The sequence below is a fragment of the Aotus nancymaae genome, unplaced genomic scaffold (genome assembly GCF_030222135.1).
Source record: "Aotus nancymaae isolate 86718 unplaced genomic scaffold, 86718_ANA_hifiasm-v0.15.2.pri h1tg000067l, whole genome shotgun sequence".
NCBI lineage: Eukaryota > Metazoa > Chordata > Mammalia > Primates > Aotidae > Aotus > Aotus nancymaae.
The window spans coordinates 27,729,752-27,800,479 of record NW_026988482.1 but is presented as its reverse complement, the minus strand read 5'-3'; the positions used below and the strand labels follow the sequence as shown (position 1 = coordinate 27,800,479).

The window sequence follows — 70,728 nt, the reverse complement described above, 5'->3', positions numbered from 1 at the left end:
CATGGTCATGTGCCAAGTCACAGGCTGTGAGCCTTGAAAGAGCCTTCAATGGCCTCTCATGACATGGGGCATAAATCCCTGAGCAGGGCTAGACTTGTAGCAGCTGCCTAGAGGTGATACTTTCCTCCTCCTCCAGGTTTGCAGCCAAGGAGATGGGCTGGGGTGGCGCCAGGGGGCATCCAGACTCCCACCCATGGCATCCACCCGGGGCTGTTCCTCAGTGGGCTACCTGTAGGATTTATCCAGAGGAGAAGCAGCTTGACCCCTGCTGCCCCGCCCCCTCCAAAGGCCATGAACTCTGGGAGGCCCCCAGACTCCTCCACTCCTGAGGTCTAAGACTTAGCCAAGCAACCTGGAAAAGGCCTCCCTCTGTCCCTGAGGCCCACACAGCTGAAGGCAGATGGGGTCCCCTCACTTGATCCCTGCCAAGAGTTAGTTGGTCCTTGTCCTGGCCTCTCTGCCTTCTGCAACTTCTCTCTATTTCTGTCTCTCTATGTCACCATCCTTGTCCCTGAAGCTTTGGTTGACAGTGCCATCTCCATCACACCCAGAGCACTGGCCTGGCCAAGAGAGAGTGGGCTCGTGTTTCTGGAGCAGGAGACACAGTCAACAGGGACAATGCACCTGGGCAATTGCTGGACACAGCAGAGCCTAGGAGGGTCCCACTGGGGACAGTGTAATAGGAAGGACACTTGAGACATGCCCATGCCTCAGGCCACCAAGACTGTCATCAACAGGATTGTCAGCCTCAGGCACTAGGTGAAGGACAAGCAAGGACAAGCTGAGGGGACAGTGGCCTTGTGGGTAGTGCTGCACAGCAGGGAAGTGCCAGACCAAGGGCGGAAGGGGCCAGGTTCACATCCTGGCTCTGCCCTGCACTGCAACCTAAATGTGCCTCAGCTTCCTCATCTGTGGAGTGGAGTTGGTAAGATCGACCTCCTGAGGCTGAGAGAATGGAAGAGTTCAAGTTCATCCCCTGTTGGTGTTACCTGCCAGGCAGAGAGTTAGTGAGGTTGGGCCAATGTTCCTTCATGTTCCTTCCTCAACACATTTGTGTATGGGTGAAACCTGAGACACACTTGGGGGTAAACAAAGGGAAGGTGCGACCTGGGAGTGCAGGGCACAGGGCCTTCCTGTGGCTGTCCCAGGGGTATGTACCCTGGACTGTCCCTTCTCTGCACTGACCATGGCACAGCCCCTGCCAGCCTGAGTCCCCTTTCCTGGTTCCTCTGCCCCTGTTTGACGTATACTGGTGTTACAAATGTGTGTATACAATTGGTATACAAATGTGTGTGTAGGTGGGAAGAATGAGCACTGGTGTTGGGACAGTCATCAGCAACAGCTATTCCTTTGCACAGAGACCAGGGGACCTCCCAGCTCTCCTCCACCACCTCTATCCCCCGAACGCACTTACTCAGCTCTGATCTACGGGGTCCCTACTGGGAGGCCCAGAGGCTTAATCACTCACGGTGGGGAGGTAGGGCAGGGAGGGCTAGGAGCCTAACCCGCCTTTCCTTTCACTCCCGGGGGGCCTGCGGGTGCCTCAGCTCCCCGCCCACACTCCTCACCCCCCATTTCCCACCTCCTCAGAGGACAGCTCACCAAATTCAGCCTGGCCCACGGTAAACAGGGTGGGGGTTGGCCCTGAACTGAAAGGCGGCTGCTGGAGGTAGGCAGGCTGAAAAGGACTGACTGCAGGCACACCAGGGTCCCCCGCGCCAAGCATACATCCCAGTACCCACCGCACCCCAGCGGACACTCCGGTCGGGCGGCGCGACTCCCGTGCACCGGCACCAAGAGGCCCCCGGGGCCCTCCCCGTGCCCGCCCCGGCCCAGGGAAGTCTTTCCTAGACCAGGGCGGAGGTGCCCGCCCAGCCGCGTGACGCAAGCCCCGCTATAAAAGACCAGGCTCTATTCCCGGGTCCCGCAGCCACCTGGCGGCTGGACCGGCGCCGTCACCTGGCTCCCAGCGCCGCGCGGCGCCTTTGCCTCCATGCCCTCCCCAGCCGCCCCCCACGCCCCCTTGTTCTCCGTCCAGGAAAGTCAGGGAGATTTGAGCTCGCCCATTTCTTGGATGGCGCAACTGAGGTCCTAGGTGTGAGAGTCGTCCAGGGCACTGCAGCCCGCCTCCTAGTGGGAACCTCTGAGAAGACCTTGAGGCCTGGGAGCTGGATATGGTGTGAGAGGCGAAGAGGGAGAGTCGCTGAAACCTAGAATAGCCACACACATTGGCTATTCTGATTTGAAAAAAAAAAATAATAAAGTAAAAAGTAATACATTTAATACATTTCTATTAAAGCACGGAAGACAGAGGCAAATTTACCGAGGGAAGTAGGAATCTCCCATAATCGCACAGGTCATTTCAATTGCCCCGACACACCTGCCCTCCACACTGTCGCTTCATGCTACAAATTGTCTATTGAGGACACAGTCGAGGCAGGCTTTGTGAAGGGGAGTGTTGTGAGGCCTTCAGAGACTGAGCAGAGCAGCCTGGGGCTCAGGACTCCCTAATCCTTGCCCTGGGACAGGGATTGGGGGAATCCTAGGCCCCTGACCCAGACTTCACCCAGGGTTTGCCAACAACTCTTGGCAGGGCTGTGAGCAGGGACAGTGGGCAGTGCCAGAGATAAGTGGTTGGGCCAGTTAGACCAGCAGAGCCTGAACAACCAGCACCCTCTACCACAGGTCCTCAGCGATATGAGAGGCCCTGAGCACGAGGGCACTTCTGCCACCCCCTCACACTCCCCACGACTGCCCATCAAAGCCTCCCCGCCAAGCCTCTGCTCAGGTTGTGCTTTGCCCTGGAATGCCTTTCCATTAAGCTCTAGCCATTTAACGAGGTCCCGTGCAAATGGTCCTCCTGCAAGCTGTCCTCCTCCAGGGAGGCATCCTCTGCTTTCTATGAGCGCCCCTCCCCCCACACTCTGTCTATTGCAGAGGCTTCAGAGTGGGAAGAACTAGCATGCAGCCCCCATGCTGACTGGCTGTGTGACCTGGAGCAATGCCAGCCCTCTCTCGGCCTCAGTTTCCTTACCTGTAAAATCTCCAGCCCTTGGGGCTGCTCTGAAGATAAATTAAAGTGTTGGAAGCAGAGTGCCCATTTCTGTGCTCAGCACTAGGAACAGGCAGCTGGGCTCTTCATGTGCTGCATCTCCCCCAGACCATGAGCTCCCCTGGCAGAGACACGCCTCCTCCCCCAATGCCCAGCAGCCTGCAGTGGGCAGAGGCAGAGATTGACAGGGAAGAGCCTCCCCAGGGAGATGAGTCTCACCCTCAGGCTCTGCCCACCCCACCACCTTCACATGCCAAGGCCCTGCCTCTGCCTGCAGGCTTCTGCAGGCACAGGCTGTGACCATCTTGGCCACAGTGGCTAGGCAGATGGCCAGGCCACTAGGCAGGCCTGGGCAGTACTAATGGTGAACCTTGGGGCCAGAAACACAGTTAGTTCCCAGGCCAGCCCCTCAGGACCCATGGGTACTGGGCAGTCATCCCAGGGCAGTAGGGGGAAGGGAGAAGGCTGGGATTTCTGAATAAGGGGTGGAATTTGGGTCAAGGGCTGGGGTACTGAATCTAAGCCCTCAGGTATGCCCATAAGGGGCCTCTTACACCTCCACTCTGGCCAGTAGAATGGGGATTCCAGCCAGCTTCTGACATCTATTAACAGTTGTGCCAGGGTGGGCACTGGAACTGAGGCCTCAGCTTCAGGTACCATGCCCAGGATCACAGGGGTCTCCAGGTGTGGAGGAAGTCTGGGACCCTGGGGCCTTGTAAAGATGATGAACTAGAATTTCAACTTGTCCTCATGTTTTACTGGATATCTGGGGAGTTCATGCTCACGTCTGCCCTAGCACCCTCATATTGCTAGGGCAGACCTGCTGGTCTGTCTGCTGGAGGGGGAGGGTGGCTCCCTGGTGTGTGGGCTGCTCCAACCCTAAGGTACCTGTCTGGAGGGAGGGCTGGAAGGTTGCTTGTGGAGATGGGGGGAAGTGTCAGTGGGTTTGAGTGCTGGGCTGCAGGGGCTGTGGTGGGAGTGCTCTGTGGAATCTGACTTTGGGTTCAGGTATGTGCTCTTAGGTGCCAGCTGATGTGTGTGTGTGTGTGTCAGTAGTGGTGGGGATGCTTGGAGGGAAGGCGGGTAGCGGAAATGCCAAATCTTCCCTCCTGTTCCTTACACACCCTCCTCCCATCCCACCCACACCAAGCCACGAATCCAGAGGAGAAGGCCCCAAGGAAGCTTCCACTGCTCCCCAGACTCTGAAGAAGGCAGGCAGCAGCAGAACCACAGCCTCTGTGGATGTGCTGTGTGGGTGTGCATGGCATAGCCATGGTGCAAAGGAAGAAAATAATGAATTTTCTTTCTTTCTTTTTTTTTTTTTGAGACGGAGTTTCACTCTTGTTACCCAGGCTGGAGTGCAATGGTGCGATCTCGGCTCACCGCAACCTCCGCCTCCTGGGTTCAGGCAATTCTCCTGCCTCAGCCTCCTGAGTAGCTGGGATTACAGGCACGCGCCACCATGCCCAGCTAATTTTTTTGTATTTTTAGTAGAGACGGGGTTTCACCATGTTGACCAGGATGGTCTCGATCTCTTGACCTCGTGATCCACCCGCCTCGGCCTCCCAAAGTGCTGGGATTACAGGCATGAGCCACCGCGCCCAGCCATGGGCTGAAGCCTTTCTCCAAGAAGGAGGGTGAGAGGGGAAAAGCCTCCCAGCCCCCAGGCAGGATCCCAGCGGGCGTGCATGCGACAGCCTTCTGCCCCAGCCCCACGTGCAACCTCCTGCGCACATGATGGTCTCACCCCAGCCAGGCCCCAGTTCACCACAGAAGCTTGCACGGGTCTCTCTCCCCTTGGTGTCTCAGGATCCCCATTCTGACTTCTGAATTCATTTGTTTGTTCTGGCCTGGGCTCCCAGTGTCTCTTGTCTGACCATCTGTGGTGGTCTCCTCTATTCAGAACACTACCTCCCCACCCCCAACAATTCTTTTCCTTCACAGCAGCCACACAGTCCTCCAAAAGTGGCAAGGACTACTCACTCTCCAGCCCTGAGGCTGACCGCGGATCTCTTGGAATAAAGATCAAAGTCCTGCTGTGGACATCTGGCCCAGTGTGACCTAGCCTCTGCCTCCTGCCCCCATCAGCCCCAGAGCTCCAGGAAAAGGAAGGTCTTCCAGTTCCTACCAGACAACATCCTTCAACTTCTCACCTCTGGGCCTTTGCCCATCAAAGCCTGCTTAGCACACCATTCTTAGTTAACTCCTCTCAGTCTTCTGGTAGGTCCTAGCTTGGTTACCACCTCCTCCAGGAAGCCTCCCTGGCTAACCTTAAGCCAGGTTAGGTAGTGCTCAGGCATGAGGGTAAAATGTGCCTTTCATCCCACAACCCAACCCAAGATCTCCTTTCTCCCTCTGCCTCCCCACCCATCCGTGTCTGACTGCCAAGCCACAATCTGATGCTTCATTTCAGCTCCCAATTCACTGAAGAAGAAAGAATAGGGTGACTAGGAAGAAGTGAGGGCAGGGGTGACCAGGGGCATCAAGATGCCTCCTACAGTCCTGTCCTTCACATGGGAGCTGGTACCACTGACTGTCCCCCAAATCTGCCTCCCCTGGATTGCCTGGACTCCACACCACCACTGATCCAGGTCCCCTGGCTACCCCCAGCTCTGAGGAAACCCTAGAAGCTGAGGGGCAGGCCGGCTTCCCCGGTCTTATCTGAAGGGGGGCCCAGGTGGGTGTAGGGTGAAGCTTCTGGAAGAAGGCTAAGCACTGAAGTGCCTCCCAGGCTGGAGTAGGCCCGGGCAAACATTAGTGAGAGTTTGTGTCCAGGTGGTGAGTTGTGGCAGCACTGAGGCTTCCACAGGCCCCCAGTGGACACGCACAATGCGAGTGAGCTTGAGGAGATGCTGGACCCGCGGAGGGGGGCCTGCTCAGTCCTGCCTCTAACTGGCTGCAGGATCCTGGCAGGGCCCTGCCCCTCTCGGTCTCTGTGGCTCCAGCTACACAGAAAAGGTGATGGGAGCAGTAGATATTAATTTACCCCTGCTACCAGGTAGAGGCTGAGCTATTAAAAACCGAGTCTCAGGGCAACCTGCAGAGTAAGAGCAACCCCAGATTACAGGTGAGGAAACCAAGGCTCAGAGAGGGGAGGCCAAGGCCAGGTGGCAGGGCCAGGCTCCACGACCGTGCAAGGCTGGACAAAGGTCAGGATGAAAACCTGGTGGCTTCAGAGGCAGGCGTGGCCAGGCTGCAGGCTTCTCCTCCTGGCTCAGCCAGCTCTAGCTGTGACCTCAGGCAGGTGGCTCAGCTTCTCTGAAACACAGTGAGGGGATGGTGAAAGACCCAGCTGTCAGTGGTCACGAGGACTGACTGATGGAGCAAGGGAGAGGAGGAAGAGGATGCCGGCCTTCCCGGGAGTGCACAGGGTCTGATGGGAGGATGGACAGGAGGGGGCAGCCACCTCATTACTGTCTAATTGCCTACACCTGGGGTAAAGCAGCGATTCCCATCCATCCTAGAGAGGAGGAAACAAGCTCGGGTCAAGCCCAGCCCAAGACCACACAGGCTGTTGCAGGGCGCTGAGGCAGGAGTCCAGGACGCGGTGTGTTCATGGAGAGGGTCTCAGCCCCTTCCCTAGCCGAAGACGGATGCTGCTCGGGGCCAGCTCTGCTGCCTGGTAGTCAGTTCTGACAGGGACATGGCCAGGACAACTTCTCAAGAAACTGGAACGGGGTGGACACTGCAAGACCTGCTTGGCAGGGACCAGACGGTGGCCTGGACTTCAGCCCATGGCTCACCAGAGGAAGGGATGGAATCCCACAAGCACCTGCTTTCCTCTGCCACAGGGATTCTAGCCTGGAACCTCCCTGCTGTCGCATGCCTGCGTGACTGCCCTCCAGGGCCTCCTCTTCATCTTCTCAAGTCTGAGGGGCAGCCCAAGCCTCTGAGCCTGAGTCTGCTGAGGGAGTTAGAAGGCATGAGTGAAAGGGCCTATTCTTACCAGAGGTGTTGAAAGTGGTGGCCAAGTTCAGGAGTCACCTGGAGCTACTGGGGGCTGGTCTTCTGTCAGGGAGCTCAGCCGCTCAGCTATGTGGGCCCACCACCTTCCCTCTCTGGCTCCCACTCCCCGCTAACAGAGGCTCATGGAGAGTAGACAAGAGGAGGACCTAGCATCGTGCCTGGATCAGAGTGAGTACTCAGTGGATTACTGCCAGCTCTGTTATTATGATTTAATTTGTTATCCTCAGGGTGTGTTTTAGGGTAGGACAGGAAAGCTTGCATGGGCCTCAAGCCCTCTGTATAAAACCTAAGGCATGGCTGCACACAGTGGGTCATGCCTGTTTTCCCAGCATTTTGGGAGGCAGAGGCAGGCAAATCACTTGAGGTCAGGAGTCTGAAACCAGCCTGGCCAACATGGTAAAACCCCATCTCTACTAAATACCAAAAATTAGCCAGGCATGGTGGCTGATGCCTGTAATCCCAGCTACTCAGGAGGCTGAGGCACAAGAATCGCTAGAACCCAGGAGGCGGAGGTTGCAGTGAGCCAATATGACGCCACTGCATTCCAGCCTGGGTGACAGAGCCAGACTCCGTCTAAAAAAAAAAAATTCTGTGTGAGGGCCAACAAAGTAGGGAAGGCTTTACCAAAAACGTGCCCTTGGTGCTGGGCCAGGAAGAGCAAAAAGGAATTCCTTAGTGGGCAGTGGTGGGAAGGCAGGGAAAGCAGGGAAGGCAAGGAAGGCACTCCAGGCAGAAGGGAGAGCCTGAGCAAAGGCTTGAAGGTAATGAGCCCGCCGCATCCAAGGCTGACTCTAGGGAAGGCTGAGGGGCTGCAGCATGGGATTCACAGGAGACAGTTACTGCTGGCAGGTGCCCCAGGGGCCAGCTGAAGATTCACACTCACAAGGGCCTTGGGTGCCATACAAAAGCCTGGGCTTGTGGTGAAGATCATGGGAAATGAAGCTAGGAAAGGGGGCTTTCCAGGCAGAAACTGGAGGGGAGAAGATCTGGAGGAAGGTCACTCAAGGCAGAGGAAACAGTAAGAGCAAAGGCTGGAGGCAGGTGTGAGTGCACCAGGCACCTTTAAATGCGTGAAAAAATGAAGCCGCGACCTATGTGATTCATATGAATGCTTCCTAGGTCTCTGGAGCCAATCAGGCAGGAACCAGAGTGCTGGCAATGCCCAAGCCCGATGCACGGTGGAAACTCAGAGCCCAAGACCTCCACTGGCCCACATGCCTAGCTGCCCTGTCCCAAGGAAGTACCCAAGGCAAGGCCAACTACAGTCTGCTCCAGGAGCACAAAATGTGCCCATATGAAAGGGCACTCATGGGTATGAGTGCAAGGAGACTTTTCCATCAATCTTTCCCCTTCTGACCTTTGCTCTGCAAGCCTGACTGGCTCAGCCCTTAATCATGGGCTGCTGGGACTCTGGCCAGCAGACTCAGGAATGAGTACAGGATGTTCCTGGGCCACCTTGAAGACCCTTCCTTTTCTTCACTGTCAATTCTAGAACCTGTGCGTATAGGTGTCTGGGCTCCCAGGGGCCGTCCTTTTTGGCAGTTGAGCCTTAGATCCGGTTTGTTTTTGTTCCTTCCCTAGCTGCAAGGTCACCCCTTGAGTGCCATGTCCTCTCCTCCTGATCACTCCCCACTGCTACCACACACATGACTCCCACCCTGTGAGGGCTGGGTACACAGTAGGTACTCAGTGGAGACCAGCTTTCCTGGGTTGGCATCACTGTGCCCAGAGACAGCACTCAGCAACCTTGGTGACTGCATTTTGTTGGCTTCCCTGCCCCCTGGGCTCCGTATGGCAAGGGCTGAAAGTCAAGCTGCATGAGGTTGGCCTGGACTTCTGGGGCTCCCTGCACCCGGGGGCACTGGCAGGCCCTGCCCTGGAAGTCTCTATGGGATCCAGAGACATTTGGGCTCTGCCATGGGGATCAGACGCAGCAGGCAGGAATGTGCCCAAGAGAAGAGGGAGCAGCAGTGCATGATTAAGCAGCGTGGCACAGGCCTCCCATGCTAATGGCCGGGGTTCCATAAGTACTCAGGCACACATGCGGTTGTTTCTCCTACCTGGAGCCTGACTTCCTTCTCTCCCTGTTTCAAGATGAAGGAGTTTGGGGTGGGAAGCTACCATGCCTTCCTTTATCATCACCCTGGTTGCTGCTGGGTGAGTATGCAAAGACACATATATGCATGCATTCTTATGCATAAGAGGTGTGGCATGTCAGCAGGGTGGGAGGTGCCAGGTGCAAGCCGGGAAGAGTGTGTGGCCTCCAGAGATGGCTCAGGCTCAGGATCTGCCCCCAAGACACTCCACTCCACACCACCCCAGTGGAATTTTTGCCAGCCTCTTTCCACATAAGACCAAGGCTTTCCCTTGGGAGGAGGGAAGGGAGACAGAGCAGAGGAGGACAAGGAACAGAGTCCACTCTGCCTCCCTTGGATCCTCCTGAGTGCTCTACGCCATGTCCCAGAGGGCCTGCATTGCTTCCCATTGACTCTCCCAGTTACCCAGGCTCCCCAGAGCAGCCCTGCCCCCAGGGACTGGGCAAAGGGGGTCTGTGGGGTAGGCATGGTGGCTCACGCCTGTAATCCCAGCACTATGGGAGGCTGAGAGTGGCAGATCACTTGAGGTCAGGAGTTTGAGACCAGCATGGTCAACATGGTAAAACCCCGTCTCTATTAAAAATACAAAAAATTGGCTGGGCATGATGGTGTATGCCTGTAATCCCAGCTACTCAGGAGGCTGAGGCATGAGAAATGCTTGAACCTGGGAGGCAGAGGTTGCAGTCAGCAGAGATCATGCCACTGCACTACAGCCTGGTGAGACTCTGTCTCAAAAAACAACAAAAAAAAAGCGGAGTGAGGAGGTCTGTGGAGACCACGGGAATTTTTTTTTTTTGAGATGGCATCTCGCTCTGTTGCCCAGGCTGGAGTGCAGTGGCGTGATCCCAGCTCACTGCAACCTCCGCCTCCTGGGTTCAAGGGATTCTCCTACCTCAGCCTCCTGAGTAGCTGGAACCACAAGCATGTGCCACCACGCCCAGCTAATTTTTGTATTTTTTAAATGGAGATAGAATTTCAAAGTGCTGGGATTACAGGCGTGAGCCACCGCGCCTGGCAGAGACCATGGGATCTTGAACCCTGGACCCTGCACTCAGATGTCAGCCTCCTTGGAAGGGCCTCCTCCCTGAAGAATTCAATCTTTGTCCTGCCTGGCAGCAGCCAACTGGTGCTAGACTACCCAAAGGCACTGTCTGGGCATCAAAATAAAACCTGAAAATTGCTGCCCCTGCCCAGTACCACAGAGCTCTGCCAAAAGGTAATTATAGGTGGCCTGGGATGGCCAGCTCTGCCTATAGCCCCAAGCTCAGCACACCCATGGCCACAGGCTGCAGAGAGCCCTGCCCCTGCCCCTCTTGTTCTGCACCAGGCCTAGTGGAGAGTGTTCCAAGTCCCGCCAGGTCCAGGGCCCTCCATCAGCCTACAAGCCTTCAGATCTTGGTAGAGGTCCCTGGGAGTCTGGGTGGATTCCAGACTCTGCAGAAGGTGTGAAGAGAGCGTGGTCTCAGCTTCAAATCATAGTAAGAACAGTAATTCCAGCCCTACATATCAAGCACTCACTACCTACCAGGCCCTGAACTAACACTTGATGTTCCTTAACTCACAAGCCTCCTGCAAAGCCCCTATGATGTGGGTACCATCATTAGTCCCATTTTATAGGAGGGAATACTGAGGCCTAGGGAGTCTAAATGATATGCCCATGGTCACCCACAGTACCCTGGATTCTGGGCCAGACTTCACAACCACTAGGCCAACTTGTCCCTAAAGCCACCGAGGCAAGAGTGAGACAGTTGGTGACTGGCCTGGGTGGAGTGAGACAAGTGACTGGCATGGAGACATCAGCAGCTGGCAGGGAAGGACAGAGTTTCCCTTCTGAAAGCTCATTCGCCAACTGTGAAGGCTGTGTAGTCGGCCTGTGTGGCCTCACGGGTGGATGTGTGGGGGGAAACGAGAGACTGCAGAGAGCAAGGGTAGGCACACAGTCTGGCTCCCTCACAGCTGGCACTCGGCCGTGCCACTTCCCCTGGAGCCGGCAAAGATCTTCTCAGCCCAGAGGGAACCTGTGTATCCCTGCCTGCTGTAGCCCATGCAAGATTCCCCTGCCCCCCCGACAGCATGGGAATTGGTGTGAGGGTGAGGCAGGGGCTCCACCCAGGACTTCTTGGTACCGCCCGCACTGTCCTGGGCCCAGTGGGGATCCCTGCGTCTACTGGGCCGCATCTCTTGCAACACAGACAAACTGCCTGGGCCCTAGCCAAGTTTGCTATCTGGAATTTGCCTTAAAAAACTCCCAGTCTCTGCTGACTCGTGAGGGCTGAGCTGCGACTTCCCTTGTCCCCCTGGGCTAAGGTCAGTCCATACTGCTAGGAAGTTCTTATGGGCATCTAACTGACTTCTCATTTGGGGTCTGTCAATTTCTATTCTCCCTGCTTCCCTTCCTGGTTCTTTCAGGGGCAGTAGTAAATAGGCCATGTGTTCATATTTCTCAGCTATGCAGAAAATGGTAGCTCCAAATGACTTCTGCACTGACCTCGTTAGCCAACAATGAATCTACAAACCTTTATTGAATCCCTACTCTGCTGAGAGCTGAGGAAAGGTGGAAGGAAGGGGTGGCAAGTTCCTAGGTGAGCTACTGTGCCCACCTCTGTGCCTGAGGCAGATACTGCTAAGTGATCACAGCGCTTCCTGCTGAGCCTGGAGGGATACAGCTCAGAATCCGTCTCAACACAGCTCCAGGGAGCCATTGGTGACCAGCTGGAATTGATACATCAGTTGAAACCCATTGGCCCTCCCTTTGCACCCTACCTCCTGCCAAGGATTGAGGCCAGGGTCAGGCCAGGACTTCTTGTGCAAAGCTGTCCTTGTTCTGTCCCCCCTTGCACTGCCTGTGCCCCGATTTCTTTGTCCTCATTCTCAACACCTGACACAGGATGGGGAGAAGGCAGACAGGATCATCTGTCTTCTGTCTCAGGTTCCTGCAGGGCTGCAATAGCCTGGTTAGGGACGCAGCCCCAGAGCAGCACAGTGCCTTTGGATGGAAGGCGTCTGGGCTGCTGCATCAGAGCACCTTCCACAGCTGCCTCCATCCAGGACCTGTGACCCTCCCTAGACACGAGTCTTCTCAGAGCTGCTCTGGGGCCTGGGAATCACTGGTCCCCTTATCCAGCCCCCTGCTCCCCTGGTGCCCACTGCTCATTCCTTCCCAGGTCAAGGACAAAAGCCTGACTTCTCCCTTGCCCTTTCCAGCCATTCAAACATGTGGATTAGCACCCACTGGGTACCAGGGCCTGTGGGAGGGGTGGAGGGCTTCCCTGGGCAGAAACAGGGGAGAGTCAAGTTCCCAGATAGGTTAGTGAGGAAGCATTAGACTTAGGGCCAGGCAGACCGAGGTCAATCCCAGTACTGCCACTTGGGCCTGTTTTCTTGTCTGTAAGATAAGGATAATAGAAATAATAAACATAATAATGCCTATACCATAGACTTATTTAAGGATTAAGCAAGGTAATTTATTCCATCCTTCAACATTATTTGTTGAGCACCTGTATACACCAACCTCTGCCCTCAGCTTAGGGATATGTTTGCTCTCTTAGAGCTCACAGTCAGAGGGAGGGCAGACTAGTCACCAGGAATCATAACAGGAACCAAGAAATGACTGTGCAGAGTGAGCAGAGCCCAGATGGGGAAGCCCAGGGACTGAGAGCCAAAGGAACCCTTGACTCCACTCAGTAAATCAAAGAAAGCTTCCAGGAGGAGGTGACTCCTGAAGGAGGAGGGAGAAAGTTGTTCCAGGCCTGAACAAAGGCTAGTCAGTGAAGATGTGCATGTGAAAGCGCCTAGCACTGGGCCACAGCATTTGTTTTAAAAACACAAGGTAAGAGAGAGGGCCAGACAGACTGTCCTGGGTGCTGGATGTGGGACAGATGAACTGGGCAGGGCGTGTCCAGGGAGCTGCATTATTTACTGTCCCAGCTATAAAATATTTACACAGGCATCCTGATGATTTATGGTGTTTGCTTTCCTACTCCGGGCTCCTGGCAGGTAAACTATGTGCCCTGCAGCTCACCCCGGGAGGGGTCCTGGGGTGCTGGCACCATGCTCCTAACTGGGCCAGGAAGAGGGCTCTGGTCCAGCAGGTCAGACTGTCCACTCTTCTAGAGAGTCTTGAGCCCCACAGGCCTGAAGCACCTGGCCCAGGCAGCCCAGGGCAGAGCCAGGAACTGGAGGGTTGGCAGGGAGGCACTAGAGAGGCTCACCAGGGCAGAGGCAGAGCAGCCAGTTCTATCCCACCATGCCCCTGGCTGTGTGGCCTTCAACAAGGTGTTGGATATCTTGCATCCTGTTTTATCCCTGGTAAAATGGGGTTAATAATAATATGATTTTGAAGAACAGATTGAGATCACACAGAACAAGGCCTGAGCTGAGCTCAGTCACGGGAAGCATGAAATTCCTGCATGTTTAATTAAACATCTGCAAAATGTAATATTAGGACCACCTGTCAACTTTAGCACACCTTAACTCATATAAAGTGATTCCAAAGTGTTATAATGCAGGAAGAGGGTGCATTTTAACCTACTTGAGTTGAGAGCTGAGAGTCTGCAGAAGCTTTGGGAGGGCGTGACCTCAGCTTCCATGGAGGGAGACCAGTAGTCTCTTATGGTCTGCACCACTTTTGGAGTCTTTCTAGAAACTTTTCTAGAAACTGGTCCATTCTTCTTTCCTGGAGAGGAAGAAAGGAGGAGTTCTGGACAGATAGGGCAGGGCTCAAGGGGACCCCTGCCCAAGGCCAGGAGGTGTCTCCTAGTCCTCTGAGGGGAAAGGGTTCTTTATCCCCAGGCAGAAGGTGGAGCCTGGACAGCTGGAGTAGCTCCTGGCCTCACAGGGTGACAGGTCTGGGCCCATGGCTGATGGGCTCACAGCTGTGGAGATAAGTGGGCACATGGCAGGGCACAGTGGCTCATGCCCGTAATCCCAGCACTTTGGGAGGCCCAAGTGAGCAGATCACTTGAGGTCAGGAGCTTGCCACCAGTCTGGTCAACATGGCGAAACCCCATCTCTACTAAAAATACAAAAGTCAGCCAGTTGTGGGAGACTGAGGCGGGAGAATCGCTTGAACCTGGGAGGTGAAGGTTGCAGTGAGCTGGGATTGCACCATTGTACTCCAGCCTAAGCAAGAGAGTGAGACTCTCAAAAAAAAAAAAAAAAAAAAAGAAGTGTGCATAGTACTACAGCACCAGTCTGGGACAGCAGAAGGAGAAGACATCAGTGGTCAGGGATGGTGAGGGCAGCAGATTCCTAGGAGGAGCTTGGATGAGCAATCAGTTTACACACCTGGGTCTTCTTCCATGGCCGTCTTGGACCAGGCTGGTCAACTCCTCCACTGAACAGATAGGCACACTAAGGCCAGAGAGAGGAGAGACCAGAAGGCCACATGAGATCAGAATTGGGACAGAACCCAGGGAAATTGTGTCCTTGCCCTAAGAGTCCTCGATCTGTGGACTCTCAGAGAACCAGAGTCCTCAAAGACCATTTGGTTCAATCCCCTGCCACGGTACACAGAAGGGGAATGTGCCCATCGTGGGCCTGTTTGCCTCAAATCCTTTTTCATCCTTCCCCCGCTCTGATCTTTGCCCATGGCAGAGGGGCCCAGCCTCTTCAGGCTGCATTCCCACGCCATGTGGCTTAGTTTGACCTGTAGGGGAACATGGAGAGAGGCGGGAAGAGAGACACCTTAGGCAGTATTTCCAGCTGTGGCTGCATCTCCTCTGTGGCCTCAGACTCCCCTGGACAGGCCCCGTGATGTTCTAGCTTCTTCCACATGACCCAAGTATCAGTCAGTAATGCTTTAGTGACAATCAGTTGATGAGGTTCCTTAAGTTCACTGCGATCTTAGGCAGGACTCCACAAAGGAGGAGGCAGCTGACAAAAAGGTTAGCACAGAGCCAGGGTAAGGAAGGCAGCTCTGCAAAGGAACAAGGGGTCGACTTCACTTCTCTGGACTTCAAGGCCCAATAGGGAAAGAGAAGCCATTCTAGGTATTTCAAATAGAGGGAACTGAATGTAGGGACTCCATTATACAAGTGATCAAAGAGTGGAGAAGCTATAAAGGGAATGGAAAGGTAACCTAGAAACTAGCACCAGCGGGAAGCTACCACCACTCCCAGGCTGGAGGGACAAAGGGAGGAGGCAGTAGTTTGCACGAGCCACACCAGAGATCAGCAGCCTGCTGGATTTTCCCCACCGTGTTTCTCAACCGCGTGTTTGTGGCAGAAACTTCCCCATTGGGCACCTACTTCCCTCCCTGACTGCAGGCCCAGGGGCACAGCTGGCTAGAAAACCTGCTGCTTCCCCCACCCGGCTTGTCTGCAAGCTGGAGAAGTTGGGGCTTGTGCTGCTGCCCCTCTGCCTCTACAGTGTCCAGAGGGAGAGCCCAGTGCCTGCTAAGCCCAATCACCAGGGGATTGGGAAGACAGCTGAGGACAGAGGTCCTTCAAGCAATGCTCCAGAAACCAGGAAGTTGAAATCTCCATCCCATCATCCAGACTCCAAACAGCGCCAACCCCTCAGGGACGTGAGGCCAATTTTAAACAAACTGATAGGCCCTTACTGAGTATCTGCTGTGTGCCAGACACCAATATGTTATGCTGGTTTTACCTGACTCCAAACCTATGAGGCGGGCATTGTTGTATAGCCCCATGTTATAGATGGGGAAACAGGGTCTGCAGGGTCAAGCCACTTGCCCAGGGTCCTTACTCTAAGATGAGGCTGTGCTATTTTACACTGAATCTCTCACTGCCCTGAAGTGCAGACGTGGACAACCTTTGGCATTTACCATGTCAATATTTGGGGTTACAAGTGTTCGAGAGTGACCTCAAAGGTTGGGGATTTTCTGTCATTTGTAGCATGGCCGAGGCATGAATTTGAGCCCTGCATAGATCAAGGCTGGTGGCTGGTGGCGGGAGGGTGTGACTGATGTGGGGGCTTAAATGAGGTGAAGCAGGCTGAGCTCTTGATCAGCACCCCCAGGGGAAGGCACGGGGGACTCTCTGGCTGTGGGATCAGATTACCTGATCCTCTCCTATGGTTGCATGACCTTCAGCCAGTTCCTTTACCTTCCTGCCTGTAAGATGAGACACATAAGCCTGACCTTGGAGGGTTCTCGTGAAGACTGAGATCATGCATGTAAAGCTCCAGTGCTCCTGGGGCTCAGTAGGTGCTGTTAGGACCCTGTCGTTGATCATGGACTTGCAAAGGGAGGCATAATTTAGGGTTTGTGGCAGGTCCTGAGGCTGAGTCATTAGGAACTCCAAGGGCAGGCAGGGTGATTTGTGAGGGCCGGGGTAGCCAGGAGCGTCCACATCAGTGAGACATGAAGTCACACAGGCAGGAGGGGCTGGGTATGTGCTCAGAGGCTCTGGCCTTTGGGCGTGCGGATCACAAGGTCAAGAGATCAAGACCATCCTGGCCAATATGGTGAAAAATACAAAATTTTTCTCTACTAAAATACAAAAATTATTTTGTATTTTGTCTCTACTAAAAATACAAAAATTAGCTGGGCATGGTAGCAAGTGCCTATAGTCCCAGCCACTCCGGAGGCTGAGGCAGGAGAATTGCTTGAACCTGGGAGGTGAAGGTTGCAGTGAGCCAAGATCACGTCATTGCACTCCAGCCTGATGACAGAGTGAGACTCTGTCTCGAAATAATAATAATAATAATAATAATAATAATAATAATAATAATGCTTCTGAAGCCCCTAGCCCATTTCTGACACAGGCTACAGGCTTCACTAATGTCAGCAGTTACAGTTGTTTTTTTTTTTTATTTGAGTCAGGGTCTCACCCTGTCACCCAGGCTGGAGTGCAATGGCACGATCTCAGCAACCTCTGCCTCCTAGGTTCAAGAGATTCTCCTGCCTCAGCCTCCTGAGAAGCTGGGATTGCAGGCACATGTACCACCATGCCCAGCTAATTTTTTGTATCTTTAGTAGAGATAGGGTTTTACCATGTTGCCCAGGCTGGTCTCAAACTCCTGACCTCATGATCCACCCACCTCCCAAAGTGCTGGGATTATAGGCATGAGTCACCACGCTTGGCCTAGCAGTTACAATTAGTTAACATCAGTGGTGACTATGATTTTCATGAGGGTTGGACCAGAGCTTCAGGGCATGAGTTGAAGGTGACACTTTCCCCACATCCCCATTGGTGATTCCTGGGCCCCAGCAGCCTCAGGACCCACTTGCTTCCCAACTTCGGCCTTCTCTGAGGAGGATTCCTCTAGCACCCACAAGGAAAAGACTTTTCTCCAACAATTCTCGTCAGAATTGCATTAGGGGAACGGCCAAGGCCTCCTGACCTGGGGCACTTCCGACTGCTCCATCAGCATCTACAGGGTTGATTAGGACATGGGTCTGGATAGTTGGTTGTGAGGTGCTGGCTACATCCACCTGGCTTCAGCCGCAGCGTCACTCTGCAGAGGCCCTCCCTGACCCCAGCTGAAGCAGGCCTTGAGATCACATCACCTTGTCTTCCTGCCTTCAAAGTACTTATCAGGATCTAGAATTCTCGGCCCACCTTCCTGCACTGGGAGCAAAGCTCCTTGAGGCAGGGTCTGTACCTTGGAGCCCAGCACTTAATAGAGACTGGTAAACATTTGCTGAATGAATGAATGAATGAATGAATGACAGCCAGGGAGGCAGAAAGGGTATGGTGGCGGGAGGCACAAGAACACTAGACAGAAGGCCTGAGTTCTAAGCCTAGCTCTGCCCTCAACAGCTGTGTGACCCTGGGCCTCAGTCTCCCAACCTGTAGCATGAGGTCTTTGAGGAGATGAGCTTCAAGACCCCTTTGAGTTCCAACATTCTGTGCCTCTGAGAGGTCCCTGCCAAGCTGCAACTCTAGGAAGCCTTCTGGCCACTGGGTAGCAGGAAGTTGCTGTGACAAATGCAAGCAGGTCTATTTTGAAATATTTTCTGATTGGCTGTGCCTGGGCCATGAGTGAGTAAGCCTAGAGAATTCTCCCTTCTCCCTTCCCGTGGGGCCACCTCCCCAAGCACATGACTCAGGGCACACATACACGTAGTGCCACAGCACTCACAGGAACACATGCACACACATGCTCAGTTCATGCACACACAGTCACATACTCTCTCTCACACATACACGTACACACACATACACACACACGGAGTTATACCTGCATGCACACCCTCCACATACAGTTGCCCATATATGGTCACACAAGCACATCACACAACACAGGTGAACACACACACATACGTACTCCTATACATCCTCACTCATACACATTCTTACACATGCACACACTCACACCCTCATGAACACAGGCATACAATCACATACATTTGTACTCACACATGCTCACACACTCATTTGCACACTGCCATATATGCGCTAACTTGCATCACTCACACCCACACAATGCTTACATAATCACTCGCGCTGGCACAGGCTCACACACATTCAGCTAACTCACATGTGCATTAACACACTCACATGCATGCTCAGATGCTCAACCAGCATACACACCCTCCTACAGGCACACACCCTCACACAATGCACACATACCCACTCACACACTCACACTCATCTACACACTTACATTTACTGTCCCACCCGCATGCTCACGTAGTCATGCAAACTCATTTGGTCACACGCACATGCACACACGCACACTTACGTACCCTCTTCTGCCGCACAAGCTCCACCCCGACCCTTGGGCAGATTGCCCCTCCAAGCTCCCCAGGCCAGGCCTCCTCTGATGGCTGCTCCCTGTTCTCTTTTCCCTCTTGGTTCTATTTATTTTTCTTAGCTATGATGAGCATATTTGGAGAAGGATCTATTTTCATCTTATCTGGAAACATATTTCCTCTCAGTCATGAGCTCAGCAGATCAGTGAGAAGACTCCTGGCTGCTGTGGTGTGGGCTGGGAGGGCTGAGGCCAAGCCAGGATGGAGGCCAGAAAGCCACAGAGGCAGCAGGGCTTCCCAAGATGGTCTGGTAGCCTGAGCCAGGGCCACTGCCTCTGAAATCCTTTTTGGGTAACCCTGGAGTTCAGGGCAACTGCTCCCCATAAACGTGGCTGCATCTCAGGGAGTCTGACCTCCCTCTTTCCTTCTTCCATCTGACCTGGGGGTGCCCCTGGCTCCTTAACGTTGCTCTTTTCTATAAAGGAGTAGAGCTTGTCCCCCTCAGTTTTTACGTGACAAAAGAAGTAATGCGTTCTATTCAGTGAACATTTCCTCTGCCCAACCTGTGCAATGCTTTCTGCATGCAAGAGTCATTGCAGCCTCATAACTGCCTCAAGAGGTTGTGCTATTCATTTCATGAATAAGAAAACAGGCTCAGAGAGGTCAAGGGACACACATAAGGCACACAGCAGTGGGGGCAGAACAGGGTCCTTCTGTCTTCCTGTTGCTCAGGCCACAGCAGCCCCACTCTCTCTAGCACTCACCCTGCAGAGTTGCCTGCAGATGACTGGGGACTAAAAGGCTGGCCTTGGCTGGGTGGTGGGTTTAAACTGGGACTCCCAAGGGCGCATATCCAGGGGATGCTTGCTCTGTTGGTGGCCTGGGTGGCTGCCATGTGTGGGTAGCTTCTAGCTGTCAGATATCGATGACACTGGTGTTGGGTATGGCAGGGCAGGCCTCTGGGAGGGTGGATTGCACAGACAGAGACTCCGAAACCCGAAGCCTTTGTCCAGGCTGTACCTCCTCCCCTTTAGAACCAGTGTCCGTTCCTTTACACACATGCTCCCATGTGGCAGCCCTGGGAAGCAGAGCAGGGTAGGGTAAGCCTTCATGCCCCAGGTAGAGCCCCTGGCTTTGTGCACCCTTTCCTGTCCCCATGTATGTTGGCACACAGGAGGTGCTCAGTACATGTCGGCTAAAATCAAAAGGATAAAACAGTGAGCTAAGGATTTAAACAGGCATGTCTCCAAAAAATATACAGAAATGTCCAATAAGCTCATGAAAAGATGTTTAACGTCACTGGACATTAAGGAAATGCAAATCAAAACCACAATGAGATACCACTCCATACCCAGTAAGATGGCTATAACCAAAAAGATGGACAATAATAAGTATTGGTGAGGACACGGGGACATTGGAGCCCTTATACACTGTTAGTGGGAATGTAAAGTGGTACAGTCACTGTGGAAAACAGCCTGCTTAACACAGAGTTACCACAGGACCTAGCAATCCCACTCCTAGAGAATTAAAAACACATGTCCACACGAAACCCTGTATACAAATGTTCACAGCAGCATTATTCCTAATAGTCACCCAAATGTTCATCAACCGATGAATGGAAAAACATAGTATATCCATACAGTGGAATATTACACAGCTTTAAGAAAGGAATGAAGTACTGATACACGCTTCCACATAGATAACCTTCAAAAGCACGCCAAGTGAAAGAATCCAGATGGAGACAACCCCATTCTGGATGGTGCCTTTTATATAAATGTCCAGAATAGACAAATCCAAAGAGACACAAAGTAGATTAGTGGTTGCCAGAGTTGGAAAGAAACGAGTTTGGGGAGTGACTACTAATGAGTATGGGGTTTGTTTTGGAATTAGATGGTGGTAATAGTTGTACAACTCTGTAAATATACTAAAACTCACTAAATTGTCCACTTTTAAAAAGTGAAAGAGAGAGGAAAGGAAAGAAAGAGAGAGAGAAGGAGGGAGAGAGAGAGAAGGAAAGAAAGAAAGAGAAAGAAAGAGGGAGGGAGAGAAGAAAGAAGGGGGAAAGGAAAGGAGAAAGGAAGGAAGTATTGAAGCTCAAAAGAGTCTCTGTGGGGATGGAGATGGAGGTCCAGAAATAACTGCTTTTCCACGGTCACACAGAGAAATGATGTCAGCCCTGTTGATGCAAATATTATAAAAATGACACTAACAGATTCTATTTGTTAAGCACACTCATTCTATGTGCCTGATGGTGTGGATGCCTCCACATTCATTGTCTCATTCATTTCTCACCACAACCCGTGTGGCAAGTATTGTTATTATCCTTATTTTTACAGATGAGAAAGTGGAAGCTCAGAGAGGCGAAGTGACTTGAGGCACTTCAGCTTACTAATCCCAAGATTAGTCCATCTCCAAATGGTGGGGAAAATGGTTCTGAGGGACCTGATGGTGGTTGTTGTTTTGAGACAAGGTCTGGCTCTGTCACCCAGGCTGGAATGCAATGGTGCCATCTCAGCTCACTGCAACCTCTGCCTCCTGGGCTCAAGCCATCCTCCCACCCCAGCCCCCTATGTAGCTGGGACTACAGGTGCACACCACCATGCCCGGCTAATTTTTGTATTTTTTGTAGAAATGGGGTTTCCCCATGTTGCCCAGGCTGGTATCAAGCTCATGAGCTCAAGGGATCTGCCCACCTTGGCCTCCCAGTGTTGGGATTACAGGCATGAGCCACCATGCCAGCCGTTGTTTTTTGTTTTTGTTTTGTGTTTTGTTTTGTTTTGTTTTGTTTTTTACATGGCAACCCAAATCCTCAATGCAAGAGGAAAGGCAGGAATGTAAGTTGGTGGTTCTGATCTGACAGGTGCTCAGGGCTCAGGGAGGGACCTCCTGGCTCCCAGCAATATGCAGGTCTCTAAGCAGGGACCCCAGCCCTCTTCAGGGGTAGGTGCTTGTGAGTAGCTTTTGAGAAACTGGGCAGGAGAGTCTGGAACAAATGTCCATGCTGGGCTGTTGTTTTCAGGGGCAGGAAACATAACAGGTGCTCATCATGGGGGCCTCAGCTGGCTCTGGCCCAAATTCTTTGGGTGTTTGGATAAATAAGAGCTACCTTGTTTCACCTCTCTGTGACCTTTCTATGTGTGTAGCTCTAGGTCCCAAGTTCCAAGGCTTAGGGACAGCCCCTTCCCATCCAGTGCAAGAGAACCCCTGATCCAGGCCAGCCCTGAATGTGCCAAGGGCACTTTCTCACCAGGAGGTTTTGGAATTGCTGATGAGCAGCTTGTAGAAATGGTAAAGCGGGCCTCTGAGGACCAACAGCGTGGGCTCCACCCTGGTTCTGCTACCTCCTGGCTGGGTAACCTGAGCAAGTCACTTCACTTGTCTTCATCTCAGTTTCTCCATCTGTAAAATAGGGACAATAGCTCATAAGATCATTATATACTATTGCAATCTCACCTCCTAAGATTGACGAGATTAATTGGAGTGATGCATGGAAGGACGAGGCCTGACTCAGGGGAAAGATTCTGCAGTATCAACCACGATTACAGTTACGGGGCCCACGGACCCAGCATTAGAGAGCCTGAAGGCTGACCCTAGACCAGCACATGTATTTCTGTACCTGCAGCCAAGCACACCTTCATACCCACCCCCCACACTACATGTGCTGCATGTGACCTTGCATTCCCGCTTTCACATCCACACTCACGTGTAAACTCACAAGCATGTCCATTCATATGTAGGGAGACATCCACTCACACATGAACACTACCCATCTGAAAGCTGACTTTGGCAAATGGGCCTGCATACACATGCAAATGCGCACTCACTTTCCCCCATGCACCTGAACATATGCATCTGAATTTGTATTCATCCTCATACACACGTCCACAACCATGAACCTGCTCTTCTCAGGACCACCAGCTTAGCACTGGCCACTGACTGGTGAGTGGAAGAACCTCTGCACTCCGGAGCAGCCTCAGCCAACTCCTGGGTCCTCCAACAGGCTCGGCAAGCTCCTGCCTGTGAATCTTCATTGTTACTGTCCTCTCTGCCTAGTACGTCCCTCTTTTTGACTAGGCCCTTTCACCCCTCAAGATTCACTTCGAAAACATTCCCTACAGGAAAGCTTCCCTGATTCCCCAGCCAAAAAGATCTGCCCCCTGACCCCTGTGTTCCCCTTGTGGGTTTTTACCACCGCAGCGTGCCTGGTATCACTCTTGTGTTCCCCTCAGAAGGAGAAAGCACTGCTGCCTGAGAGAGCAGTGACTGGCTCATTCACCCGCGTGCCCCCTTCCAATGGCCAGCACAGAGCGCTGAATGGAATGAAACATACTGATTGTGTGAGCTTTGCAGGTTACTCTCTGTCCCCAAATCAATGCCCAGAGGAGCAGGCAAAGCCAGGGCCCCATGGCTGCTCATTGCAACCCATGGGCAGATCCCAGGTCCCAGGGGCTGCCCTGTGTACTCACGTAGGCACTGCCTCCAGCCCCTACTGCTCTGACCACTGGCCCTGGGCCCAACCCTGAGGCTTGTCCAGCCTGGGGGCAGATCTCAGAACTTGCTTTGCTTTTTAAGGCAGACACTCTTTTCTAGCCCACTGAAGGAGGCAGCTTTTTCAAGGTACCTGAAGATCTGCCCTCAGGCAGTGCTTCTCAGAGCCTAGGCCATTGTATTAGAAGCCCCCAGAGGCCTGGCATGGTGACTGGCCACATACAGTGGCTCATGCCTATAATCCCAGCACTTTGGGATGCTGAGGCAGGTGGATCACTTGAGGTCAGGAGTTCAAGACCAGCCTGACCAATATGGTGAAACCCTGTCTCTACCAAAATTACAAAATTAGCCAGGTGTGGTGGCACATGCCTGTAATCCCAGCTACTTGGGAGGCTGAGGCAGGAGAATAGCTTGAACCCAGGAGGTGGAGGTTTCAGTGAGCTGAGATCGCACCATTGCACTCCAGCCTGGGCAGCAGAGCAAAAACTCTGTCTTAAAAAAAAAAAAAAGAAGAAGAAGAAGAAAAAGAAAAAGAAGCCCCCAGAGCTTTGCAGAGTTGGAGCCCAGGGATCAGCATAAACAATAAACACTCTGGGTTAGGTCTGGTTAAGGGACTGAAAGCCATGCTGCCCAGTTCAAATTTTGGCACTACCATTCACTCGTACTTAGGCCAGTCCCTTAACTTTGCTAAGCCTCAGTTTCCTGGCCTGTAAAATGGGGATAATAATGGCTCCTACATTGTAGGGCTGCTATGGGAATTAAAGGAAATGAAATAATGAAAGTGAAGTGTCCAGCACAGTGCTACGTGGACAGACGTGGACGACTAGTATCACATCTGCATTCTCACGCCCATCTGGGACTTTTGAGAGAGGCAGAGCCTTGAGGTCCTGCTTCTGGAAGGGGCCCTGATTGGGGGCAGGGCAGGGGGCTCTGGGAAGCAGAAATCTTAGCCAGGCAGGGCCCTCACCCAGGACCATCTGCCATCTAGTGGCTGGTGTGTCAGACCATGCCCAGCCCTCCTGCCTCCACCCAGCTGAGATCCATGGCCCAGCTGGCCAGAGCTTCCACCCCGTCTCCTGGGTGACACTGGCAGCCTCCCTCCCTGCCCCTCTGCCCTGGGCGCCTAATTGGCTTGGCACCAGCTCTGGCACTTCCCTCCAGCTTTGTGATAAAATAGGTGGCTTGGGTCAGATTTCCCTGGCAGGGAGGCTACATGGCACAGATGCAGGAGACAGGGAGGAAGGCTAGGGAAAACAGCTCCTTCAATGACCACCAATTACAACCTGGTATTCTCAAGGAGTCACTTGCTCTCCAAACTAGCTGACCCCCAGGAAAGAACCCTATGTACTTGTCTTTCTTCCTTTCCTAGTCCTTCATTATTCATTAATTCCAGTGCACTTACAAATGCATTCATTCATTCAATATTGAAATGTTTACTATATGCCAGGTGCTCAGTGGTTATCACCAGAAATTGGCAAAATTTTTCTGTAAAGGGCCAGCTAGCAAATCTTTTCAGCTTTGTGAATCAACCTATTCTGCTGCTGAAGCAAGCAAGTAGCTATTGATAATATGTAAACAAATGGGTAGGTGTGCCTGTGTTCCAATAAAACTGTATTTGTGGACACTGAAAAAAAAATTTTTTTGAGACAAAGGTCTTACCCTGTTGCCCAGGCTGGAGTGCAGTGGCATGATCATAGCTCACTGCAGTCTTTACGTCTCTGAACTCAAACGATCCTCCCACCTCAGCCTCCTCAGTAGCTGGGTCTACAGGCATGCACACCAAGCCTGGCTAATTTATTTATTTATTTATTTATTTATTTATTTATTTATTTATTTTGTAGAGATGGGGTTTCAACATGTTGCCCAGGCTGGTCTCAAGCTCCTAACCTCAGGTGATCCTCTTACTTTGGTCTCCCAAAGTGCTGGTTTTACAGGCATGAGCCATCGTACCTTGTGAACATTGAAATTTGAATTTTATGCCATTTTCATGTGTCATGAAAATATTCTTTTAATTTTTTTCCAACCATTTATAAATGTATAATCTATTCTTCGCTTGTAGGCCATACAAAAGGCAACATCCAGTGGGCCATTGCTTGCCAGCCCTGAGCCGAGTCCTCCATGGGCAAGATCATGGAGTGTGCTACACCCAGTGAAGTGTGCAGGCCAGTACTTCTAACAGGGTCAAGACCTCTGGAGAGCCTCACTGGGGAGGAGGGGACGCCTCCAAGCCTACCACAGCTCAACCACTGCGGCCCTCCCAGACTCCGCTCTCTCAATGCCACATATGTTCTCCATGGCTTTCATATAGGGACTCCTAGGTCTCCTTTACAATCAGAAGCTTTTTTGAGGGCAGGAACATTTCTATTCATGCATTTAGAATCAGAAGGGACCTGAGTCCAAATACGTCCTTGACCACCCCTTTACTGAATGGCCTTGGATGAGTTACTAAACATCCCTGTGCCTCAGTTTCCTCATCTGTAGTTCCTCTCTCATAGGTTATTGAGAGGACGGAGTACACGCATGTACAGTGCTCAGACAGGTGCCTGACATGGAGTCACTGGTCAGTGTTTGTGGATTCTCCTCACAGTTTCTTTTTCCCCACCCATCTCAGAACCCAGCATGGCTCTGGGCTCTGCTCAGTCCCTCCTTGCCAAGTGTTAACTTCCAGAATAAGAGAAAAAGGCCCCTGATTCCTCACCCAGGAGCCCCAAAGAGTCCACACCTTGGGGTCCTAGAATGTTTTGCCCTTTAGACTTGGCTTGGAGCATTTCCCCTTTGGCTTCTTTGCCTCTAGAAAAACAACCATTTCTTCCCTCCCAAACTAGCCTACATGGATGCCAGGCTTAGGAGTGTGTGCACATGATGAACTCATGGCTAGCTCTCTCTGGGAGTGGGCTATAGAGGAGGAGACTGTTTGGCTGGGAATAAACAAAGTGGGAGCCCACCTCATCTTCTGACCCACAGTCCTGGGGGTGGGAAGGTTGCCCAGGTCAAGGTCTTTAGCATCACAGTCATTATGCCAAATACCTGGGCCCTCCAGCACTTTCTCTATTCTCCAAGTACACTCCTCCCCAGATGGGTGCCCAACTCACTCCTTCTAAAACAGCACCCCTCTCTCTCTTCCAAAGCCTCTATGATCTTATCTGGTTTCATTCTTTCACAGCACTTAGCCCTATGTGAAATTTTATTTGTTTATTAGAGTTTTTTTCAGTTTCCCTTTCACTAGAATTTAAGCTCCTTGAGGGCCAGACTTGTCTGATATAATTCTTATGACTTTTTTTACAGGACAGGTATATCCCTATTTAACAGCTCAGCATACTGAGGTCACCCTGTCAGTGAGTGCCAGAATGAGGATTCAAGGCCAGTTCTCTCTGACAGTCAAAAGCTCACGTTCTTGGGCCAGGTGCGGTGGTTCACGCCTGTAATTCCAGCGTGAATGAGAGGCTGAGGTGGGCAGGTCACTTGACCCGCCAGGAGTTGGAGACCAACTTGGGCAACATGGGGAAAACCCATCTCTACAAAAATCACAAAAAATTTAGCCAGGTGTGGTGGTGTGCACCTGTAGTCCCAGCTAATCAGGAGGCTGAGGTGGGAGGATCACTGTGCCTCAGTACAGGAGGCTCGAGCCCAGGAGGTAGAAGTTGCAGTGAGTCAAGACCGTACCACTGCACTCTAGCCTGGGCGACAGAGTGAGACCCTGTCTCAAAAAAGAAAAAAGAAAAGGAAAGGAAAATAAGAGCTCACATTCTGTGCCTCCACACTAAGAGTTCATTTCACCTGGCAAAATGGGTAAAATGAGCTCTGTCTTGAGGCTTTGAGTTCCACAGTCTGCTTCCAGTAGCAATAGCAGCAGTCATGTGTCAGGAGGCATTTATGGGAGCCCTAGGAATGTTCTGTACCACTACTTCAGGAGGCAAAACCAGGCAGGCTGCACTCCTGCCCTCTCGGAGCTCATGGGCAGATTATATAGAGACACATATCCTAGTCTTTCTGCTCTAATGCAGGTTGCACTAGGAGCTAAAAAGGGGTACAAAGTACTTTAGGGGTACTGTCTTAATTTGCTTGAGCTGTTGTAACAAAATACCATAGACTGGGCAAGTTAAAAAATAGAAATTTCTCTCTCACAGTTCTGGAAGCTGGAAGCCCAAGATCAAGGTGCTAGCCAGTTTGGTGTTCATTAAGTGTATGTTGGGCACTTTACATTTTACAAAGCCTTCTTCTAGTTGCAGACAGCTCCCTGCTTGCTGTATCCTCAAGTGGTAGACACAGAGATCATTTTTCTGACATCTCTTTTTGTAAGGACACTAATCCCATTATGAGGGCTCCACCTTCACGACCTAATTACTTTTCAAAGGCCCCACCTCCTCATACTATCACACTGGGGATGGATTAGGCTTCAACATATGAATTTTGAGGGGATCCAAACGTTTAGTCCACAGCAGGTACCAGCTGGGGTTGGCCAGGAAAGTCAGGACAGTGTGGTCTGGGAGGGCAAGGGGTGCTGTCAGGGAAGAAGATGCTTTGGACAGAGAGGGTGGAGGAGCAAAGGCCAGTGAGTCACCGCCTGTTACAGCACTGATAAGGGCTCGGAATGGCTATAGCCCAGAGAGTATTGGGAAGGGCAGTGATCGTGTGAAAGGCAGTAGAAGACAGGCAGCGGCCAAATCATGTCAGGCGTAAAAGTGATGGGGAAAGACTGGGCTTCCTGCAGCCTGCGTGGTAGATAATAAGAACACTGACAGAACAGCAGCTGATTGTGTATGCTGGGTGCTTTACATTTTACAAAGCACTTCCAGTCCTCCTTCCACTCTGCCCTCACAATTTCTAGCATACAGGCAAGATTGGTAAGTTTAGGATCAGGAGCCTGGCATCCACTCAGTCAGGAAACAAGTTGCATAGATTCGAACAAATCACTTCCCGTCTCCGAGACTTCACTCATCTCCAACAACAGGGACCAATTCTCAGAGCTTCAGGAAGGATTTCACAAAACCTTACACGTGATAGTGCTGTTTTTAACTTCTGGTTCTCAGTTCTTTCTCTGTTAAACGAGGACAATTCCTGTCCAGCCTTATTCAGAGGGGCTGTGGCTGTGATTTTGTAAGCAAAGGTCAATGGTAAGAATCTTTTTAACAGGCCAGTGAGAAGTTTGTTCGCCTTTTGGCAGATGAAGCCAGGGAAGTTAGAGCTTCTTGGTTGGTGACTGAAAGCCTCAGAGAAGGACCTTTGGCTACTTTAACAGTATCTCTTAGTACTCGCCACAGTATTTAGTTTATATGGAGATATGGGGAAGAGAGGGACAGACAGCACACAACCTACAGAAACAGGAAGAGCCAGACACCCTAACAGACGGCCAGAGCCCGGCCCACTTAAAGGGCCAGAACGTCTCTGCCCCGCCCCCCGTCTCAAGACCACCAATCAGAGAGCGAGCCGCTCCGTGACGCCATCTTATCGCGACTAAGCAGAGTGGCGGCGGGGTTTCCTGGAGTCTGAGCCTGGCGCCGAGGCTATGGGCAGCCAGGAGGTGCTGGGCCAGGCGGCCCGGCTGGCCTCCTCCGGTCTCCTCCTGCAGGTACTCTCAGCCCGTCAGGCTCCAACTTGTACCGCAGCCGGGATTCGCGGGATGGCAGCCCTTGGGCCCTTGAGAGCCTGCCCCAGGGCAAACTCAGTCCCGAGGTGGATCCCGCAGTGGAGGGGGGGTCGGTCGGAGACGGTGGCGGCGGTGAAGGGAGCCCTTGGCCCCGAGATGGGAGCCTGCGTTTTAGAGTCTAGGCTGGGTAACTGCGGACAAGCCGCTTTCCTTCTGAGCATTGTATTAACCATATTGGCAGTAGGAGTGAATTTGATCAGGTGGCGGGGGTGAGGGACTGGTATTTCGTGCTCGAGAATGTGATATTTTTCAGGCAAGGGGTTCATTTCCTTCATCAAACACCTTCCTCAAACACTGAGTCCCACAGAGTTCCGAGAGATCATATGGCATAGCTAAGAACAGGAATCTGGGGTTAGACAGGCTTGGATTGCTTCGTGACCCAGGACAAGTGAGTTCACTTGTAGCGCCTAAGCTCTTCACTGATAAAATGCGGGTAATATGTAGTACCTAACTCATATGCAAGGATTGATTAAGATCATTCAAATAAACGTATTTAACACAGTGCCCAGCTCTTAGTATGCATTTAATACATGTTGGCTGCATATTCTGCTTGTGTGATCTTGGACAAGTCACTTCCTTTCTTGGCCCTAATTTTTGTCATCTGTCAGATACAATATATGCTAGTTAATCCAAATGGTATCTAAAGATTCTTTCAACTCCAGGAGCTGATCCTTTTAAGTCAAGTGGCTCAGTATGTCTCTGTCTCACTCTTGAGCCAGTCAACCCTACTTCACACAAGTCCTGAATGTGCCCTCCCCTTTATCTTAGAGAGGCACATTGAGGGCAGAAGAAAGAACCAACCAGAATTTGGGCGTTATCACTTGCTAGATGCCTGCCTTTGGGAAAAATCCCCTGACTTCTGTGAATATCAGTTTCTTCATCTTAAATGAGAACAATAGTGCAACCTCACAGTCTCATTAGGAAGATTAGATGAAATCATGCCTCTTAAGTACGTAAATACCTGGCACATTACAAGTACATAATAAATGTAGTTATTTTTATTAGGGTAATAAGGATTTTTTTTTTCTTTTTGAGACGGATTGTTGCCCAGGCTGGAGTGCAGTGGCGTGATCTCGGCTCACTGCAACCTTCATCTCCCAGGTTTAAGCAATTCTGCCTCAGCCATGCCTGCTGGTTTAAGCAATTCTCTTGCCTCAGCCATGCCTGCTGGGATTACAGGTATATGCCACTACACCCAGCTAATTTTGTATTTTTAGTAGAGACGGGGTTTCTCCATGTTAGGATGGTCTGGAACTCCCCACCTCAGGTGATCCACCTGCCTCACCCTCCCAAAGTGCTGGGATTATAGATGTGAGGTACCACTCCTGGACTTTTTTTTTTAATAACCATATTTTTATATGGTTTTTTGAGTGTTTTCATTTTTGTATGCTTTCTCAAATTGTAGACACTTCAGGTAGCTTTGCGGTTACATTTTATTCTGCAAGAATTTGAGAGCTTATTCTATCTTTTTTTTTCTTTTTTCTTTTTTTTTTTTTGAAACAAAGCTCAAGGTAGCGCAGAGAGCTTATTCTATCTTAATTCTGAGCCAGTCATGCCAAAAGTATTAATGCCTTTCATTTGTATGTATTTTTAAAAAAATGCTTTCACTTCTGCAGTCTCATTTCTTTTAAAAATATTTTTTGTAGAGATGAGATCTCGTTGTTTTGCCCAAGCTGGTCTCAAATTCCTGGCTTCAAGTGATCCTCCTACCTTTCAGCCTCCCAAAGTGTTGAGATTACAGGCATGAGCCACTGTACCCAGCCCTACAATCTCTTCTGATCCTTACAATCAATCCTATGTGATAGGTCATCTCATTTGACAGAGGACATTGAGGCTTATAACAATTAGAAAATAATATCGAAGAGCTAAATGGTGAATAATATTTTTAGTAGAGGTGGGGTTTCCCTATGTTAGTCTGGCTGGTCTCAAACTCCTGACCTCAGGCAGTCCACCTCCCTCGGCCTCCCAAAGTTCTGGGATTACAGGCATGAGGCACCATGCCCAGCCATAGCTGCATGTTTCTAAGGAGCAGCTACAGAGCTGTCATCAGACTCAAAAGATCACCTTTGACTCCATAAACGTTAAGATGGTGATTTCTTGGCTTTGGAGAACTTGCTGCTCTGTGACACTTTAGATACAGTGTTATTACACTCTCCCTATTTAGTCATACCTGTCCCCAGAGATTTTCAGTTCACAGTAGTCCGTTGATGTGCCTAGATCAAATCTTCCAAATTGCAGCTCTTCACAGATAACTCTGAGGGTGTTTAACACAGAAGTGATTTTCATTTGCTGCTGGGATGCAGGAGGGAGTCATTTAGTGAATGAGGTTTGTACTCTTCCCAGCATCCCCATTTAGCAGCCCTGTTTAATTACAGTCTTCTTGTTCTCTGTGTCTCATGGGGAAAGTTCTTTGCTTAGGTGGTTTTCTTGAATTGACAGGTTGGAAAGTCTCAGGATATGTCCCTTTCAAGCGGCAATAACTGGACTCTGTCTCTCTTCCCGCCATGTTATGCTATCTTATTTTTGCAGCATCATTTAAAAGGTATTTCAACTTCTCTCTGGAAAGAGACAAGAATTCAATAAAATACATTTTCTGTTTTCTAATTGAGAAAACTGAAGTTCAGAACGATTAAATGTCATTATTGAAATTCCTAGATATTACGAGGCAGAGAAGAAAAGAGAAATTAGGCCCTATGATTTATGGTGAGTCTGCTATACCCTTGAGGCTCTCACTTGCTTTTTTTCTTTCTTTCTTTTTAAGGCTCCCACTTGCTAAGTATGTGCTATTTCTAAACAGGGCTGGCGGTTGGGGGTTGGCTGGGGGGCTGGCACTGATTAGAATTCTCTTTCTGCTTCCTCAAGGGCTTGACTCTGAACCTGTAGAAACTCAGTGAGTCTATCTTTCTTGTTATTAATAAATTAGGGAGCCTTCCAAGTGCCTTCCTAGGTTCTCTGACCACTGCACAGGAGTGCTGAGAGATCCCAAGGAATGGAAATTCAGGAGAAATGCATACAGGTTGAGCATCTTAGAGGAGAGTCTCTGTGACAGAGCTGCTGTGTGTCATTACATCATGTTAGGAAGACCAGCCACATTGTTCTCATTTCAGTAAAGTAAACACTCCTAACATCATTTATTCTTATGTATTTTTCTTCTTTTTCTATAGGTGGTGTTTCGGTTGATCACCTTTGTCTTGAATGCATTTATTCTTCGCTTCCTGTCAAAGGAGATCGTTGGCGTAGTAAATGTAAGGTAGGAGGAGAGGCACCCTGGCACCCATGTCACCGTTCACATTCCTAGCCAGCCTTTCTTCAAACTCTGTACCTGTGTGTCATCCATTTTAGAAGCATGGACCTTTACCAGAAGCAGAATGTTTTAGCAGTGGGCTGAGGAGAAGCGTGCCGGGGTGGAGGGATGCACAGGCAACATTGCTTTTCATGGATCCATGGAGTGTTTTCCATTAGTAGCCTCCAAATGCACATTTCTCTGCCAGCTGCTCTGGTTTTCCTGCTCTTGGAACTCAGGAAGGAGAAGAGTGGGAGTAATTCATTAAAAACTCCCCCTCAGGTATAATCCTATGTTCTTGTCCTGCTGACAGCAAAGGAAGCAGAAATTCTGCAGTTCGTGAGGATGCGCTTCATAATTGCAGGGCTGGAGCAGCCACCTTCCTTCCCTTCCTCAGTGATTTTATAATTGGGATACGGCAACTGGGATCCGAGCTTGAGTCCTTGTCATTAGTTTTTTGGAGGCTCTTGGAAAGATGACTTCTCTGTCTTTTAGACTCAACTTGTTTCTTCTCGCCTCGTTTCTGTTCAAGGACACCCACACATATTTTGTCTTCACAAATGACACAAAGTATATAAAATGATGTGAGTGCTCAGAATAGCTCAGCTTCTCAGGTGTGTCTTTTTGTCCTGATAAATAAGACAGTATGTTCTAGAAAGCATTTCATATCTAATACCTACCAAACATAGGCTCTTGGCGAGGGTCTCAGAGCTTAGTGGCAGGACTCAAGCTTTGAGCAAAGGAATCAACTATGGAGTTTTGCACTACTTAGTGCTGAAGAAGGGCCCAGAAATCTGCATTTTTACAAGCTCCTTAGGTGATTTTGAAGCAGGGACCATTCTTTGAGAAATGCTGTTTTCTTTTTCTCTTCTTCACCTTCTTTTTCTTCTTTGAGACAGGTTTTTGCTCTGTCACCCAGGCTGGAGTGCATTGGCACCATCATGGTTCACTGTAGCCTTGACCTCTTAGGCTCAAGCAATGTTCCCATGTCAGCCTCCTGAGCAGCTGGGACTACAGGTGTGCATCACCACACCTGGATAGTTTTTTGATTTTTTGTAGAGATGATGTCTTACTGTGTTGCCCAGGCTGGGCTTGAACTCCTGGGCTCAAGCGATCCTCCCACCATAGCCTCCCAAAGTGCTGGTATTATAGGCATGAGCCTGAGAAATATAGGCAACTGGTGCTAAGAAATACTGTTTTAAAAGCAGGAAGGAAGAGCCAAATCCTCTTAGGGGCTCAGATTTTTATCCCCAGGCAGCCTTCATAAGATTGACAGGTCCCTGTTTTGACAGCCCTTGTCTGGCCTGCCCTAGCCTGCTGCTTAAGGTTGGATTCCATCTCCTTATTTGCAATGTTCCACAGAGGCACTGGGTAGCAGGATAATCCTTGGACAACCTCAGAGACCTTAACCCTGGGCTGTCCCCACTCTGGCTTCACCCAGACTGCTGCCTAATGAGGGGACATCTCAGCTACTCCTCGCTAAGGTGCAGGAAGGCTCACCCATGTGCTGCCCACCTGGGAGGTACCCAGACAAGCCTTGCTGACCTGGGTTGCAGCAGCCTCTATAATGGTTGTCAGCCTTATTGCCTGTCTTAACATTCTTTTTGCCAGAGCCTCCACTCGGTAAAGGCTCAGCTTTTCTCACAGGGGCTATCAGTCCCTCGTGTCAGTGTGACCAAGAAGGGTGGGGTTATAATCTTATCTTCTCCTCCTTGTGGTCATGGCCACACCTCTGCCTATAGCCACGAAGGGACAGGCTTTTGAGGCTACTGCAGCAGTTTCTATCCTTCATGTAACTGTAGGCACACACCCTCACATGTCTTTCATTTGGTTCCTAACTCAGAAGTTCTCATGGATCAGACCCATAGGGGGTCCTTTAAGAGCCCACTGCCCTCCACATCACCACCAGTGGTTTATAACCAAGACTTTATCTCCTCCCTGTTGCTGGAAAAATCCCAGAAGTTCTCTCCATGAAAAAACATGAGATTATTGGTTTCTGCCTTTCATTTACAGACTAACGCTGCTTTACTCAACCACCCTCTTCCTGGCCAGAGAGGCCTTCCGCAGAGCATGTCTCAGTGGGAGCACACAGCGAGACTGGAGCCAGACCCTCAACCTGCTATGGCTAACGTGAGTTGTGCTTTGGCAAGAGACACAGTTCAGGAAGGCAGGTGTAGTGAGCATTGGAAATGAAACATTAACACGTGCCTAAAGCTGAATTGCCTCCAGATTCATTTTCACAGTGAGTTTCTCGGGGGCAGGCATAAAACAGGAAGGGGAGAGTGTTTTGTGTCAAAGAAGCTTCTTGGCTCATTTTCTTTCTGATGTCCAGGAGCCAGGAAGAGGTTCTGGGTTGAGGTTTCTGGGCCAGGTTTCTAGCCCTGGTTCCATCCTCTTTGAAGGTTGTTTCTTTCTGTTTCTGATCACCACTCTTGGATTCCACTTGGCCTGTGCCATCTTTTTTATTCCTAATCTTTTTGCTCTGTAGTATCTTTTGAGCTTTTAACAACCACTTAGATTTAGTATTTCTTGAAAGCCTTTTATGGGTTTCATTAATTACATTTTTCCTTCAATTTTGTTATGTTACTTCAGTTCTGAGTCTTTTAGGATATTCTCGAAGATCAAGTACATTAGGTTAAAATTACATTGGCTTTTCTCCAGCTAGGTCCCTGCAGGGAGGGCTGGGGGTTGAGGTTGTTTCCCAGTGCTGTCCTTGCATCACTCCTTATTGCCTCACAGAAATGACTGTCATGAGGGCTGGTAGGTGTTCATTTTTTAGAGGGACAACTGGTAGCCACTCAGTCATATTTAAGTGCCCTATGGTACACATGTGAAACATGTGAAAGGATACTGAGCACTGCTCTACTGGTTATTTGGGATGCAAGGAACAGCTGTATACAGTCCGTCAATCATTTTGACAACAGGCATTTTCTTTCTGGAAATTTTGCTTATGGAGTCAGTATGTGTAACCCAGTGGCTAGAAGTGTAGGCTTTGGCGTTACGGCAGGATTATGTCTTGCTTCTGCTCTTGAGTGCTGTTCATGACCTTGACCAAATTGCCTAGTGCCTGTCAGCCTCAGTTTCCTCATCTTTTTAATGGGGATGATGACAGAGGATCATTGTGAGGTGTCAGTGAGATAAGGGGCATGAATCATAGTGCCTGGCATGTGGTTAGTATTTTAATAAATAAATGGTGGCTGTTTGTATTATAACTTTTTTTTTTTTCTGTTCAGTGTTACTATTTTAATGTATATTTATATTTGTTTTAAAATTTAGTGAATTATTTTTTTCTGCTCTTCCAGAGCTCCCCTGGGTGTGTTTTGGTCCTTATTCCTGGGCTGGGTCTGGTTGCAGCTGCTGGAAGTGCCTGACCCTAATGTCGCCCCTCACTATGCAGCCGGAGTGGTGCTGTTTGGTCTCTCGGCAGTGGTGGAGCTTCTGGGAGAGCCCCTTTGGTTCTTGGCACAAGCACATATGTTTGTGAAGCTCAAGGTCAGTGCGCCGTCTGCTGTAAATGGGAAATGGGAAGAATAAGAAGGAGCGTTGTTTTTAAAAAATGCTTTTATAGAAGAGAATGATTTTTCCAGACTCGCACCTAAAAATGCGTTTAGAAAAAGGTAACATAATCCGTTAAGTTCAGCCACTTGAAATTTGTCAGGTAGGCTGGGCTAAAGTTCACCCCTGTTTTACCATAAATAAAAAACAGGTTTGCTAATACATTATTAGTTGAAGTCAGAATTTAGAAGGACCTTAAAGGCTTTTCATATTTTTCTAGTGATTTTATTTAGTTGCATACTAATACTAATTTTTCTCCCTTCATCTTTTATAATAGATTACAAAAGAATATATATAATGTAAATCTTAAAGCAGAGTATACCGAAAGATCCATGAACCCTCCACCCTACCCAAGAAGTGAAACATTACCAATACTTATTTCCAGCTGTGTGCCCCACCCCCATAGCCAGGGTAACCACTGCCCTGGATTTTCTGTGTGTCATTCCATTACATCTTGACTTTTTGATAGTGTTTGTAAACTGCACCTTGACCATGTTTGCAGGTGATTGCTGAGAGCCTGTCGGTAATTCTTAAGAGTGTTCTGACAGTTTTTCTCGTGCTGTGGTTGCCTCACTGGGGATTATACATTTTCTCTTTGGCCCAGGTAAGAATCAAGGATTTTATCGTTTTATATAATCTTTGTCTCTCCAACTGGTTTTTCTTCTTGCTCCCACCGCTGTGTGGTTTGCATTTGCAGCACCCGTGCCGGTGCAGGGGGTGGAAGCGCTGGAAGGGTGGCCTTGACACTGCTTCTCTGGCCGCTAGGTCCATCCTGTTCCACACATTGAGACCGTAGGTGTTTCTTGGAACCTGGTGAGGGCCACATGCTGGACTTCATTGTGAAACATTAAAAACCTCTTTTAGACATTCAGTGGGCAAGCCTGTATCAAACTGATCTTTGGCCGTCTGATAGTCTTATGAAGGGGAAAAAAAGCAGTGGTGGGTGGGGTGGGGATCACATTGCATGTGTATTATTTTCCCTGGATTTCCATCAATTTTTTGCAGAATAGGTGGAAACTCTCCCAAGCCTGTTTTAAACTTAGATTGAAATCTCCCATAATTCGGAGTTTGTGAATCAAGTCAGAGTGGGTATATTTTCGGTTTTAGCAATTTAGGCTTCATTTCCATCTCATTATTTCCTAGTTCTTGTTCATATTTCTAGTTCTAATAAAAATATAACTAGAGTACAACTGCTATTTTTAAAAATGAAATTTAAGATCAGATAGTTACCAGACATCTTACAGTGCAAAGCAGTTGTAGTTTTCATTAATGATTTTTCCAGACTTGCACCTAAAAATGTATTTAGAAAAAGGTAACATAATCAGTTAAGTTCAGCCACTTGAAATTTGTCAGGTAGGCTAGGCTAAAGTTAAAGATAAATTAAGATTCTTAATTTTAGTGATTTAAGTAGTGATTTAAGTAAAGGGTAATTCTCACAGAGGACATTGGCACCAAGTGGTGTGGCTCACAGCAGTGCTGCTGGAGTTGGAAGGGCTTGGAGCATGAAGAAAGAAGGCTGGTGGATGATGGGCTCCGTCTCAGGCTTGGTGGGGAGTGGAGAGCAGAGGAGCCCACACCTACTAAACTGAGACTCTTCTTTCTCCTTGCCTGGTGCCTTTACTACAGGAGCAGCCTCGCTATTGCCAGGTTGAAAGCAAGCTGGAGGTCCCAGTCTTTCTTGAACCAGTGTACACAGCTGTCAGGAGGGAAAGAGGGCTGAAGGGAGCTTGTGAAAAGGGGCTCTTTTGGATTTTCCTCCTCAATCTGCAAACAAAACCCATTTGGCTGCTCCTGGCCAGAGGCCATTCTTTTGTCCTGGGTGGGTGGAGGGAGGGGTGGGCCCTCTTATCACCCCACCCTTTCCTCCCCCATCTGTAGTAGCTCTTGCACTGGGGAAGAGGAGAGAGCCAGCAGCTCAATTGTACCTTGTAATCATTAATGGCACAGGTTTCCGGGGTTTATGGAAAACCCACAGTCCTAGATGATGGCAAGTCCTTGGATATGAGCACAGTCAGGATACGTGGATCTTTGCAGTGTGCTGACTAGGTGGGAGAGCCGTTCATTTGGCCAAATACACATCTTTTGCGAATGTATTGGACATTGCTGTGGTAATTGAGCTAGTGGATATCTGTTATGGAAATTACATTCTGCCTGCCCAGAAGGATTATGTTCCCCCATTTAAGTGAAGTCTTGGGAGCACTTTGCAGGCAGATGCTGCAGTGGAGGTAAGTGAATAGTGCTGTTTCCCAGAGGGTGAGGCATTGCTGAATAGAAAGTGCAGTTAATTGGCTAGGCAACGTGGCTCACACCTGTAATCCCAGCACTTTGGGAGGCCGAGGCAGGCGGATTGCCAGAGCTCAGGAGTTTTCAACCAGCCTGAGCAACATGGTGAAACCCTGTCTCTACTAAAAAAATACAAAAAATGAGCTGGGCTTGGTGGTGTGCACCTTGTAGTCCCAGTTACTCAGGAGGCTAAGGTAAGAGAATTGCTTGAACCTGGGAGGCAGAGGTTGCAGTGAGCCAAGATTGAGCCACTGCACTCCAGCCTGGGTGACAGAGCGAGACTCTGTCTCAAAAATAAAATAAAGAAAGTGCTGTTAATCAGAGAGTTATATTACTTGATTGGCCTTTGAGATCAAATTTATAGCTATATCTTAATTATGCCTTTATTAAAACAGTTTATTTTTTTTTTTATCAGCTTTTCTATACCACAGTTCTGGTGCTCTGCTATGTTATTTATTTCACAAAGTTACTGGGTTCCTCAGAATCAACCAAGCTTCAAACTCTTCCTGTCTCCAGAATAACAGATCTGTTACCCAATATTACAAGAAATGGAGTAAGTAATACACTTCATCTCTTATCATAGGTGCTGCTTATCCTCGAGAGAAAGAAACTGCAACTGGTTTATTATAATCATAAATATAATTTTATAGCTCATATTTATGGTATGCTTGCTGTATACCAGGCCAGGGTTTCTAAATCTTAGCACTGTGGACATTTTGGGCTGCTCAGTTCTTTGTCGAAGGGGCTGTCCTGTGCATTGTAGGATGTTTAGCAGCAGCCTAGTGGGTAGATGCCAGTAGCAACCACCCCTCCGTGGAACACCCCAAAATGTCTCCAGACATTGCCAAATGTCCCCTGGGGGACAAATTGCCCCCAGTTGAGATCCATTGTGCTAGACCCTATGCTGAATGCTTTACCTGCCTTATTTAATGCTTATACCAACTCTGAAAGGCTGACACTCTCTGTTTTAGGGTTGAGAAACTAAGGCTTAGTGAATAAAATACCTGTCCTAGGTGAGGGTCAGGATAAGGACAGGAGCCTTGAGGGGCTCACATGCCAGCAGAGTGCAGGCTGTACCACTGTGCTCTACTCTCTCCAGTCTGCTGTGGTTTTGGTTTTTCTCCTCAGTTGACTTCTAGCACAGATAGTTGAGAGTTCTGAGAAAGTAGGATGAACCCAACATGGTCGTTTTTTTGCATTGAGACAGTGTCTCATTCTATTGCCCAGAGTGGCATGATCATAGCTCACTACAGCCTTGACTTCCTGGCCTCAAGTGATCCTCCTGCCTCAATCTCCCAAGTAGCTGGGACTACAGGTGCGTGCCACCATGCTCAGCTAATTTAAGAAAATTTTTTTTGAGAGAGAGGGTCTCACTATGTTGTCCAGACTAGTGTTGAACTCCTGAGTTCAAGTAATCCTCCCACTTCGGCCTCCCAAAGTGCTGAGATTATGAGCCACCGCGCCCGGCCCCACATGGTCTCTTGATCTCAGTGTCAGGCTAGTCTTTCAGGTGATATACTTTTCCACCTAGACCACTGTGGATTCTACAGCTGACATGTGGAGTAAAGCATCGTCTTTTCTACTCAATTCCTTTACTCTCAGGCCATTGGACTTTGATTTTCTGGCTCCTCTGGGGTCAGTGCTGCTGCCTGTGCCACTGGAGTTATACACGTGATGATGTTACCACGTTGCCTCTACCGAGATGCTTCGTGAGCTCCTCTATTCTGGGCACTTCCCCTCTTTCCATGCTTGTTTGCTTGCCGGATGTAGTGCACTTGGCTGTGGTAAGGCATATGCTGGATTTCTCCTTATTTCTCTTGTGATACTTGAAAGAGTAGTGAAATATATGAGACATAAGTCTCAGACTTTACGGAATCCTGTTGTACAACTTTTCAAGAAAAACTAGATATTATGTATCAACGCCAGATATGTTCTCATTTGTGAGAAGAGGATTCTCCATTCTGCTCAGCTAAATTTCACCTGTAACCTAAACCAACAGGACAGCTTTGGATACCACTGTGCCTCACCTATAGGCTTAGATGGTTAGGACTCAGGATCACTTCTCTTGCCTAGAGCTTCTGCCCCCAGAGCAGGTTCAAGAGTACAGAAGAGTTCTTCTTCCCCTGAGTGCCCCCTGGTGCCCACCTGTACCAAGCCTGGCAGCTTTTCATACTGGGCCTGTCCCTGTGCCCCAGCACTATTTTGGGAAGGAGCATTTGAACCATTAGCATAAGCAAAGAGAGAAGGTAAAGAATCTGCCAAGTGTCTGTTAAGCTCCGTGGTGGCCAACCTGAGCAACATGGCAGGACTGTCTCTACAAAAAAAATGTTTTTTAATTAGCCGGGTGTGGTGGTGTGCACTTGTAGTCCCAGCTACTCAGGAGGCTGAGGTGGGAGGGTCGCTTGAGCCCAGGTTAAGGCTGCAGTGAGTCATGATTGTGCCACTGCACTTCAGCCTGGGCAATAGAGTGAGACCCTGTCTCAAATAAATAAATAAATAAATAAATAAATAAATAAATAAATAAATAAAACAAACCTGAGATGGGCTCAGAACTCTAAGCTTTGTTTCCTTATCTGTTAAATGGGGATAATAATAGTACCTCCCTCCTAAGGTTGTTTTGAGGGCACAATGAGTTGGGACATGTAGTCTTAAGAATGTGGCCTGGCATAAGTGGGTATCCTTAAGTGACAGCAGATACCACCTCCATCACACTGATGCTTTGAGAGCAGGGCTGCCTCCACAGGGGCACCCTAGCCAGGCAGCGCTGATGGCATTGGTGTGGGAGCTCAGCAGTTCAGTCTGGTAATATACCCTGAAAGTACCCATGCCTAGACTGCAAGGACCCAAGCCCTGATCATGAGAAGGCTGTGTGTACGTGTCATGTATAGTGATACTATTCCCACTAACATACAGTAAGAAAGTGGCGCCATGCTTGATGCCATCGGGGATACAGACGTGTAGGAGAGGTGATTCCTGGGCCTCGAGGAGCTTCCTGTGGGCTTGAGAGGCAGCAGGTATAGCTCTGAAGCCTGTGGGACTCTCCCCAGACCTCAGGGTCTTCACTTTTAAAGTGAGATTGTTGGCCTACATGACCTCTGAGGCCCCTCTGAAGACTTCAGGAGTTCCATGAAAGTATTTGAACCTTGACAGAGAGCCATTTACAATAACTGCTATTGACTGCATGTTTTGTGCCATGCACTACACCAAGCACTTTACATGGATTTTGTGTTTCATTCTCATAGTAACATAGGAGATGAATACTGTTATCTCCATTTTGCAGATAAGAAAACTGAGGTTCAGAGGAGTTAAGTGACTAACCGAAAATCACATAGCTGGTTTTGAACCCAATTCTCTCTGCCTTTTGCTGGGGACTAGCTTTAGGCTGTGGTTTACCCTGAGGTTATGTAGTCTTCCAAAAGAAATTGGCTCATTGCCCATAGTAGTTACTGTTTACATAAAGATTAGGAAGTTCCAGGTGGAACAGTTCATAATTCAGGCTTATTATTTTAAAAAGAAAAAAAGAGGCCGGGTGTGGTGGCTCAAGCCTGTAATCTCAGCACTTTGGGAGACTGAAGTGGGAGGATTGCTTGAGTCCAGGAGTTTGAGACCAGCCTGGGAAACATGGTAAGAACCCTTCTCTACAAAAAAATGTAAAAATTAACTGGGCACAGTGGCACATGCCTGTGATCCTAGCTACTCAGGCTGAGGCAGGAGGGTCGCTTGAGCCCTGGAGGTCTAGGCTGCAGTAAGCTGTTCATGCTACTGCCCTTTAGTCTGGGTGACAGAGCGAAACCCTGTCTCAAAAAAAAAAAAAAGAAAAATGAAAAAAAGTAAAAGAAATGAGATGATTCTGAATGCATGAATGCAGCGTATGACTTTACCATGGGCAGCATGCCTGACTTGGCTCCCTGGAACAGCTTTCTACACTGGGGACTCCCTTAGCGGAAACTGGTCAAATAATTGTATTTACTATCAATTTGACCTAATTGTGAGATTTCCCTTCCCGTTCTTGTAGAATTCCATCTTCTTTATTTAACCTTACAACAAATTAATGATAATTCAAATAATGGCTTCCGTTTATATTCATTGACATTTCTGAGGAATTTAATATGAGAGATATGCTAATATTTAAGTAAAGCTGAGGAATTTGGCTCAGCAAGCGTGTATTAAGCATTATTATATGTTAAGCACTGTACCAGGTGCCCTGAGTGAGGCCCCTACCCTCAGAACTTGCATGGTGATGAACAGATAGGATGCTTGCTCAACTAACTATGCTACAGGACCGTGTGTGTCTAGCGTTATCAAAATAGAAGCACAGAGGAAGGACTGCTGAATTCCATCTAGGAACATCAAGGAAGGCTTCATGGAGGAAGCTTCTTTTGTATGGACTTTGACACATGGGTGGGCAGAGGTTAAATGGGTACGTGTGGTGGAGATGGGCATTCGTGACCAGAGAAAGAAAGAGAAGTTGCTCAGTGCTTGTTATCTGCCCATCATTGTGTTGGATAACTGGGGTACTTAGGTTGGCTGGACAATTGGGAAAGGGAAAGGAAAGGTGGCAGAAAGTTATGAAGGGAGGTAAACCTGACTGCCAGGCTAGGGTCAGGTGGTAGTGGCCTCATGCTATGGAGCCTGGGCTTAATTCAGGGGCAGTGGAGCCAAATGAAAGGTTTTTTTTTTTTTTTCTCTGATCACCCCCTAACCATGAAAGGTTTTTGAACAGCGCCATGATCAAACTGCCTGTATTGAGGAGCTTGCCATCTCTTACAGAGTTATAGTGTCTCATTTTTTTGTTTTCATTCAATCCTCGCACTGGCTCCATGAGATAGGACTTCTTATCCCATTTTGCAGATGAGAAAACCAAGGCTTAGCAAAGTTAAGTATCTTGTCCACAGCATTTATCCTAATAAGTCAAGGAGCTGCAGGTTGAGCCCCAGTCTCCGAGCTCGACTCCAAAGCCTGAACCTGCAATGAGAAGGATAGGCTAGAGAAAGTAGGAGGCAAAAAAGCTCATTGGGAGCCTGTGCAATTGTCCAGGTGAGGAGTGAGGACAGAGGAAGGATGGATGAAAGCGGGAGGATGGACAAAGCTGGGGCAGCATCGACAGCCCCAGAATGACTAGGATAGGTGGAGCAAGAGGGAGAGGAAGGAGTGCTGTGTAGGGTGGAGGAGGTGATGGAGGGCAGGGGACAGGATGGTAGGTAGCCTCACACTCCCCAGTGATTCTTGTCATTGTGGTAAGGATGTGGCTGATCAGATCATCCTGAGTCAGAAGAGTTTGGGAAGTTGATGAGTGACTCAGATGGAAGTGTGATGAGCCTCTAAGTTCTGATTCCAGACCTTCCCCCGAGTTACCGTCCATCACCTTTACCACCCCAGCCTTCTGTTTCTCCATCAGTACAGTGAGGCAGTGGAATGGCTTATTGGTCAGGGCATTCCAGGGAAATTCCAAGCAATGTAGATCAGCTCATCACTACCAACCCAGCTATTGTGAAATAGGCCTCTTTTGATCGCCCCAAATGACACCTCCATTATTAACCTCCATTCTGAGTAGAATGGTAAAACTCTACCTCATGCTTCCTCTCTCCCACCACTCAGCCCCTGCCTGGAGAAGCCACAGCTCAGATTGGATTTCCTGCCTCTGTGTCCTTAATGAGCACTTTAGTAAGTGGTGTGGCCATTCCTTCCAAACCACAGGCCCATTTAAACCAAAGGCATTAAGAAAATCAAGTATGATCTCTCGGATTAGGTACACCATCATGATTTCACTCTCCCAAAGCACTTTGTCTTTTAAGAGCTCAATCATCTTCCCAAATCCATTCACAACCTGCAGGCAAGCAGGTGTCAAGGGAGCCTCATGACAAGCAGCAGCCTTTGTTTCCTTTTAAAAGAGGACAGGTCCTGCTTTGCTGACCCCTGGGAGGACCACCGCAGCATGGCAAGGGGTGGGGAGCAGTGTGAGTGAGAGAAGGTACTGAAGCCCACTGTGGCCAGAATCTGAGTCTGAAGATGACATGGTCCCCTCTGCCCCCTAGTGGTGGGAAATTGTCTGCTGCTCTTTGTTCCAGGGAAAGGAGATGGCCTGGTTTTAAACATCTTGCAGCCCAATTTCCTTCTCATCAGGGAAGATTTACTCCTGGGCTAAAGAGATATCCTGGCATCTGCTCTGAGTCTCTGATTCCCTGAGGGTAGCATAGTTTGGGAGGATTCAGATTTGTGCTCCCTGTGTCTGGAAAAAAGATTCAGAAACCAAGGGGTAAGGAGAATGGGGACTAGAAGTGACCCTTGCTTTCAGAGGTGCTCTAGACTTGCCCTGTCCTAAATGTTGGCCACTAGCGACATGTGGCTGTAGAGCATTCTGGAGTCCGGATAGTCTGAATTGAGATGAGCCGTAAATGCAAAATACATATTGAATTTCAAAGTCTCAATATGAAAAAAATATTTCTTATATGGATTACTTGTTGAAATGATAATATTTTAGTTAAGTAAAATATATTAAAATTAATTTCACCTTTTTTTTTTTCCTGTGCACTGTGGCTGCTAGAAAATTTCACATTACATTCCTACTGAATAGCATTGCTCTTCACAGATGGGCTTTGTGCCCAGAACAGGCCCACATGACCAAGGCAGGCTTCAGGCCTGCCCTTGAGCCCACTTCCAGAGCTGTGGCTGACCTTTTGGAGAGGTAGAGTGCGCTTGGCCTTTGTGATTCAGCCCTCCCCTCCCAAAAAGCCCTCTGAAATCCTACCATTCAAAAGTCTTCACTTTAGATAATCACAACTTTTCAAAATGCAAGTACCCCAGGATTAAGAACCTAACATCAACGAGGCGTGATGGCTCACGCCCGTAATCCCAGTACTTTGGGAGCCAAGGTGGGAGGATCGCTTGAGGCCAGGAGTTTGAGACAAGCCTGGGCAATGCAGCAAGACGCTTATCTCTACAACAATTTTTAAAATGAGCTGGGCATGGTGGCACACACCTGTAGTCCCAGCTATTCTGGAGGCTGAGGCGGGAAGATGGCTTGAGCCCAGGAGTTTGAGGTTATAGTCGGCTATGATCACACCACTGCATTCCAGCCTGGGTGATAGAGTGAGACCCTGTTTCTAAAACAAACAAAACAAAAAAACTTAACACCCAGTCTAAATATTCTGGGATCCCAAGGTGCCTACAAGATAGAGGAGGGGGCTCCAGAGGGAACTATGGGAGGTAGAAAAATAGGAGTCAGAGGATACTGAGCCCCCTGGCTGCCTTGTTCTCCTATTTTGTGTTCAGCTCCCTGGCTTTGAGGCCACCTGTCTCTTACAGGTTGATCTCTGCCCTACCTAAGTGTTTCCTTGTTCTTAGAAAATGGCCATTTGGTGCCTGCTGGAAGATAGATCTATCTATCTATCTATCTATCTATCTTTCTGTCTATCTTTGAGCCAAATTCTCGCTCTGTCGCCAGGCTGAAGTACAGTGGTGCCGTCTCAGCTCACTGCAACCTCCGCCTTCCGGGTTCAAGTGATTCTTGTGCCTCAGCCTCCCAAGTAGCTGGGATTACTGACATGTACCACAACACCCAGCTAATTTTTGTATTTTTAGTAGAGATGGGGTTTTTCCCATGTTGGCCAGGCTGGTCTCAAGCTCCCGGCTCAAGCTATCCACCTACCTCGGCCTCCCAAAGTATTGGGATAATAGGCGTGAGCCACCGTGCCCAGCTTGGAGTTTTAGAAGAGTCATATCAGAAATTTTATTTTCTCCATTCCTCTGTCATATCCATTCTGAGTGGTTTACCTGACCTGGGAAAGTTAAGTTTTTTTTAAATATGGAAGGGCAGCTCCTTTTCCCTTGTGGAAATGGGCCCTGGATGGCTGAATGGCTGAACATACCATTATGATGTGCAGTAGATGGAGCAGAATTTGTTCTGCAGCTCGGCATGCTTTAGGCAGTTTTTAAGGAAAGAACAGACTGTGAGCTGTATGTGTTAGCTGTGGGACAGCAGCAGTTCTTTAGGGGTGTCAGTATATGAGTCTTGGGCAGGCCCTTACAGAATTTGGCTTTGTGTTTAGTAATGTAAATTCTTCCCCAGTGTTTGTGGGATGCCTTCTGTGTGCTTAGCATTGAATGAGGGTTCAGTGGAGACTCTCCAGGTTGGGATTTAGGGACCAGAATGCCTTTGCCTCTCATGTAGCATTGCATTCTTACACTTGCGATGCCTGTGATGTTTTTGTTTTGTTTTCTGTTCCAGGCTTTTATAAACTGGAAAGAGGCTAAACTGACTTGGAGTTTTTTCAAACAGTCTTTCTTGAAACAGATTTTGACAGAAGGTAAGTACAAGGACACTCTGAATGGTCAGGAGACCGTAGTAGAAGGGGATTTCACAGGACTGCTGATTACCTGGGTCCAGACCACAGAGCCTCTGGGGCAGAAGAACTTCAGAAATGGGAAGACGGGGCTTAATACAGAGAGAGAAACCAACCTCTATTTAGTTTTATGCTTTACTTAGGTTGTCTAATTTAAATCTCTCCATAGCCTTGTAAGAAAGATGTTGTTCCCCTTCATCATGGATGAGGAAACTGAGGGTCAGTGAGGTTGCAGAACTTCTTCAGGGTTTTACAGTAACAAGGAACAGCTTAACCGGGATCCAGGTCTAACTCCAAACCCCATGTTATATGATTCTTATGAATTTATTATAAAAGTATTATATCAGTTACATAAAAGTATTTTATCATTTTATATCATTCACATATCATTTTATTTTCTTCTTCTTTTTTAAAATTATGTCAATTCTCTAATGTTGGATTTATTTTCTTAAACAACAAAATGCACCCATTTGAGAGTATGGTCAGACTTCGGTCCTTCCAGTTTACCAGTGACAGAGCTCTCAATGTGGAGGGCCAGCAAGGGGCTGGAAGCACATTTTGTTTTTGTATATATACGTGTTGGTTTATTTGTACCTAGCTTTAATTTAAAAAATGAGATTTTAAGGCAGCTATAAGTTGCTGAAGGTAGTAGTTTCTCTCTGCATACACATTTCATATTCATATGCCTATTACTGAATGTATTTTTTAATCTTTTCAAAAATTATCTTTTAATTATCAAATATAGTCTCATTAGAAAAAATAAGAAAACAGAAAAAATAATACTAGCATTCTAATACAACTGTTAATATCTTAACTCACTGCAACCTTCACCTCCTGGGTTCAAGCAATTCTCCTGTCTCAGCCTCCTGTGTAGCTGGGACTACAGGCATGCGCCACTATGCCTGGCTAATTTTTGTATTTTTAGTAGAGACGGGGTTTTACCTTGTTGGTCAGGCTGGTCTCGAACTCCTAACCTCAGGTGATCCACCCGCCTCAGCCTCCCAAAGTGCTAGGATTACAGACAGCGCCCAACCTCTGTCTGTATCTTTGTTAGTTATGTCTCCAAAGGAAAGCAACTCCCCCTACACCCCTCTTTCCCCGTCTGTGAACAAGGGATAGGACCAGGCAGTGTCTGAGGGCTCTCTGATCTTTGAAAATACACACATGTTTCCAGCGTAAGCTTCTAACTTTGCTATTACAAAAATGAAACTGTTCTGAGGACTTCTCAGGGAAGGGAGGGTCAGAAGTCTCAGGAGAGCTGAGTAAAGGGCCTGAGCGCTTAGTTCCTGAGGAGCAGGGAGTGTGCCGTTCACCACTGCCCCGCTGTGACCTGGCATAGGAGGGCTATTCAGCATGTATTTGTGAATGAAGTAAGACAAGCCACAAGGTAACTGTTGTGAAATGGTGTATGATGACAGTTCAGGTTGTTGTAAGAACAGGACAATCAGTGGAGAGAATTTTGGAAAGGACAGTTGTTCATATGCACTTTTTTTCCTTCCAGGGTTTTAAGAGCAGTTTTAATAAGTTTGAGGGAATGGATCCAGTCCAAGTGATGGCCTAAATTGGTTTTCTGGATTGCAGACAACACATCTCTAGACATGTCTTTGCAGCAGCAGGTTTAAGTTTACTGCAAACTAAAGCCTCCAGAACTCTACCTGAATACAGTGCCAGGAGCCTGCTCCATGGTTGGACCCCCTAGCCTGGCTCCCTCTGGCAGAGGGCCATTAGGAACTTCTCAGGGCCTCCATCTCCATGGCTGTGAAATAAGGAAGTTGCCTGAGATTCTAAGATTCTTTATATTTTTAAAACTACAGCTCTAAAAAAGTTGAAATCCCCTGGGTTTTTTTGTTTGTTTTGTTTTTTGTTTTTGAAGACAGGGTCTCACTCTGTCACCCAGGCTGGAATGCAGTGGTACAAACACAGCTCACTGCAGCCTTGACCTCTTGGGCTCAAGTGATCCTCCCACCTCAGCCTCCCAAGTAGCTGGTACTACAGGCAAGGCACCTGCCATCACACCTAGCTAATACTTTGATTTTTTTGTAGAGGCAGGGTCTTATGATGTTGCCCACGCTGGTCTTGAACTCCTGGACTCAAGCAATCCTCCTTCCTTGGCCTCTCAAAGTTCTGGGATTATAGGCATGAGCCACTGAGCTCACTTTTTGTAGTAGCAAAAAGGTATATGCTGTTACTTCTGCCCCCACATTTCCTGAACACTATGCCAGGTGCTGAGAATCCGGAGATGAATAAGTAACATGCCGTGGCCTCAAGCATTTCATTCTCTCACCAAAGACACGTCTGTGTGGTTAACTGTTACTGGGCTGTGAGGGGTGTAGTACTTGGAAACTCATTTCCTAGAGCTTTGCTAGGAAAGCAGGGGCATAGAGATGACTGAGAGGGGCTCCTACCCTCAGGGAGTTTATACAGTGTAGGAAGGAGAGGTCTATTCTGCCAAAAGACAGGGAGGGCCCTGCAGAAAAGACACTCTAGATGGTGAGAATGCCAAGAGCTAAGGCAGGCCCAGCCTGACTCAGCAGCTGGAGGGCTAAAACCTGGGAGGTAGGGTGCAGCAGAAGATGACAGGGTGATGAGGGTGAGGTTGATGAAGGGAGGCTAAAATGATAGCTTGGGGTCAGTATATAAAAGCCCTCAAAATGATAGCTTGGGGTTAGTGTATAAAAGAATTAAGGAGCCTGGACTTTTTGCAAACCCTAAGAGCCATTGTGGCTCACACCTGTATCCCAGCACTTTGGGATGCCAAGGTGGGTGGATCACCTGAGGTCAGGAGTTGGAGACCAGCCTGGCTAATATGGCGAAACCCCATCTCTACTAAAAATACAAAAATTAGCTGGGCATGGTGGCAGGCACTTGTAATCCCAGCTACACGGGAGCCTGAGACGGGAGAATCATTTGAACCTGGGAGGCAGAGGCTGCAGTGAGCCAAGATTGCACCGTTGAATTCCAGCTTGGCTGACAAGCGAAACTCTGTCTCATAAAAAAAAAAGATCCATTATGAAAGCAGGCCGGGCGTGGTGGCTCACACCTGTAATCCCAGCACTTTGGGAGGCTGAGGTAGGTGGATCACTTGAGGTCAGACCAACATGGCGAAACCCCATCTCCACTAAAAAATTTTTTAAATTAGCTGGGTGTGGTGGTGGGTGCCTATAATCTCAGCTACCTGGAAGGCTGAGGCAGGACAATCACTTGAACTCAGGAAGCAGAAGTTGTAGTGAATAACATCGTGCCACTGTACTCCAGCCTGGGCAACAGGCTCTGTCTCAAAAAAAAAAAGACATGAAAGCAGAGACTGATTTAAGAGCTGTATTTGAGGCTGGGCATGGTGGCTCATACCTGTAATCATGGTACTTTGGGAGGCCAAGGCAGGCAAATCACTTGAGGTCAGGAGTTCAAAACCAGCCTGGCCAACATGGTGAAACCTCATCTCTACTAAAAATAAAAAATAAAAAAAAATTAGCCAGGTGTGGTGGTGGGCACCTGTAATCCCAGCTACTCAGGAGACTGAGGCTAGAGCATCTTTTAAGCCCAGGAGGCAGAGGTTGCAGTAAGCTGAGATCACGTCATTGCACTCCAGCCCAGGTGACAGAGAGAGACTCCGTCTCAAAAAGAAAGAAAGAAAGAAAACTGTATTTGCAGAAGCTGGAGCTGTTATCAGTGAGGGTGGATCTGAGCAGCACAGAGACACAGGCCTGTGAGGACCTGCAGAGGTCCCACCATAAACAGTGGCAGGGGCTTGGAGAGAGAGGCAGGGTGGGAGAGAGTCTTGAGAGAAGATCCTCACTGCTTCCAGCCTCTTGCGGCTTTCCTTTTGAGCAAGTTACTAGGACGTGAGAATTTGCCCTTCAGGGCATGGGCACTGTTTAGTGCTCCTTTTCCACAGTGGTCAACATTTTTTCCTCATAGATGAGAAACTTCTGTGATGAGCCACGGGGATGGGAGCCCTGGCTGGTGTCTTCACCTTGAAGGCATTAGACTATCTTAGATTTGAATCAAGCCTGAGTTCATGATTCAAATCTAAGATAGTCTGATGCCTTGCCAGCCCCAGGGAGCTCTTTGCACCCCTGAGGAACCTTTGGATAAGCTTGTGCATATAATCATGGACACTTTACAGATAATTTATGCTCAGATTATCTGACCTCCCCTTAAAACTTGGGACCGTCATTTTCATTATTAAAATTTAATTATCTCCACATACTTTTTTAAAACTTATTTTTAGACTTGTTTTATTACTATTTTTTATTTTTAATTTAACTGGCTTGGAGATTTGCTGTCAATAAAGTCCTCAGCACTTTCCAAATTGTTACTTTGAGATTATTTGAAATCAACATTAGGACAAGGACATGTCTTTAACTGTTATCTAACATTTCTCCTTTATTTATCAGCTGGAAAAGTTGACAGCTGATAAGAGAAAGAAAGCAATACATTAATGTGCATTTGACATGCTAATTATTTTGCTTTTTTGTTTATAGGGGAGCGATATGTGATGACATTTTTGAACGTATTAAATTTTGGTGATCAGGGTAAGATGAAATTCTGTAGTGTTTTAATTAAAGGTGAATACTATTAATAGGTGCTTCCTAATATTTTTCTCTGATATATTTAATGAAAGATGAACCTGAAGATTAAAGAAAATTAAGACTGTAAATCGTAGTTCTTCGTACTGACTATACCCTCCAATGTGACTTTGGTGGCAGGTGTTCTGGTGAAACCCTGGCCCTTTAGTTCGCCTCCTGAGAGCTCTGGTGGTCATTTTGGGGGTGGGAGGTGACAAGAGAGGAGAAAAGGGAGCTCACTGACTCACAGCCCCAATCTGTCCGATGTTTATGTAGCTAGATAGTCTTTCAGTATTTTTTTTTTTTTTTTTAAGACAGGGTTTCACCGTGTTGGTCAGGCTGGTCTTGAACTCCTGACCTCAGGTGATCGCCCGCCTTGGCCTCCAAAGTGCTTGGATTACAGGCGTGAGCCACCACACCTGGCCTTCTTTCAGTATTTTTATATTTGTCTTTTAATATAATCCCAAAGTAATGGAAATAAAATAGAAAAACATCAACTTTGCATTAATGACCTATATAAGAAAATACTGTTGATAGAAGCATTCTGTGTCTTGACTGTATCAATATTGGTATCCTGGTTGTGATATTGTACTATAGTTTTACACAGTGTTACCATTGGGTAAAGGGTATGTGGGATCCCTCTATTACTTCCATTTTTTTCTTTCTTTCTTCCTTTATTTATTTATTTTTGAGACAGTGTCTCACTCTCTTGCCCAGGCTAGAGTGCAATGGTACCATTACAACTCACTGCAGCCTCAACCTCCTGGGCTCGGGTGATCCTCCCACCTCAGCCTCCTGAATAACTGGGATTACAAATGCACACCAGCATGCCTGACTAATTTTTTTCTGTTTTTGTAGAGACAGGGTTTCTCTCTGTTGCCAAGGCTAATCTCAGACTCCTGGGCTCAAGCAGTCTGCCCACCCTGGCTTCCCAAAGTGCTGGAATTATAGGCATGCCTGGCCACTATTACTTCTTATAAATCTGTATGAATCTATAATTATCTCAAGATAAATAAACTGTAATGAAAATATTAAATAAATAATTTTAATAGTGCTGTGAAAATTAAAGTAGAAAAAACAACATGATTGTTGTTTCTTCCTTTTTGTTTTGTAGGTGTGTATGATATAGTGAATAATCTTGGCTCCCTTGTGGCCAGATTAATTTTCCAGCCAATAGAGGAAAGTTTTTATGTATTTTTTGCTAAGGTGCTGGAGAGGGAAAAGGATGCCACACTTCAGAAGCAGGTAATGTTGGTTCTTATGTCATCTCTCAAGTTAATTCTGCCTTTAATTGCAAGACAAGCAGACAGGAATGTGAAGCGGTCTGTTTCTCTTCTGTTTGATCAGGAATTTTCTTATAGATTTCATTCTTCTCTGACATTCTGTATGATAGTGGGACCCAGGGCTCGCCTCTTCGTTCGTGGCCTTCTCCCTTTGCTCTTGGCTGTCCCTTCTTCTCACCCCTTTGTTATTCTTTGTGACCTTACTCTTTTTTTTTTTTTTTTGAGATGATGTTTTGCTCTGTCGCTCAGGCTGGAGTTTAGTGGTGCCACGTCGGCTCACTGTAACCTCTGCCTCCTGGGTTCAAATGATTCTCCTGCCTCAGCCTCCCGAGTAGCTGGAACTATAGGCATATGCCACCATACCCAGCTAATTTTTGTATTTTTAGTAGAGGGGGTTTTGCCATGTCGGGCAAGCTGGTCTCAAACTCCTGACCTCAGGCAATCTGCCTGCTTCAGCCTCCCAAAGTGCTAGGATTACAGTCTTGAGCCACCATGCCCAGCCATGTGACCTTCTTCTTGATCCAGCCCTCTCAGGACTCTCTAAAGCTGTCCCCAGAGTCCTGCAGACACCCAGCCATGGGCTAGTCTTAGACATAAGAATGAGGTTGCCTCTCCTATCCTCAGAGTCTCAAGAGCCAAAGGATGCAGAAGTTGGAGCCAGGCTAATTGAGGGCATAGGGAGGAGAGGATGTCGTTGTTGGGTTTCACTTACCACACCAGTTGTTTTAACTTCTTACTACTGGGACATGCTCAGCTACACTCTGACTGTGAGATTATATATACTCGGGCTGGTAGATACAGAAGAGGAGATTTTAATTTAGGAGTATTTGGTCTAGGAGCTTCACTTTTTCCAAAACCACTGAAAATGTCTGACTTTCTTAGAACAAAAAGCTAGTTCAGCTTCTTGCATGTCTTAGAAGATATTTAATAAAATACAGTTTATGCACAATATCTCAAAATGAGCTAATCTGGTACTCAGTCTGATTTAGGAATATTTTCCTAAGAGTACATTGACAGTAACATCAGAATTTTGGGATGTTTAGCAGGAGAAGCCCAGAGCTGGCTAGCATACAGGAAAACTTGCTGCACATTTAAGAATAAATATTAGTGACCTGGTGCAGTGGCTCACTCCTGTCATCCTCATGCTTTGGGAGACCAAGGCCAGAAGATTGCTTGAGGCCAGGAGTTTGAGATCAGCCTGGTCAACATAGTGAGACACCCTCCTCTATTTCTGTTTTTTTAAAAAATAATAAATATCAGAGGGGAAAGTCAGTATTTCCTAAGCAATATTTGAAACAATTTATCCCAAGTGAATTGAAAACTAACCCTCTCCCTTACCAGCTAAGGAGACACACTTTTTCCTTCATTTGCTAATTGACATGAAAACAAACACGCTACCAAAAAAGCAGTGATCTCCATCACCCTTTTGGAAGAGTGAACTGTAAAGCAGTGAAGGAAGAAGGCCAGAGATGAAGGGTGAAGGTTTTCTTCAGCTCATGATTCATCCAACTTCCTTCCCTCTCCCCCTGGCCCCAGGAGGATGTTGCTGTGGCCGCTGCAGTCTTGGAGTCCCTGCTCAAGCTGGCCCTGCTGTCCGGCCTGACCATCACTGTTTTTGGCTTTGCCTATTCTCAGCTGGCTCTGGATATCTATGGAGGGGCCATGCTTAGCTCAGGATCAGGTATGCACAAGAGTTTTTCTGAATTTGTTCTGATTTCCCAACAGAAATAGAAGAGTCATGAAATTCAAGAACTTGAGCACACACCGTTGAAAACTGTGTCAATGTAGGGAAAACTGGTGGCAGGGGCTGTGGGACTGTTCCCCTCATTCAAGTTCAGACACACACTCAAGGTATAGGCAGGGACATTGGTGCCGGGGCGATCAGCTTCCCCAGCCTCACTTGGAGAAGTTATTAGGACTCCTCCTTGCCGTTGACTTTCCTCTTGGGCCTAGAATATGTTTTGCCAAGCGCTTCCTGTACTCCCTTTGGGGTGAGGGAGGAAGGCAGAGGGCAGGCGGTAATGAGTCTCCGCTTGATACTAAACACATTTGAAGATAGTAAATGCCACATAAATCTCCCAGCCTGGTGCATAAAAGCCTCTGAAGGATAACCCAGAGCCATTTGCAGCGAATAAAATTGATCTCTGCAAATAAAATGGTATATTTAATCCAGACTCTCGGTTTTTGAAGAAGAAAAGTATTGAATGTGTCTAATTTTGAAACACCAGGCCGCTGAGCATCTCACAGCACTTGTTAGGCCTTGGGGACTTCACCAGTTTTAAAATGTGCTGGGCTGTAAGCTGGCAGTCCATTTGTAGTGTTTCATGTTGGGTTTTGCAAAGATGTTTTTAATTTCTCAGGTCACTGGACAGGAACCCTGAGGACTTCTTTCTGCTGCCCCATCTCAATATAAAAGGCTTTGTCAAATGCCATTTTACAAGTTCACTAGGATGTTTTAGTCTCCACTGTAATGGGGCCCAAACTTTTGGTGTTAGGGGAAGAAGGGCCAAGTTTATATACCAGAGCAAAGGTCATGAAGTTTGGAGAAACACCTGCTGTGAAACGAATGAAGGGGTTTGCAGCTCCCTGGGGCTTGTGCTGTGAGAAGAACATTTCCATCAGGCAGCTGCAGGGAGGCCTCATTAGGAAGGCATTAGTAAGTTTATGGGCAGAGATTGGGAACTCAGCTATCCTATAGCAGCTCTGCCCCCTTAGAAAGCAATCACGAAGGAGCCGCCTTTAATGTCACACAGTCACAGGCGTTGCCACAAGGAGGGGGCTGTCCCATCTTTATCATGACTCAGCCCCATCATCTTAGTTTTGAAAGTGGAACTTGCAACACTGCCATCCCAGTTGTCCCCAGTTGTGTACTTGTCTGTCTTCACCCTGGAAGTGGACTTACTTGTGAGCTGTACTGGCCGTCTCCAAATGAGCGACTCGGACACAGCAGACAGGCCTTTGTCTAGGGGTGTGGCTTCTCTTCTATTGTTTGGGATTAGCAGTGTATTTCATTAGGGGCTAAGTGTTCTGGAGGCTTTTCTTAGAAATCCTTCTCACACCTAGCTTTGCTTTTTCTTTTCTTTTTTCTTGATAACTCACAGAACAAAATCTAGCTTTTCTGTTCGTAAGCGAAACCCAAACGTTCACAGAATTTCCCCAAGATTTCTCACATTTCTCTCTTAGGTGCTTCTCTCCTGCCCCTCTACTTTTTACTTTTTCCTTCTCTATCCCCTTGTCTTAGTTATCTATCCCCTTGACTTAACTAAGACATGTTAACATGTTAGGGCTTAATTAGGTACTTTGCCATGACAAAGTACCATGGACTGGGTGGCTTTAAACAGCAGAACATATTGTCTGTCAATTCTGGGGGCCAGAAGTGTACAATCAAGTGATGGCCAGGGCCATGTTCTCTCTGAAGGTTCGATGGGAGGCCCCTTCCTGCCTCTTCTAGTTTCTAGTGGTTGCTGGCATCGTGGCGTTCCTTGACTTGGAGCTGCAGCACTGCAGTCACACGGCTGTGTTCTCTCTGTCTTCACATCGTCATCCCCCTGCGCATGTCTGCCTCTGCATGCAAGTTTCCCCTAACTTTTTTTTTTTTTGAGACGGAGCCTCACTGTTGCCCAGGCTGGAGCATGGTGACGCAATTTTGGCTCACTGCAATCTCCCATGTTCAAGAAACTCCCACTTCACAGGTTTACAGGCTGGGATTACAGGCGCCTGCCACCACACCCAGCTAATTTTTTGTATATTTAGTAGAGACAGAGTTCCACCAAGTTGGCCAGGCTGGTCTCAAACTCCTGACCTCAGGTGATCTGCCCCTCTTTGGCCTCCCAAAGTGCTGGGATTACGAGCGTGAGCCACTGTACCTGGCCAAGTTTCCCCTTTTTATAAGGACACCTGTCATATTGGATCAGTGCCCACCCTAATGACCGCATTTTAACTCAGTTTTCTTCATGAAGACCCTGTTTCCAAATAAGGTCAGATTCTGAGGCACCACCGGTCAGGACATCAACATATCTATTTTGGGGGGACAATTCAACCTAAAACACCCCTCAATTCAGTCTACAATCAAAGGTTGGTTCCGTTCTTGAATTCCCCAAATGAACGCAAAACCCTTTACTTGAGTCACTGCTTTGTGCCGGAGTTTGTATTGTTCTCTGTGCCTCACAACAGCTCACTGTTCACCTACAGAGGGGCCCACCTGTGCCGTTAGTGTTCAGTGGTAAGGAGGCTCCCCACTCCTCTGCTTCTGCCAGGGAGAGGAGGATGGGGAGAAGCAGGAGGCACACTTGAGCCACACTTGAGCCACACTTGAGCATAGACTTGAGCCTCCCGGGTGCAGAGCATGGTCCCTGCCTCTCTTCCTGGAGTCACCATTAGCTGGGGTGGGGGCCAGGCTACTTCCTGCAGCGGCTTGACAGGCCAAATGCAATGTGACGTGATAAACGTGGAATCCGAGACAGGGCAGTGGAAAATGGTTTTTTGTTGGGCATCAGGGCTGCCCTGTTAGTGTTCCTTTATAATTTTATAACTGCCATAAAACTGTTTAGGGTCCCCACTGCATGGAGATCTTTTATATGAAACAGCTTTCATAAACCCTGAATGAGTTCCAGATTCTCAGACTCCAGAACTTCAGTCCCCCCTCCTTTTCTTTTAGTGGTTAAGTTTTTTTTCTTTGTTGAGGTATAATTTACATAAAGTAAAACGCTGTTCTCTTAAGAGTACAGTTTGATAAGTTTTGACAAATACATACAAAGAAACCCATATAATTACCAACCAGATTCACATATAGAATATTTCTATGACCCCAGAAAGTTCTTTTGGGACCCTTTCCAGTCAACCGCCCCACTCCACCTCAGAGGCGAAGAGAAATCTGGAGAAATCTGATTTCTATCACCATGGATTAGTATTTCTTTTAAAAAGAATTTCATATCAATGAAATGCAGCATGTATGCTCTTGCATTTGGCATATTTCCTTCAGTATAAAGTTTTTGAGATTCTTCCATGGTTTTGCATAGATAAGGGATTTTATTATCTTTTCTTGCTAAGTATTCCTTTGTACGGATGGCCCACAGTTTGTTTCTTCTTTCTTCTGTTGATGGTCAGTTTTGCCTGTTATGAATAAAACTGCTACAGATGTTTTGTACAAGTGTTTTTGTGAACATGTGTGTCGATTTCTGTTGGATGTGTACCTAGGGGTGCAATTGCTGGGTCGTAGGTTAGGTGTATATTTATTAGGTGCTTGATTGTGGCCCCCTTAAAAGAGGGGAATCAGTCCCATTTGTAAGCTTCCTGTTCTCTGGTTGGCAGATTTTTCCAAAGCTTGTTAGCAATAGAATTGTATTACTTTGTTTTAAAAGCAAATAGTTCTCACTTTGGATTTGTGTAATTTTCTGCTTGTCCTGGGCCCTGGGCCTTTCTTAAAGGTGTTTTCTTCAGGACCTGTTCAACTGAGATTCCCTTAACATGCAGGGTCACTAGTGACTTTGAGTTCAAACTAGAAGGCCTGTTCAAGCCGATGAAAAAAGTGAACAGACTTGCTTACTAGCCAGATAAGCTTTTATTTGTCCAGTAAGAGATCTGTACATTTATTCATAATTATTTTTTTTGAGATAGGGTCTTGTTCTGTCACTCAGGCTGTAGTGCAGTGGCACTATCATGGCTCACTGCAGCTCTGACCTCTCCAGACTCAGGTGATCCTCCCACCTCAGCCTCCCGAGTAGCTGGGACTACAGGCATGCACCATCACACACAGCTAATTTTAGTATTTTTGGTAGAGACGGGGTTTCACCATGTTGCCCAGGCTGATCTCGAACTTCTGGGCTCTAGCAGTCTGCCTGCCTTGGCCTCCCAAAGTGCTAGGATTACAGGCATGAGCCACCGTGCCTGGCCTATCCTTTGTTTTTTTGCTGATTATTTAGTCAATGCCATAGAATGTTGGGAATCCTTCTAGACAATTAAGACCCTGGGCTCCAGCATGCAGTCTGCCCATTGCAGATATCAGCAGGTCTCATGGCCTGGTTCTGGTACTCTCTGGGCACTCAGCAGAGCTGAGGTTACATGTGGGCTTTCTGATTGGGCTCTGGAGTCTCAATTAGTTGTTTCCTTTGTAGGTCCTGTTTTACTGCGTTCCTACTGTCTCTATGTTCTCCTGCTTGCCATCAACGGAGTGACAGAGTGTTTCACATTTGCTGCCATGAGTAAAGAGGAGGTCGACAGGTGGGTAACCTAGCAGGTACACCTTTAATCATGGCCTTTAGCCAAAATGTAGGAACTTGTCAAGCTTTTTGCTTTTCATTCTGAACATGCATTTACAGATGGCTGTTTTATAGGCAACACTTAGTCCACCAGTGTGTTGCTTCCCTGGGATCTCTAGCACTGTCAGGTTCAGTAAGTGCTCCCCACCGTAGGGCTGGAAGGCAGCAACTACTCTTTGCCTCCCTTTGTGGAGGGAGAAACATCAGCCCTGAAAGGTTATTTTAGTCCAGGTTTGCAGAGTTAGGCGCCAGACAAGCTAGATTTCCATTCCTCCACCTCCTTGCTTACCCCAGAAGAGTGGTCCTCCAGTAAGTTACTAAGGAACTTCTTCAAGATGCAGATTCCTACCCCTGATAATCTGATTGGTGGGTCTTTGAGAATCTCAGGGATTCTATGACACCTCTCCTGAGAAAAGCCCAAATGCACTTATACATCTTACCGTGATTTTTCTCAACTGCTGACTCCAGATCAGGATTCCTATCCTAGAATCCCTGCCAGTGGTTCTTAATACTGATTGTGAGTTAAAATCCCCCCTGGAGCTTGTTAGAAATGCAGATTCTTGGCCACTCTCCTTCTGCCCCTTTCTCTCCCACCACACCATGGTCTCAGCAGGCTCCTAGACATATGTGTGTTTTTTGAATGCTCCTCAGTGATTCTGCTGTGAACCCTTCCTGGTTAAGTGCATTTGGCCTACACCCAGGATCATCCACCTCTTGTGTACCAAATGCCAAAAAAAGTAAGACAACGTCTTAAGGCAACACTAGAGGATAACACTGAGGAGAAGAGAGAGAAATCGTAGAAAGGGCAGGCATAGATGATGGGGGGACTGGCCCTCATTTTCCCACTGCCTCATGAAGCCAGGATCCCATGGGGGTTTTCATGCTGCCTCTATAATCTTGAGTGCTGGTAAGGGTCCTCAGAGGCCTGGCCGTGGGGTGGGATGGGGAGGGAGTATCTCAGCTGGGGACTCTTCCCCTTCCTCTGTGTGCGTCTCTTCCTGGGCTGGCTCACGTAAAAGCTTGGGGACTTTGTTTGCTACACAAGTGGCTGAGAACTAGAGTCCAGACCAGCAGGTTCAGTCCAGACTGATGAGATTCTCCTAGGAATTTCTGGTCCCCCTGCAGCCCAGCTGAATTAGAATCTTAGAAGACTTGAGCCAGGGAATCTGTTTATTACACAGATCTAGGCAATTCTGATTCTAGGGCTTTGGAAACTGCTGCCCCAGACCAGCTGTCACAGTAAAAATAACTGTGAGCACTGTGACCCAGGTCGCACTTAGGTGTGTGTGGCTGAGACATGAGTTCACAAAGCAGGAATGCACATGACACACTGATGCTTTCTGGTCTCTCTTCTATTTTGTTTTTCAAAACTGCCAAGCCATTACCCTCTAAATTGATTTCCCAGACTACTAGTAGGTCACAACCCATAGTTTTAAAATAGTGGTCTAGACATGGTTTTTGCCTCAGATAGTTAAATTTATAGCTGTGGAGTAGAACTGCTTTGAATCTATCCTCTTCTTTCCCCATGGATGAAAAAGTCTATTTCAATTTAGCTTTGAAAATATAATGTTTTTATTTGAAACCTGCTTCTAACATTGAATAACTTTAAAATATAATTTGAAACATGCGAAATGAGGCACTGTGTCAGAATGGAAAGAGCAGGACTAAGAGTATATGTCCTTGAAGGGAATTTTGTTATGGCAACTTAAGTGTTAGTGTTGAAGGGGTAAATCAACACCAAACCCATTTAAAATGTTTTTATAAATTGCAACCAAATTGTGTGAAGGAACATGGATAGCGGCTGGTTGCTTTCTTTTCTCTTATAGTGTATCGAACCAAAAGAAACAACTGTTTAAGTTAGTTGTAATGGAATTTTGATAGTATATAAACATCTGGAAAATTATTTTCATGGTATTAGTCAAGACAGAGAAAAACAGAGCCCAGAGTACCTTCTAGTACAGTTCCCATGTGAGGAAACTCACCTTCCCGAAGAGTAAAATGTGACGTTAAGTGCGGTTTTCAGACATGTATGAAACACAACAGCTCCATTTCTCTCTGGGTGCCTGGCCCAGCACCTGTGGCCCTGGTCTGAGCACATGGAGCACCTGGGCTCATCACAGACATCAGCATTTTTTTTTAACCCTGTGAATTTTAACAGACATAAAACTCTAGCAATGATTTTTATGGAATTGGATAGCTTAGTTAACTGTTAGAATCAATTATAATGACTTTACACTGGACATTTCAGATTCTGAATAGAAAAAAGCAGGCTTTTTACTTAATCCACTTCAGGTTAAGCAGTGTTTTTCTGAATAGAATTAGAGCATTTAGGCCAGGCATGGTGGCTCACACCTGTAATCCCAGCACTTTGGGAGGCCAAGGTGGGCAGATCACCTGAAATCAGAAGTTCGAGACCAGCCTGGCCAACGTGGTGAAACATCATCTCTACTAAAAATACAAAAATTAGCGGGGTGTAGAGGTACACACCTATAATCCCAGCTACTCAGGAGGCTGAGGCACAAGAATCACTTGACCCTAGGAGGTGGAGGTTGTGGTGAGCCTAGATCATGCCATCATGCCATTGCACTCCAGCCTGAGCAACAGAAGACTGTCTCAAAAAAAAAAAAAAAGAGCATTTGGTTGGATATGAAATATTAAAACATCCTTTGAATTACAGTTTCTTTTTTTTTTTTTTTATTTGAGACAGTCTCTCTCTGTGACCCAGGCTAGAGTACAATGACACGATCTTGGCTCACTGCAACCTCCGCCTCCTGGGTTTAAGCGATTCTTTTGACTCAGCCTCCCAAGTAGCTGGGATTACAGGTGCACCACCATACCCAGCTTTTTTTTTTTTATTTTTTTTTTATTTATTTTTTTTTTTTAGTACAGACAGAGTATCACCATGTTGGCCAGGCTGGTCTTGAACTTCTGACCTCAGGTGATCTGCCTGTCTCAGCCTCCCAAAGTAGGGTGCATCTCCAATGCCCTGGGATTACAAGCGTAGTTCTAAGGTACTGGTCATAGGCTTGAGCCACCATGCCCAGCCTGGTTGCTTTTTAAAATAACCTCATAATATATATAGAATCTGATTGATGGATTTTTCATTATGCCTTGTTGAAGAATTTTTGTTGTTAAGGCTGTCTAATTTTCTTTCTTTGATTTCACAAATACTTTTGAGCATCTGCTCTCTAATAGGCATTGTTTGAAGCTCTAGGAATACACCAATGAGTAAGATAGATGGGATCCCTGCTCTCCTAGAGCTGATGATGGGGAGACGGATAGCAAACAAGTAAACTAGTAAGAAAATGTGATGTGCTGAGAATGAAAACAGGGGTATATAGTGAGTGGTAGGGGCCTTTTAGATTGCGTGTGCTGGGCAGGCCCCTATAGCACAGCGGCATTTAGGATGACCAAGAAGATGGTCTAAGATGGGGGCAGAGCCTTCTAGGCAGAGGGATCAGTTGTGTAAAGGCCCAAGGTTAACAGCTCGTTTGCCTGATTTGTTGGGCTTTGAGTGCCAAAGCAGACTCCATAACTGTCAAATGAATGATGGGTACGATCATCTCACTTTGGCACGTAAGACATCAGTGCCATCCTTTTCTTGGCTGTGAAGGCTCCATTGTATGGCTGTGCCTTGATGTATTCAACTAGCACCTGCTGGGGGCTGCTTCAGGTGGTGCTACAGTTGATATCCCTGACCATCTATCCTTTTTTTTTCTTTTTTTGAGACAGGATCTCACTCTGTCTCCCAGGCTGAAGTGCAGTGGTACAATCATAGCTCACTACAGCCCTGACCTCTTAGGCTCAATTGATCCTTCCACCTCAGCCTCCTGAGCAGCTGGGAGTACAGGTGTGTACTTCCATGCCCAGCTAATTTTTGTAGTTTTTGGTAGAGATGGAGTCTCTGGGCACCATGTTGCCCAGGCTGGTCTCCAACTCCTGGGCTCAAGCAATGCACCCACCTTAGCCTCCCAAATGCTAGGATTACAGGCATGAGCCACTGTGCCCGGCCAATCCATCTTTTAATAAGCCTGATGTTAAGTCCAGGATCTTCTTGGGACCATGGAGAAATGAGTATTCATAAATAATTTACTGTTTATGTTAACCAAATCTTATATGATAGTCATTTTGTCACTTATTAATAATTTTGCTTTGATTTAAAAAGTGATATTTTAATTGCATTTTTAAAATTCTCATTTTTTTCCTGAAGTGAATTATGCCTTTAAGGCTATAAATTTGTGAATTCTGGAAAGCTCAGCAGCTGCAGAGCCCTCTTCTAGTGACAGACAGTGGACCCTATCCTTAGCTCCTCTCAGATGGCCATGCCAAAGAGGCTGTGCTGTTGAATGCATCTCTGCTTGAATTAGCCTGAATTAACTATTGGTTATTCGCTTTTGTTATTTTACTTGGAGTTGGGGAAGAATGACTGAAAGTTTATGAATCTATGACTTAAACTCCAAGGATTGGTATAGTAGACCTTTCTGAGATAGTTTCTGAAAAATAGGTTACGTATCTCTGCTGCTTTGTGGAAAAGAAGCCAAAGTACTGTCTATGACGGGTCCCACTTGAGTGGCTCGTTCTGAAGTTGACCATTCTGATCACTCTTTAGTAGTGAGAAAACTTCCCGTGAGGCACCTCTTGTACTTCATTAAAAGAGACTCTCTCTGGACTGAGAAGCAAATAAACTCCCTCTCTGGAACTCTCTCCTGTTGAAGTATGGGGTGTGTGTGTGTGTGTGTGTGTGTGTGTCTGTCTGTCTGTCTGTCTGTCTGTCTGTCTGGAACTCTCTCCTGTTGGAGTACTGTGTGTGTGTGTGTGTGTGTGTGTGTGTGTGTGTGTGTGTGTGTGTACCTGGGCATTTGGGGGATGCAGTGGCTTGCCTTTTTTCTTTTTGGCAGAAACATGAGAGAGAGAGAGAGAGAGAGAGAGAGTGTGTGTGTGTGTGTGTGTGTGTGTGTGTGTATACCTGGGCATTTGGGGGATGCAGTGGCTTGCCTTCTTTTTTCTTTTTGGCAGAAACATGAGTGAGAGAGTGTGTGTGTGTGTGTGTGTGTGTGTGTGTGTGTGTGTGTGTGTATACCTGGGCATTTGGGGGATGCAGTGGTTTGCCTTCTTTTTTCTTTTTGGCAGAAACATGAGTGTGTATGTGTGTGTGTGTGTGTGTGTGTGTATACCTGGGCATTTGGGGGATGCAGTGGCTTGCCTTCTTTTTTCTTTTTGGCAGAAACATGATCTCACTGTGTTGTACAGGCTGCTCTCAAACTCTTGGCCTCAAGCAATTCTCCTGCCTCAGCCTCCAGTGCCCTGAGATTACAAGCGTAGTTCTTGGGTACTGGCCAAGTTCTAGGACCTCTTCCCACACCTGCAGAATCAGGAACTCTGGCAGTGAGGCCAGCCATATGCTTTTGCTTTTTTTTTTTGAAATGAAGTCTTGCTCTGTCACCCAGACTGGAGTGCAGTGGTGCGATCTCAACTCACTGCAACCACTGCCTCCTGGGTTCAAGTGATTCTCCTGCCTCAGCCTCCCGAGTACCTGGGACTACAGGCACATGCAACCATCCCCAGCTAATTTTTTGTATTTTTAGTAGAGACAGGGTTTCACCATGTTAGCCAGGCTGGTCTCAATGTCCCGACCTCATGATCTGCCTGCCTTGACCTCCCAAAGTGCTGGGGTTACAGGCATGAGCCACCATGCCCGGCCGCCATATGCAGTTTTAAGTCATTACTGTTTTTTGAGACAGGGTGTTCCTCTGTTGCCCAGGCTAGGGTACAGTGGCATGATCATAGCTCACTGTAGCCTTGAACTCCTGGGCTCAAGCCATCCTCTTCTCTCAGCCTCCCAAGTAGCTGTGATGACAGGTATGCATCACAGCTAATTTTTTAATTTTTTGTAGAGACAGGGTCTCATAATGTTGCCCAGGCTGATCTGAAACTCTTAGGCTCAAGTGATCCTTCCACTTCAGCCTCCCGAGTAGCTGCAGGTGTGTGCCACCATCCCTGGGTAATTTTTAATGGTTTTCGTAGAGACGAGGGTCCACTAGCTATATTGTCCAGGCTGATCTCGAACTCCTGGGCCTCAGGCAATCCTCCCACCACCTCAGCCTCCCAAAGCACTGGGATTACAGGCGCACAGTGTCTTTCTTACCACCCTTCATGTGCAGAACCTGGGTGGTGGCCTCTGAGGTTTCCTAACCCAGCAGACACAGCTTGAGGACGTCAAAAGTTTTGTTCCCTCAGTGGCTATATATACTTAGAGTTCCTGCTTGGTGCGAGGCAGAAACCAGAGGCTGGAGGATTCTGTTCTTGGCTATACAAGCATTTTGGAGGACTATGGTAGCTATTTTGTGTTTGCTGAGAATCTGTTTTCTTTGTGGAGAACTGAAGATAACTAAGTGATGTTCCACTTTGAAATCAGAGAAATGCAAGGAGTAGTATAATCCATTCAGCACCAGGGTCCGCAGAGCTCTAGAGATACAGAGAGTGGGAGTGAGGCTATGTAAGAGTTTGGAAAACAGCAGAGGTGATCCAGGCTGTGGTTTCAGTTCCCATGTCGTTTTGGAGGCCAGTCATTTGAATTGAATGGGGTCTACTGCCCAAGGTTGCTGGGTGCTGCATTTCCCAAGGGATGTGTGTTCATTCACCAGTGTGCCCCCAGCACTCCTCACAGGGCCTGTCACACAGTTAGCTTCCAATACATAATTATTATCCGGTCACATTCTTGTATATCACATTGAGGACTTGGGCTGAACAGAGTTTTCATGTGTTTTGATCCCAAAGTGTCACTTAACTAACCAATTATTATCTTCAATACACATACAACTCTTGAGTTGTTTCTTACCCTTCTGTTCAGGGTAAGGGGACAGAGACATTTCCATGGTCTCCGTGTAGCATTCGATGTTATGAAACCCTGGATTCTGGGAACTCAGGTTCTTTCTGTGAGCTGATGTTTGTGGCTGCTGTTTTGGTAGCGGCCTTGTCCGGGGCGAGGTCTCCACTGCCCTGCTTTGCCTGTCTCCTTCTCCCAGGTACAATTTTGTGATGCTGGCCCTGTCCTCCTCATTCCTGGTGTTATCCTATCTCCTGACCCGTTGGTGTGGCAGCGTTGGCTTCATCTTGGCCAACTGCTTTAACATGGGCATCCGGATCACACAGAGCCTTTGCTTCATCCACCGCTACTACCGAAGGAGCCCCCACAGGCCCCTGGCCGGCCTGCGCCTGTCACCGGTCCTGCTTGGGGCATTTGCCCTCAGCGGTGGGGTCACTGCTGTTTCGGAGGTGAGACTCCCTGAGCCACCACGCCGCATGCTTCTGCTGCTGCCCCGCTGTCCCTCCCTCTAGGCCTCCCCTTCCCGCCCTGCCTGAACCCAACTGGACAGGTGTTTGGCTCCCCCGTCCCCTCCCCAGGCCTCTAGGGTAGCATCTTTTGATAGATGTGACAAGATAATGTTGCCAGTGGGGAGAGAATGGACCTGCAGTATGGCTGTCATGCTTTTTATCTGACTTAGAAGCTGGAACCATAGCTGCCTTCCCTGGCTGGTCCCAGAGGAGGGAGGCACAGGCTGAGGAATGGACACCAACAGTGGTTTCTTTACCCAGGTGTTCCTCTGCTGTGAGCGGGGCTGGCCAGCCAGACTGGCACACATTGCCCTGGGGGCCTTCTGTCTGGGAGCAACGCTTGGGACAGCATTCCTCACGGAGACCAAGCTGGTCCATTTCCTCAGGACTCAGTTAGGTGTGCCCAGACGCATTGAAAAAACGACTTGACTCCAGGGGAACCTGGACGCCTGAGGCACCTGGACCAGCTATGGGCAGTTCCGGGGGCGGAACACATATCCTGTGTAAGAGCCCCACTGAGGGCTCTGCAGCGGAGTGACAGCAGCCCCGGAGGTGAGGCACCAGGGGGAGCCACTGCGTGAGACACTTGTGTTCATTCAGAATGTGAAATGTGGAGGAGGAGTTTCATTTTTAAGTGAAGGCCAAAAAGCCCTTTAAAAATAATATAGTTTTTTTCATCATTTTATAGTGACCAGCATTTTCTCTTTCACTAATGTACTCGTTCCTTTTGAGTGTGATTGGCCTTTGGAGTTGCATGCTCCAACAAACTAAGTCTTATTTGTTAATTGTTAATAATCATCTGGCCCAGCAAAAGAGATGCAGCCATTTGACCCTTCACAGGAATATGGAACTTCTTCTGTAAAAGAGAGAGAGAGATGATGTTACGCACCAGATGAAAACGGTGTGGCCCTGGAGTTGTTGTGGCTTTCTCTGTGTCAACACTGTGGTCTGGGTTTTCAGAGAAGGAAAAATGCTACTCAGTGAGAAATTCAAGAAATGAAACCAGGAGGGTTTTCAGATCACATTTCCCAGAGTGAATTAGGGGGAATCTTGCCTGTCGTGATCACACTGTTCCCCGCTGCCCCAGGTCAGCACATACTTGACCCAGAGTGGGCTCTCAGGATTTGTTGATTGAAGGGTGGGTGAAAGCTAGCTGGGGACTCCTGACCCGGCCACCTGCAGGAGGCGGACTTTGAAGAAAACTGTGATCCAGTTGAGCCATTTGCCCCTGAAGAGAATGCTGCTTTGCAGCTTTCTGTAACTTCTCGCATGGGAATTGCACTGGTGGCAGATAAGGTGCAACAGATGTACTTTTTTTATCTTCAGAATAAGACAGTCAGGGTGAATTCTATATGACAAGTATTACTGAGTCAGGCCCCTCCTGCTGACCCATTATTTCCAGTACTGATCAAGACAAATGAATTCCAGCCCCAGGGCGAGGGTGGCGGCATGGGGGTCTGGTGCTCCAGGCTACACTGTGAGCCCTGGCGTTCTGCAGCCTGCACCCTGCAGGTGAGATCATGAGCAGTGTTCTGGGGTATAATGTATTTCTTTTTCATTACTGTATTAATTCCTTTTAGATATGATCATCCTTCAGAACTTCATGCACAAACTATAACTAGGATGTTAATAATCCTCTCATTCAGTGCCCCGAACTTCCTGTGTCTACACCTAGAGAGAGGGCCAGTAAGGGCAACTCCTATCATGCATTAATATGCATTATTTAAATCTGCTTGCCCAGAGCCAGTATCCAGGGGCCAAGGATCAAGACCTGTCAGTAAACCAAGACCCCGGCCCGGTCGCCCTGGCAGGGTTTTATCTACTCAGAGAGAGAACACTTTGCACTAACTGGGAGAAAAGCAGCTAAATGCAAGGTGTCCTGAGCAATTAGAGGACCTCCAAAATCGTGGCCTCAGTCATGCCTTCAAAGGGCAAGGTCAGGCCAGCTCAGAAAAATGGATGGTCCCATGGGGTCAGGTGGAGCACACATAGAAGGCAGTGCTCTCTCCCTCCCTCCCTCCCTCCCTCCCATGTTCTTTTTCTGTCCCTGGAGTGCACAGAAAGGGGCCTTCAGTCCTCATGAACTGTTACTCTACTCTGCAGCTGCTGATCACCCTCCCAGGACCCTGCACCTACCCCGTGCCCACTTGACCCCAGACTCAAGCATGATCCTCATTCTACCTGCCTCAGAATTTTGATGTATGGCTATCATACCTTTTATCTGACTTAGAAGCTGGAACCATAGCTGCCTTCCCTGGCTGGTCCCAAAGGAGGGAGGCACAGACTGAGGAATGGGTTGCAAGTGAGAACGTGGCTTTCCAGGACCCACTCCAGGCCTTCAAGGTCTGTGTCTCCCGGGAGGGGGTCTCTGAGATTGGCTTTTCTGACAAGCCCACGTGGCTGTGATGCCAAGGTTGGCGTGCCCCATTGTCTTCCTTAGTGACAGGCCCAGGGCCAGTCATGTTCATGCCCACGGTGCCTGCTCTCTGCTCCAGGAACACAGCTGCTGTTGCACAAGCAGCCTTGTGACTTCCATAGCCTCTGGGAGCAGAACCCCCAGGATTATGTTCTCTCAGGTTGAGAGAGGCTCTGTGTCTGAAGGCAGTGTTTACTGTTTCATCTCTCCCCTGCTGTTCGCCTAGTACTGCTGTCAGGGCCAGCTCCTCTTGAAAGACAGCCAGCTGGGAAGGCAGCCCAGGGCTTCTTCCTGTGTCCTGCTTCCCTGTGTGTAGGGAGAGTCATGCTCATGGCTGCGTGTTCTCCCAGGATTGGCACCTGCCACCTGGGCTGTCTGCACTTTGACGGCTGGGCCTCTGCCGTTCTCTGCCTCTGGCGCCTCCTGAAGCTCAGCTGGCTAGACCTCTGGCATTTCCCCTGCTAGACCCTCTAGAGCCACAACTGTTACCTCAGGGAGTTTGCATACCTGTGGGCCAGGCTGCCTCACTTTACCCAAGCAGATTTGGGGAGCAGAAATCATACTTTTGTCTTTAAATACTACTTAAAATATAGTGAGGCTACTTATCCATGGAAACAAGTCTCTGAGGCACAACCTTTATGAAAGGAAGGAATAGCGCTGACTTGCTGTGCTCCTCTGGCCACGCGTGAATGTTGATCACTTCAGATTTGGCTTGAGGTCTCTCAGTGAGAAGCTGCTGCTGTGCTGTTTAATGCTGACCTGACTGCGACTCCTGGAGGCGCTACTCTGCCCCAGCCACTTCCCAATCTGATTCAAGCAGGACCCCTCCTTCCTCCTGTCTTTATTTATTTATTTATTTATTTATCCAGAGACAAGGTCTCAGTCTCTCCTCTCACCCAGGCTGGAGTGCAGTGGTGTCATCATAGCTCACTGTAGCCTCAAACTCCTGGGCTCATGCGATCCTCCCACCTCAGCCTCCTGAGTAGCTGGGACCACAGGTGTGTGCTACCTCACCCAGCTACTTTCTAATTTTTTTGTAGAGACTGGATCTCACTATGTTACCTTGAACTCCTGAGCTCAGTGATCCTCCTGCCTCAGCCTCCCAAAGTACTGGGATTCCAGACCAGCCATTTTTTTTCTTAATCATGCATTCCTGTTGCTAGTTTCATATCAGTCCCCTGGTTTGAAAAGAAATACAATGTTTTCTTCATATTTTTGTAAAGACCTTTCTTCTTGCATACCCCTTCTCCCTCCAAAAGGGACAAAAATTCTTCAATTTCATAAGGAGGATGGGTAAGTCACTTGAGGATGTGAACTTCTGGTATTCCTCAGCTGGAACGTTTCTCCCTCCATTGACGCTGTAGCTGGGACTGGGATTCTTGACTTTGGAAGAGGGGCAGTGTCCTGGCCTGTGCCACTGAGCCTCCTGTGTCTGGAACTAAAAGGCCTGGTGTCTCCTTTGCTCCTTTCCCTGTCCTGCCTTAAGCTGTGTTTCTCATTGTTTGTGGGACTTTTCTCTCCTATCTTCTCTGTCTGGCCTGGTCTTTGTTTTGTTCATTTTGTTTTGTTTTGTTTTGTTAATTAATGTGTGTTTTTTTTTTTTTTGAGATAGAGTCTTGCTCTGTCACCAGGCTGGGGTGCAGTGGTACGATCTTGGCTCACTACAACCTCTGCCTCCCAGGTACAAGCAATTCCCCTGCCTCAGCCTCCTGAGAAGCTGGGACTACAGGTACACACCACCACACCCAGCTAATTTTTTGTATTTTTAGTAGAGACGGGGTTTCACCGTATTTGTCAGGATGGTCTCGATCTCCTGACCTTGTGATCCGCCCGCCTCAGCCTCCCAGAGTGCTGGGATTACAGGCGTGAGCCACCGCACCCGGCCTGTTTTGTTCGTTTTTGTTTTTGTTTTTGTTTTTTGTTAAACAGCCATTCCTTGAGAAGTCAGGACTAGTTTCAGTGCAGAGTAGGGCAAGTGTGTGATTTCAGGGGTCTAGGACAGCCCCTTCACTCTAGTATCATCCTGGATCAGGTGATAGAATTTCCTTTCACCTGGTTCAAAGGCTGTTATTCCAGAATTAGAGAGGATACTGGAAATTCCAGTCCCAGAGAGGGACTCAGTAACTCATTCCCACTAAGATGTAAAATAACCCCATCAAGATTTATTTCCCTTTTGTTCTCTGGTGGGAGGAAAAAAGAAAAAAAAAAAAAAAGAATTATATACCAGGCCAGACGCGGTGGCTCACACCTATAATCTTGACACTTTGGGAGGCTGAAGTGGGAGGATCGCTTAAGCCCAGGATTTTGAGACCAACTTTGGCAACACAGGGAGACCCCATCTCTACAAAAAATTTAAAAATTAGCTGGGCATGGTGGCACACACCTGCAGTTCCCACACGGGAGACTGAAGTGCAAAGGATTGCTTGAGCCCAGGATTTCGAGGCTGCAGTGAGCATGTTCACACCACTGCTCTCCAACCTGGGCGACAGAGCAAGA

At 48.1% G+C, this 70,728-nt stretch overlaps 1 protein-coding gene across 5 annotated transcripts; it reads left to right on the top strand.

Annotated features, from left to right (window-relative positions):
• Positions 1-28,739: 28,739 nt before the first annotated feature.
• Positions 28,740-66,730, top strand: RFT1 (RFT1 homolog). 5 transcript variants are annotated; one of them, XM_064367204.1, is made up of 14 exons: positions 28,816-28,832; positions 31,566-31,613; positions 32,075-32,160; positions 34,207-34,323; positions 35,496-35,685; positions 36,251-36,352; positions 38,447-38,584; positions 46,259-46,337; positions 50,858-50,908; positions 52,056-52,186; positions 53,761-53,905; positions 58,338-58,443; positions 65,507-65,756; positions 66,078-66,730. In XM_064367204.1, the coding sequence occupies exons 2-14, from the start codon at positions 31,611-31,613 to the stop codon at positions 66,243-66,245; spliced, it is 1,566 nt and encodes a 521-aa protein (XP_064223274.1). In that variant the 5' UTR covers positions 28,816-28,832; positions 31,566-31,610; the 3' UTR covers positions 66,246-66,730. The 5 variants fall into 5 exon arrangements, with proteins under 5 accessions (XP_012316145.2, XP_012316149.1, XP_012316146.2 ...); XM_012460725.3 differs by lacking the exon at positions 28,816-28,832 and adding an exon at positions 31,252-31,452; XM_012460722.3 differs by lacking the exon at positions 31,566-31,613 and having other exon boundaries at positions 28,740-28,832.
• The last annotated feature ends 3,998 nt before the right edge of the window (positions 66,731-70,728 follow it).

Coding starts and splice junctions, on each gene's coding strand:
- RFT1 (XM_012460722.3), top strand. CDS start 28,770: ATGGGCAGCCAGGAGGTGCTGGGCCAGGCGGCCCGGCTGGCCTCCTCC. Junction 32,161..34,206: donor GTTGGCGTAGTAAATGTAAG/GTAGGAGGAGAG, acceptor TTTCATTTACAG/ACTAACGCTGCTTTACTCAA. Junction 46,338..50,857: donor GAAACAGATTTTGACAGAAG/GTAAGTACAAGG, acceptor TTTTGTTTATAG/GGGAGCGATATGTGATGACA.